We start from the raw sequence: 72089 nt of genomic DNA, 5'->3' as shown, positions 1-72089 counted from the left end.
TAGACATGCCCACATGTAAGGCTGCTAAAATGGAAAGCCAATATTGAAAAAAGTATTTAAATATGACAAGTGTTTTGTTCTTTTTGAAGAGAAGGCTTTTGTGCTTAATTTCATCTTGCCCTTCTATCCATTGTTCTATTACTGTTTCTCGCCTTGCTCCCCTGCATATGCAAGCTGGATGCAGGACTTGGATTTTTCCTTTTCACTTGTTCCCCTGTATATGCTGTCTGGCTCCCTGCTATACTGTTCCTTCCTCTTATGCTAACACTTCTTGACTCCTTTCCCTCTGGTGACTTATGGTTGTGGCTGGTGCCTCCAGTGGCTGAAAGTTGCTTCTGTTTTATCTCTCCCTCCAGTGGCCCTGAGTGGAAATTATTTAGATGGCTCCTTTTCTTTGTTTTCAGCTACCTCTATCAGCCTGCAGGCCTATAGTAGCAACCCATGAGAGAGGAAGAGAAACAAACCTCTTATAACATCTGCCAGTTCTTTGCAGACTCCCTGCAAGTATTTTACAATCACAATTTGAGAATCACTGAGAACATACAATGGTAGTTTATAATTCTAATGCTAATTCTAATTCTAAACTTTTTAATAAGACATGATATACTTAGGCCTTATGCCACCCTTGGGATACTCCACAGGAGGGAGAAGGCAATAAATATCTTTCTCCGATGCAAGCACCAAAATACGATTTCATTTCACTTTCAGATTCCTGTTTGGGACCAAGCTTCATGCTGACCAAAAATCTATGGTTCAAGGGAGGTACAGCCCACCAGCTAAGGGACATGGGCAGGCAAATGCCATAATTCCCCATGCTAACTAACTGGGGGAATGGTCTAATCTATTTCAAAGGTCCAGAAAGGTGTGTCTGATAGTGAATTCCCTATGACCAGTCTTGTGTCACTATTCTGATAAAAAGTTTCCATGGTTGTCACTGCTCCAGCCCCTCCCCCTCATATTACCTCTTTGGTTCTAGTATGTCAGAGCAGCATTTTTAATTATTAAATTGGCCCAAGAGCCAAGGACCCTGCAACCAACTTTTCCCTTCACCACACTCCAGTGAAGAACCGGAGTGTCTGTGAAATGTGGATTTCACCTGGAGAATTCCCTGGCAAAATTCCCCTGTTAGCCGCTTCTGTTCGCTAGCTCCTCTGGTCACTTAGGAGTGGGCTTCTTAAAGCCCTGGTCTCTCTGAGCAGCCCCACCCCTTGATTAAGGGTTGATGGGTGCTAAAAGGCTTAGGGACTACAGCCTCGTAAAGAAGCTCTCAGCTCTCAGTCTTGCCTAACAGGCCGCTAGGCTCAGCACACACACGGTCAGCACATGGTTCCCCAAACAAACAGAGCGCACGGTATATTTCAGCACAGTGAGTATTTCAACAGGGGAGTTTTGCAAGGGAGTTCTCCAGAGGGAGTGTGATCAGGGGCTAGAACTCAACATTCTTTAAACTTAAAAGACAAAAACACCGCCTTGATATAAACACAACAACAAAGAAACCAGCTGCAGGAGTAAAAGAGAATGCAGGCAGAAGTCCAGCAACAGAGTGGGGGCTACCCAGTTTATTGCTCCCAGTGCAGCATGTATGATTACCTGCCCTACGGTGGCATATGTGTGTATTTGGTGCAAGGAGCTCCTGTCCCTCAGAGACCATGTAAGGGCTTTGGAGACCAGAGTGGCTGAACTGGAGGAGCTGAGGGAGACAGAGAGGTACAGAGATAAGACTTTTCGGAAACCAGTAGAATGGTCCCACCCCTGGTCTGACAGCCTCTGTGCTTTTCAGGAGGATGAAAGTTCCAGGGAAGGAGAGCATCTAACTGGAGCAGAAGGAAACAATCCCATAGTTGGGACCCTCCTTCCAGATGATGTTGTGGTATCCTCTTGCACTGAGGAGACCTCTCTGGGGGAGGGAACTCCAGCTATTAAAAAGAGACCAGTATTAGTAATGGGCGATTCGATCATTAGAAACATAGATTGCTGAGTTTGTGATGACCAGGAGAACAGCATGATGATTTGCCTGCCTGGTGTGAAGGCTGCGGATCTCTTAAGACATCTAGATAGACTGATGTGTAGTGCTGGGGAGGAGCCAGTAGTCATGGTATATGTAGGTACCAGTGACATAGGGAAGAATACGAGAGGTTCTGGAGGCCAAATTTAGGCTGCTAAGTAAGAGATTGAAGTCCAGGACCTCCATGGTAGCATTCTCTGAGATGCTCCCAGTTTCATGTGCAGGGCCAGTTAGACAGGCAGAACTGCAGTCTCAATGCATGGATGAGACAATAGTGTAGGGAGGAGGGGTTTAGATTTGGGGAAACTTTTGGGAAAGGGGGAACCTATACAGGAAGGATGGGCTCCACCTAAACCAACATGGAACCAGATTGCTGGCACTTAACATTAAAAAGGTTGTAGAGCAGTTTTTAAACTAAGGGCTGGGGGAAAGCTGACCGGTGTGGAGGAGAATGTGGTTCAGACATCCCCTAGTGGTGGATCTATTAATAGAGAATCTCTATGTCCTAGTGAGGACAAAAGGATATCCAATAATAAAATACAGGCAGGGTCTGATCAGAAACAGCCAAATGAAAAAAGGTTCCATTCAATTACATCGTGTAATGGCAGACAGCTAAAAGGAGACAAGTTTTTAAAGTGCTTATAATACCAATGCTAGAAGTCTAACTAATAAAACGGGTGAACTAGAGTGCCTCATTTTAAATGAGGATATTGATATAATAGGCATCACAGAAACTTGGTGGAATGAGGATAATCAGTGAGGTACAGGGTACAAAATACCAGGGTACAAAATATATCAGAAGGACAGAACAGATCGTGCTGGTGGGAGAGTGGCATTATATGTGAAAGAAAGCATAGAATCAAATAAAGTAAAAATCATAAATGAATCAAACTGTACCATAGAATCTCTATGGATAGAAATCCCATGCTCTAATAATAAGAATATAGTGGTAGGGCTATATTGCCGACCATCTGATGAGGATGGTGATAGTGACTGTGAAATGCTCAGGGAGGTTAGAAAGGCTATTAAAATAAAAACCTCAATAATAATAATGGGGGAAATTCAATTATCCCCATATTGACTGGTTACATGTCACCTCAGCACGGGATGCAGAGATAAAGTTTCTTGACACCTTAAATGACTGCTTCTTGGAGCAGCTGGTCATGGAACCCACCAGAGGAGAGGCAATTCTTGATTTAGTCCTAAGTGGAGCAAAGGATATGGTCAAAGAGGTGAATATAGCTGGACCACCTCGTAATAGTGACCATAATATAACTACACTTAATATCCCTGTGGCAGAAAAAAACACCACAGTAGCCCAACACCATAGCATTTAATTTCAGAAAGGGGAGATGCACAAAAATGAGGAGGTTGGTTAAATAGAAATTAAAGGGTACAGTGACAAAAGTGAAATCTCTGCAAGCGGTGTGGAAACTTTTTAAGACACCATAATAGAGGCTCAACTTAAATGTACACCCCAAATTAAAAAACATAGTAAGAGTTCCAAAAAAGGAGCCACTGTGGCTAAACAACAAAGTAAAAGAAGCAGTGAGAGGCAAAAAGGCATCCTTTAAAAAGCAGAAGTTAAATCCTATTGAGGAAAATAGAAAGGAGCATAAACGCTGGCAAATAAGTGTAAAAATACAATTAGGAAGGCCAAAAAAGAATTTGAGGAACAGTTAGCCAAAGACTCAAAGTAATAGCAATTTTTTTTTAAATACATTAGAAGCAGGAAGCCTGCTAAACAACCAGTGGGGCCACTGGACAATCGAGATGCTGAAGGAGCAGTCTAGGACGATGAGACCATTGTGGAGAAACTAAATGAATTCTTTACATTGGTTTTCACGGCTGAGGATGAAAGGGAGATTCCCAAACCTGAGCCATTCTTTTTAGGTGACAGATCTGAGGAACTGTCCCAGATTGAGGTATCATTACTGATAATTAATTGATACATTAAACAGCAATAAGGACCAGATGGTGTTCACCCAAGAGTTCTGAAGGAACTCAAATGTGAAATTGCAGAACTACTAACTGTAGTCTGTAACCTAGGATTTAAATCAGCTTCTGTACCAGATGACTGGAGTATAGCTAATGTGATGCCAATTTTTAAAAAGGACTCCAGAGGTTATCCTGGCAATTACCGGTCTGTAAGCCTGACTTCAGTACGGGGCAAACAGGTTGAAATTATAATAAAGAACAATATTGTCAGATATATAGATGAACATAATTTGTTGAGGAAGAGTCAACATGGTTTTAGTAAAGGGAAATCATGCCTCACTAATCTACTAGAATTCTTTGAGTGGGTCAACAAGCATGTGGACCAAGGAGATCCAATGGATATAGTGTATTTAGATTTTCAGAAAGCCTTTGACAAGGCCCCTCACCAAAGGCTCTTACGCAAAGTAAGCTGCCACGGGATAAGAAGGAAGGTGCTCTCATGGATTGGTAACTGGTTAAAAGATAGGAAACAAAGGGTAGGTATGAATGGTCTGTGTTCAGAATGGAGAGAGGTAAATCGTGGTGTCCCCAGAGGTCTGTTCTGGGACCAGTCCTATTCAACATATTCATAAATGATCTGGAAAAGGGAGTAATCAGTGAGGTGGCAAAATTTGTAGATGATACAAAATTACTAAAGATATTAAGACCCAGGCAGACTGCGAAGAGCTACAAAAGGAACTCTCAAAACTGGGTGACTGGGCAACAAAATGGCAGATGAAATTTAATGTTGATAAATGCAAACAATGCATATTGGAAAGCATAATGCCAACTAAACATATAAAATGATGGGGTCTAAATGAGCTGTTACCACTTGAGAAAGAGATCTTGGAGTCATTGTAGATAGTTGTCTGAAAACATCCACTCAATGTGCAGTGGCAGTCAAAAAAGTGAACAGAATTCTGGGAATAATTAAGAAAGGGATAGATAATAGGGCAGAAAATATCATGTTGCGTCTATAGAAATCCATGGTATCCCCACATCTTGAATACTGTGTGCAGATGTGGTCGCCCCATCTCAAAAAAGATATATTGGAATTGGAAAAGTTTCAGAAAAGTGCAACAAAATGATTCAGGGTATGGAATGGCTTCTGTATGAGGAGAGATTAATAATACTGGGACTTTTCAGCTTGGAAAAGAGATGGCTAAGAGGAGATATGATAGAGGTCAATAAAATCATGACTGGTGTAGAGAAAGTAGATAAGGAAGTGTTGTTTACTACTTTTCATAACACAAGAAACTAGGGGTCACCCAATGAAATTAATAGGCAGCAGGTTTAAAACAAATAAAATGAAGTATTTCTTCACACAGTGCACAGTCAACCTGTGGAACTCCTTGCCAGAGGATGTTGTGAAGGCCAATCCATAACAGGGTTCAAAAAAAGAACTAGATAAATTCATGGAGGATAGGGCCATCAATGGCTATTAGCCAGGATGGGCAGGCATGGTGTCCCTAGCCTCTGTTTGCTAGAAGCAGGGAATGGGTGACGGGGTAATCACGTGATGATTACCTGTTCTGTTCATTCCCTTTAGGGTACCTGGTATTGGCCACTGTCGGAAGACAGAATACTGGACTAGATGGATTTTTGGTCTGGCCGTTCTTATGTAAGGACATCTTTTGTAGGTTGCCTAGCTCCCAGGATCCCAAATACCATACCAGGTATTTTGGAACTCTATGGCCACACAAGAAGTGATAGGATTTGCTAATAAATGTTATTAATTTTTTTAAAAAAGAAGACAAAGCCAAACCTTCTGTTAACACAACATTAAGGTTCATATTTTATCTGGTGCTAATTGCTTCATTTTTACTCTGGGCCTACATTATCTCTTCTTCCCTTCCCAGAGCACTGTGTCTCTCTCTCTTCCGACTTTCAGCTGGACTTGTTTACTAGCTTCATCCCCAGAATTGCCCTCCACTCTTCTTTCCAACTCTTTCATCTGATGTGAATATCCCCAGCTGCTCCCACTACCCCACAGAGCCATCTATCTCACTAGATTACTGCGCCTTTCACCTTGCTGCCACTTCACATATCAACACACCAAGTTATGTTCGTTGTTCCATTTGTCTGACCCAGCAGGGACATTCTTGTTTGCTTATGTGGATCATTAAATATCTGGGAATGTTTGAAAGGATTATTAAGGGTTAAACAAGTCCTCAGAGATAAATCTAGTTGTCACATAATTAACATAAAATGACATAACCAATATATTTGTAATTAGATTCTTTATTAATAAATTCTAATTGTAAGAAACACATGCATTTAATTGACATTTAACATGTTAGCTATAGCAAGCTTGATATCAATTAACACACTTATCAAATGTCAATTACAATTTCTTAGATTTAATTGCTGTGAAATTGACTTGCCATGGGCTACCTTTTAAAATGTTAATGTATTAATATTACTCATAAATTCAATGTAATAAATATGGCATCTAATGCGCACTTATTGCTTATGCAATTTTGACTAAATTATACAAAAGTTAAAAAGATTTCCTGCATACTTATTAAACATCAGTAAGAATTCTTTTACACAATAATTTATCATACAGTAGCAGCCATACCAAATTAAATTTGTTGCCAGCTTTAAATAATTATCCTACAGCATTTTTTAGATGTTTATTCAATAGACAGGTCACTATTTTAAGATCAATGTTATGGTGTGAGGGGTGGGGAATGATTTCTATTAGTTATTTAGAACTTTTTAGTGTGGTTTCATTTCGTGCCTTTTTAATACAAAGTCCTCCCATACATTTCATATCATTTTCTCTCTCACCAGAAACAAATGTCATTGGGTTAGATCCTGTTTTCATAGCAAAACACCAGCAGGAAGCAGGAGGGATCTATTAGGTCCTGAACCTGCAAACTGATCTGTACAAATGGACCCTTTTGTCTGTGTACAGCCCCATTGACTTTAGTGACAATCTGTGCAGACATAATGTTCTGGCTGCATGGAACAATTTCAAGTTCAGAGCCTTATCAATGACAGACATATCCCACATTTTTACAGTGTGCAAAATTTCCAGTGAGTGCAAGAGCACAATCCTTAGTTCTTAGATAGCACTTTCCATCCATAGAACTGAAAGTGCTTCATGGAACTAGGTAAGTACTATTATCTGTATTTTAATTAAGAAAAACTGAGACACCCTGAAGTGAAATAATTTGCTTGAGGACACGTAGCACATCAGTGTCAGAACTGATGGAAAATAATGCTTAGAGTTCCACTTGCAGAATAACTAAAGGATCATGTCTTTCCTAAATATGTGTGTGGTGGTGGGGATTGGAGGGAGTGTTCATCATCGGCCTGGTGAAAATGAAGTTGTCTTATATTTGCAGAACAAAGTAAATATTTTTTTAAAGAGTCCGGGTGTGGGGGGAGAGGGGGCTGGACCCCAAGCCCTGCTGCCCCGGGTGTGGGGTAGAGGGGGCTGGACCCTGAGCCCTGCTGCCCCAGATGTGGGGGGAAAGGATCCCGAGCCCTGCTGCCCTGGGTCAGGGTAGAGTTCGGGCTTCAGCTTCAACCCTGGGTCCCAGCAAGTCTAATAATGGCAACCTCATTAAAATGGGTTCATGACCGGGGTGAAAGTAAGGTGATACACGCCGGTACGGCGTACTGGTAAAAAGTGGCTGCCTGTACCGGCCTGTACTGCTGACTTTAAAGTGCTGCTTAAAGTGATGCTACGGCAGTGTTTTAACGTCTCTGCCCCCTTTTGCCCTCTGAGGGCTGCTCACCCGGGGGGGGCAAAAGGAGCAGCTATCCTGGGGCCAGCAATTTTAAAGGGCCCAGAGCTCAGAGCCCCAGGCCCTTTAAATCACAGCTGGAGCCCTGGGTGGTATGGGCAGGCTGGCTGGGAGACACTGCTCCCACTGCCCCGCCCCTTCTGCCCAAGGCCTAGACCCTTCTGGGGGGCAAAGCTGCCCCCCTCCCCGTACCAGTAAGAGACACATTTTACTTTCACCCCTGTTCATGACCCACTTTGGGGTCCTGACCCACAGTCTGAAAACTGCTACACAGTCAATATGAGATGCTGGAATACACAGTTGTCAATGTTGGCATTGAGTGAGAACAGTATGGGTCAGATTTTTAAAGGTATTTAGGTGCCTAAAATGGACATAAGTGACTACTGAATTTTTTGAAAATCCCACATGCATGTAATTCCCATTAATTTCAGTAAAATCAATAGACGTTAGGTTTCTAGATATTGAAAATCCCACTAGGTACTTATGTGAATCTTCAGGCATCTAAACACTCTTTAAAAATATGTCTATGAGACCCAAAGAACACCAACATATGGAAATATATCAGTTTTGTCCCTTTTGCGGTACCTTAAGTGAATAGCCACATTATTAGACTGACAGGGTTTAATATCTCGTAATTAAATATTATCTGAATCTTAGATAACAAAATCAGGTGCAGATAAAATCCAGTGATTTTGGATTTCAATAAACCTGAGCAAATTACAAAATAAATCATACAAATAAATCAAAAAGCAGTATGGTGCATATTGGTGTCCATAGTGGATCTGCAGGAATTCTGCTCTGCTCCTTCCCCGTTTCCAGAAGAATCTGTTTTATTTGGATGGAATTTTTTAATTTTTGTTTTTGGTGGTGCTGTCCTGTTGTTTAATAAGTAGCATATGGTTGCAAATAGCACAGCATGTGCTTAAAATCATGGCTGTGTAATCTTCTCTTGAGTCTAACATACTGGAGAGTCAGAGGGTTTCCTGGGGGAAGGAGGGGCAAAATATCAAGAAGACAACTTTTTGTCACATGCACTGCTCTTTGCAGCTCTCATTAGTCTGTCACCTTTCCTCAGGTCAGTCACTGCATGGCCTTCCAAACTTTCCTATGGAACTGAAGTTCTCTGCACCTACAGCCCCATAGAACACTTCCATATTACCTCTGCTCCCTGCTCACATCTTCTTTGGTGCCCATTCTCACCCCCAAACCACCAAGTGTCTGCTTCTATATTCTCCACTCTGTGTGAATCCAACTTCTTCCCCACTACCAGAAAAGATGATGATCTCCCATGCAGTTGCCCATTTTCTGTTCAAGCTGCCTGTTTTCACCAGTTGATCTCCAAGTGTTCGTGTGGTAATTTTCCTTTTCTACTCAACATGGCCTTCTACCGCAGAGTGGTGTGGCTCTTGCTGGGCTTGCTTCCTTCTCATCCCCCTGCACTTTGTACTAAGAGTCTTATAATGTTTTTTTTTTTTCCTGGAAAGTGACTTGCCTTCTTACGTAAGCAGCCAGGCTCTTCCACTGCTGGAAAGGCTTGAGCCCTACGTAAGTAAGTAAAAGTAAGTACATAGCCTTCCAAGACCTCTGTTAAGTCAAGCATGGTCTGAGGCTGATACTCCTCTTCTCCTCCAGTGAGATTGTGGAACAAGTCTAGGCCAGTCCTTAATCCCACTCCCTTCTCCAAATATCAGTGCTGCTCCTGTTCTAAATGAGATCCCACTTTACCCCAGGCAGAGTAAGGAACGCACTGATAATTGTAGCATGTAATGAGGGAGAGGATCTGCCAGGTGGAAGATGGAGAATATAGAAAATGGATAAGTGTGGCAGATGGGAAAGAAGAATAACTTTGGGAGAAAATTGAGTAAGGGATCAAAGTGATTATGTAGGCAGGCTAGGGAGTGGGAATTGGGCCTCTGTCAAACACCAAACAACAAAGGAAGCGTGCGGGTGGGTGGCAGGGGCAGTGGTTTGAAATTCAACTAAGAATCCTTCCAAGCTCCTCACCAGGGATCTATTCTTGTTCCCATTGAAATCAATGTTTTTTTTTTCATTGGCTTCAGTTGGACCCCCACTGAAATCCAGAACACAAAGGCACAAGAGAAGAAAGCCCAGTTGGAATTTGCTGACACTGCCCACCTTTAAACTTGCCACTAGTTTCTATGAGGCCAAATACTCAGCATCTGCCAAACGTGCTCTGAGTAAGATAAAACAAAGTATGAGGTGCTACAGAGAATTACGCTAATGTTTTACACTATTTCATGAATGTGTTGCCTTCAAGGAAAATTCCTCTTTTCCCAAGCTCACATTTGTATGCTTCCCTGAGATGCAGCTCCATCTGGATCTGTAAACTCAAATTAACTTTATCTGGTTTTCAAAGTTTAGATTTAACTCATTCAATGGACATTTAAAATTGGAACAGTTTTACACACTAATCTCAGTGAAAATTTCTGCAGGCTCTGACAGTTAACGCACAATTATATGCACCTCTGTTCTAAAATGGGAGGTGGAGCCAAACAAGCATTTTACTTAAAATTACAATGGCAAGTATGAAACAGATGGTACAGAATTAAAATAAACAATTCTGGTAAAAACAATCTTAGTCAGCAACTGTGATCTATTTTTCAGAATCAAATGTAATTTTCTATCACAGGAGGAAAAATCTTTTAAGTTATATCTGATTTAACCTTATGTTTGGGATTACCCGCACCAGTCAAAATGTTTGCAGTGTGTGTTAGTTATACAAGCAGAATGGCACACAGTAACAGCAAAAGGGTTTATTTTAACACTAGGCAATCAGGAGTCCCTATAGGACTTAGCTGTCTCAAGAACTACCACTTTCTCTAAAACTCACTGCAACAGTTATGCTCGGCAGTCATGATGTGGCAAACAGAGCCTGAAGTGTACCCTGGGAGGACAAGGAGTTCTTAGTGGAGAGGACCCACCTGTAGACTTTTCTACCTCGAGCTTGTCAGATTGTATTAGTGAAATCTGTTATTCCATTAATTTTATGACTCTTTGAGGATATGTTGATTTGGTCACTTTTATTCTGCTCTTGGTCCAGTCCTATTTGCAGCTCGTAGGGCTGAATATGATTATAACACTTTCAGTTGGCATTTGTTCATGCTGTATTGTTGTGTGATAGTTATTTTTGAAAGTTATCTGGTAGAGAAATGATGCCTGGATATTCTGTTGCCACTTCTACTGAGGGAGAGTTTGTACAAAGGGTTGGGTTTAATATCTCATTTCTCTTTCAACTGTTGCTCTGAAGTAAAATTGTTAAATAATAAAATTAATAATAATAATAGTAATATATACAACCTTAACATCCTATTTCATCCCTTCGACAGTCAGATAAAACTTGCATTGTCTGCAGTGGGGTTTTTGTTTGACTAATGACTTCTGGAATCGGATCCTTGGCTTTAAATAGTAGATGTTTTTGTTAACACAGTTCTATTTCACTAATAATGGAGATAAAACTAAGTGAAGGAAAATACAAGCATTTACTTATTGTTCTATAGATGCCATTAATGTGTTCAGGAGGTATACACAGCCTAAGAAGCAGTTCACAGAACTCCCTCTTTAAAAAAAAAAAAGATTTTAAACGCTTTTTAATAGCCATGTGCCTGATTTATCTTTACTATCACTCAATCTTTTAAAAGGAAAAATAATGCTTTTCTTTATGAGCCAAATTTTGGTTTCTCTGAGACTGGTCTAAATTGATTTCTTGTAGCTTCATTGATTTTAATGGAGTAACTGAATTTACACTGGTAAATTGAGAGCAGCATTGGATCCTATTGTACTGTGGCTGTATTTGTACAGAACCAAGGGCAATAGGGCCCCAGCCTAAGTGGGGTATTCTGTATCCATAAAGGCATGACGTTACCTTACCCTGTGAAACTTCAGTTATTCAGCCTTTGGGGGAATTACATCTCAGATGGAAAGCTATTGCTAACTACTCTTGTATCATATGATACTTACAATTAAGAAAATGTTCCTAATCCTTGTATTTTAGCAAAATAGCCACTGTCATTTGTAAAGCACTGACCTATTTTATTTTAAGACTTAGGAAAGCGGTAACAAAGAGGGTTTAATCACTGCAAACATATTGACTAGCCTATCGATTGGAGTTCCCCAACCTGCCCAAGACGTTGGTTTGGACAGCTTGACAGTGACACCTTTACCATTGTCCAGTATGTTGCTCATGCCCCTCCTCTTAAGAAAGAAGCTACCCTAATAACTCAGGCCTGATTGGGGTTGCCACTGAACTGAAGAGTCACCCTTTTGAAAGTTGTCATCACCTGTGTCCCATTTTAGCCACAAAAGTGCTGGGAATTAAGAGCAGCCAGGTCTCTGTACCCAGGTTTATGAGTCTCTGAAGCAGCTGGTCCTGAAACTGCTGCTGATTATACCATATCCGTAGGTAGCTCCCTCTCTAAGGAGTATTCTCATCTCCTTTATATTCAGGGGGGAGTTTAATCACCTATGGTCACTCCATTGAGTCTTCATAATTAGCCTGCACTTCTTTGTGGGGTTACAGGTTCTGATAACTGCTAAAAGGATTGGCAACAGGAGAATCCTGCTATCCTGTTACAACTTTAAAAATCGTCCTGTCCTGTTATCGCTCCTAATTTCAGATCTCTCTCTTTTGTGAGTGGGGTTGCTTTCTGTGCCACTGAAAACTTATGATTTCAACTAAAACACAAAGCATCTCTTGTTCAATAAGAGCAGGTCCAAAGAATGAACTTTATGTGAACCACATATTTTGGGGCCCAAAATGATGTGTAACGGCCCTGAGTTGGGGCTAATATCATAATTAGATACTGCATTGATCCACTATGCTGAATCATTTGATAAATGTTTTTAATTCTCTTACCTGTAATTTTCACGTTATATGACTGCATGTAAGAGTACAAGAAGAGCAGTGTAATGAATTAATGAAAGAATGATCTCCAAATTAATCTAATATCTCTTTCCAATTTCACAAGTCTCTGGGTACCAATAGAGTTTCAGTACTTCTATTAGTTTACTATAGCAGTTTGATTGCTAGTACTGTATCAAATGTATTCCAAGGGAAAAAGTACATCCCATTGGTGTCAAGTCAAAGGATAATATTAAACCATCAACTCTACAATGCTCTTGTGTCTCTGATTATTAAGAAGCATGTTTCATCTCAACTCTTTAGTACTTTTCTGAAGTAGAATGTTATGTCATCATCAACAATGAACATATTTAATCAAAGCTACCAAAAAAGTCATAATCTCCAGAAATGGTAATATCACAGGAGTGTTTATTTAAAGAAGAAACAAGAATGGCAGGGAAGGGTTACTGCAGCAGATGTGCTGGTTGAAAAAAGATTATCTGAGTATCAGGTAAGAATGTGTGGTACATTTACACAAAATAGAAGTGAATACTTGGCATTAGAATGGGTATATTTTTCATATTTACTAAACACTTTAAACTAAATAGATATGGTATAGAGTGGGTATTCCAGCATACATGGTAAGCAGTTATGGGTCGGTCAGGATGTATGCCTCTAGGAATTAATATATGAAAATAAGTGTATATGTGTGCTTGTAAACTCAAAGTATATATCACATGGCTGTCACCAGCATATAAAATGATACATTGTGAAGTCATATGACAAATCACAGAGCCACATGACAAACTGCATTTATCATGCACCTTTAGGTATATCTCATTGCAGCTGGGAGAAAGACTCCCAGCCTGGGTAAACAGACTCAAGCTAGTGTTCTGAAAAGAGAAATGTGGATATTGCTTCACTGATGGGGCTAGACACTCTGCCAGCGTAGCAATGTCCACACTGCTATTTTTAGCATGTTAGCTTGAGCCCCACTAGCACGAGTCTGTGTACCTGTGCTAACATTTTGACTGACTCACCTGCATTCTGCCTATTAATCCATCTCCCCTGGGACTTAATCTCAAATTCTAAACTTCTGAACAGCTTCAGACAGCCGCCATTTTAAAAAAAAAATGTGTTTCACGCTGGGCAGAGTTTCCTTCTGCCCCCCAAGATATCACAGTAAGCTGAAGCCCAAGGTGAGCAATATTCTGTCCTACATCCATCATATGCTTAAGGTCCATAAACACCTGAATGTTAGAAAAAAAGGAGCAGAGATTCTTTCATTTTCCAACCCCTTTGCATCAGCCCAGCAGTGCACAGGGACTGTAAACCAGCCAAATCTCTCCAGATGCTGTAGAGCTGGAACAGTCAGCTCCTATCCCACTCCACTTGCATCCTCTGCACAAAGGTCATTGTTGTATATTTTTGTACTGTCTCTTTAAAATTAGTCATATGTCATCTCCAGAGACCTCCCATTGTAAGGGGTTTCTTACATGATGTAGGCACTCAGAGTCTGCATGCTCAGAGTCAGTAGGAGCCATCTTGTTATGTATCATATAAAGAGAGTTATGGCTTAAATTTTGTATCTCTGGCCTCACTCTGGGTTCCTGAAGTACAGAGGTGACAGAATACAGCTCTCAGCTGAAGATGTTCTCAGCTGTCTGACCATGTTAGACATGTCAGGAGTACTACTGCACTCTGGCTATTTTCAGATGGATTAATTATCTTGAAGTCCATAACCAGCTGTCATAGAATAAAGCAACCACAGAGTTGTTCTAAACTGTGCCGTTCCATCACTAGAATCAAATAGCCACATCCGGCTTCTTTACACTCCCTCCTTTCCCTGCCTGCACCTAGCATATACTGGGTATTCTGGAGAATCTGGGCCACAAGATTTTATACCACTGAAAAGTGGAAAGCGTGAGGTTTTTGACAGGACATAGTACATCTGTTTTAGACATAAATGGTCCTGTAATCTTCAGCTATAAAATGGCATGGTTTTAAATGTAGAAAAGCTATTTTAGGTTATTTTGGAAGTCATTTAAATGTATTAGTTTTTGTTTTCTGTCTCTGAATCCTCTAACTACAGCTAGGCTCATTGAAACCTTTTACAAGAGTTACAACACATAGTCAGAACATTTAAAAAAAATCTTTACACTTTTCAAAAACAATTTTTCCTGTAATATATGTAGCCTATATGGAATATGCTACTGTGTATGGGAAAATAATTATGCACAGAAATATGAGTATCACACTGATTTTTATTTCCTGACCTTACTAACCTGAAATGATGCCTAACAAAATATTATCATAACCCTGTCACATGACAGGGCTCAGTAGTGGCTAATGCTGAAGTATGATAGAAAGTGTTTTACAGGCACTTGTTTGAGGTGATGTGCACAACTCACTGATTGATTTGCCACTCAGTAACATAGGCATCATAAAACCATCAGACTCTACAATTACTTCTTTCCAACAGATTATATATACACATTGTGCTTGTGTGTGTACATATATGCAATAAGTATCTTGCATCTTTGGAATTCATGTGGTTAGGTGTACATTTAGGGGGAATCCATCTAAGTGCTAATGACAGCTTTTTATGTGTACTTCTGCTACAAAATACACTGGGAAAATAATATTTTATTGATCAGGAAACATTAAATTCCAGTGGTAAACTTCACTTACTCACTAGAAGCCTTTCTTTGGCTCCTTTCTCTCGGGAAATTTTATACAAAGCAGTTTTAAAAGGCACTTTGAAACTACCCCTTTACCTCCACCAGTACACAGCAATGCTACAGACAAGGTAAAATAAACTATCAAGTTCTACTACTAAAAAAAAGCTAAGGGAGACTCTGCTTCCCATATTTTAAATACATGCAGTTTGGCTGGGAGGCTGCTATAAGAGAGTTGTGATTCTTAAGTTCCTGACCTTAGTAGTAAACCAGATAAGTGACTTTATCCATTCCTCCTATGCATTTTTATAGATCAAATAAAAAAGTACATAATTTTTGCTTTATTGTGTATTTGATCATAGTGATAAAAGTGTATTACCGGATTCAGTAATAGACTTTGAAGTGCTGAGAATAGAGAGAGAAATAATATACAACAGGCAACCCCCCTTATTTTGTTGTTTATTAATACTGTCATTTAAACACTTCCAGTAGCATCAGTGAAAAGGTGACAGAGATTGGAAAACAAATTTTTAAACTGTAAAAAAGAAGTCTAAATGAAGGAAATGTGTTTCTTTCTTCATGTAACTCCAATGATGGATATTTATAATCTGAAATGTACATTGCTGATATTGATTTAGAATATTTTTATCTCCAAAATCTATTTTGTAATAGACAGCATAAAGATTTGATGAAGAAAACAAAGGCCCTGGAAAGTATCGTACTGTGCACACTGCTTCACGTTTCAATAACCCCAACTGGTTAAAATATGTTTAACTACTGAAGTGCTGAGCAAGGTATAAATTCATTAGCATTAATCTACAGTGTTGATATATGTTAACTAGAGAAAATGTGGGAGTATAGAGCTCCTGATTTCCATTATTTCTTAAGGAATTGCTTGCTAATGGTGTAACTTTTTGTGAGAGCCTAATATCTAATAGCACTACAATATTGATTTCTGTCGATCAGTTTTCAAACAGCGTTATTCTCTTGGTTAATTACCATCATTTGCATTAGCAACTTTACATGTCTGTGTCTGTCAGGGGACTAACATTATGCTGTACAATACTTAAACTCTTTTATACTTTAAGAGTTAGGTGCTTTATATCAGTATGTTCCTTTCCAGCATAAGAGAGAATTTTATTTTGCAGAGTTGTCAGAAAGTTACATCCTACCCGTTTATCACTACTATAGCTGTAATTTTATAGTTATATTAAAGCAGATTAGTGCTCAGAAGCATGGCAATTATTTAAATATTATCACTCTATATTATTAATAAAGTATGTTGAAAGTTATTCATGTAAATGGGGTGTGGGGGAAAATAACTGAGAAGAACAATGCATTATTATTGATTATTACAACAATGGCACTCAGTGTGTGATCTACTCCCCAGAGAGTAGATGATCATTAACAGAAATTTCTGGATTGCTAAAAATAGTAATTTTCTTTGAATATATAACACTTTAAATCCACAGGTGCAGCATGGAAATGTTAGGAAAATTTTGAGAAGTCACCAAGTAAGTCAGTGGCAAAGCTGTGGATTTAACTCAAGAGGTCTAGCGAATTGCTTCCTGAGTTTATACTAAAGGTCAAGTCTTGCTCTGTAGCTGGTCAAATTTATTCAAATGAAAAAAAAAGGTCATAATTTTGGATAATAGTTTTTTGTTTCGTTATCTGATTTATTATTTTACCTTTTCCCCACCCTTTATCACTGGGAAAATAGATTAAGAAAAAAGGGAAGGAAAAGGAAAAATATGGAGGGGAAAAAAGTGGGAAGGAAAACTAAAAAAATTGAAAACAAAATAAATTATAAAAAAAATTTTGAATTCCTTTCTGAAACATGCAGAATGAAAATAGTTTGAAATTTGAACATTTGTTTTCATTTTCTAACACTGTCTATCTTGTTCCCATTAAAGTCAATAGGAGCATTGCTAGGCCCTTAGAAAACAATGATGTTAAAGAGAGCTTGAATGTAACAGTCTCCTTTTGCCTCCCCTCCCTCAGTTTTATCATTTCTGCTTGTTTTAGCAAAGGTATGAAAATAAAGTTCTATGATTTCTATTAAGAGTCTCAATAAGTTGTATAAGAGTAGAGAGTGAAATCCTGGCCCCATTAAAGTCAATGATAAAATTCATATGGACTTTAATAGGGCCAGGATTTCAGCCAGCTTATTTAAACTCCTACTTCTGTGCAGAAGACATTTTTATTGAAATAACTATGATTTTTTTTCTGTTATATTTAAGCATTTTTTTTTTTGCCTTCTAGGAAAGGCTTTTCCCTTTCTCTTCTCCTTTCTTGTCTAATTCTGAGACTATAGAGCAATACCCAATATTATTTCTCCTTTCTGCATTTCTTCTCAGTATATACTGAAGCTGTGTTAGTGGTGTAATACCAGGCAAATATATATATATTTTTCAGAATGCATTACCATTTTGTTTCTTGAGACATTCAGTCCTTCTTTTCTGTTGCAGGAGAACCTGCATAAAGTCCATATCTAAAAATGAGAGAGAAATTTAAAGTCTTCTCTGAAAAATTTGAGGTTTCCACAAGTTAAAACATCTTTCCAGACAATAGTCAGCTGGAGAGGTTGTTAGAATGGGGATTTATAGTGCAGAATAAGGTGTGTCATAAAAGGGACAGTGAATGGAGATGGTGATGACCAAATTAGTAGGATTTTCAGAACAGGGAATTAACAAATCAGGGTATAGAAAAGGATTAATAGGTTTTCTTCTTATTTCTTTTTGAGAAAAGAGGATTTAAGAGATTGGGTAGGACTGAGCAATATGGGATTCCAGATGGGGATGAGAACAATAACTCCATGATTCAAAGGTTTGAGTATGCAATTTAACATAAAATATTTCAGTTTAGAAGTGGGTATTTTTTCTCCCTGAGAAAATTTGAAATAGAAGTCTGAGATTTTTGTTTTGTGTACGTGTGTACTTTATATTTTATCCAAAGAGTGATGGAGAATAGTTTTAAACCAGTACAGGCCTTTATAATCCCAGCTAGTATAGCAGTTAACCAGAATGGCTAACTGCCGTTACTGTCACTCTGTTACACACATGCATGCATACGCACACAAACCCTTCATATTTATGACATGATCGTATTTTCTGGATAATATAGTATAATTAAGGCTACATTTAAGGCTATGGATTCTGTGACTTCCATGACATTCTCTGCTTCAGCCCCAGGGCTGGGACTCTGGAGTTTGCAGCCACTAGGGCCCTGGAAGGGTTCCAGCGACAGGCAACAGCAGCGGCAGGTGACAGGGGGCCCTCTGCAAGGTTCCAGCGACAGGTGACAGACTCCTGAGGGGGCCCTCCTCACGGTTCCGGCAACGAGCGACAGCCTCGCATGGAGAGCGGGGGCGATGCCTCCTGTGAGCGGCTTGGGGTGTCCCATTTTCTCTTTGGGAAATATAGTCCTTCAGCTCCTAGCTGTGGAGGGCAGAGGGAAACCCCAGAGCTCCCAGCTACCATGGTGGCAAGGGAAACCATGTAGCTACAGCACAAAAGTCACAGATAAACAAAAATTCACAGAAATTGTGACCTATTTCCCATGACCTGTCCAAGACTTTTACTAAAAATAACCATGACAAAATCTTAGCTTTAAGTATAATCAAATCCAATTTTTATTTCCAAAGCACCAGTATTTGCACATTTGTTACGTATGGGGATGAGTTATTGTTATTGTCTGTTTGGGTTTTTCTCACTCCCTTAAGTACTTTGCATTTATTCAGAATGAGCAATATCATGCCTCATAATCTCCAAAGACAGTCTTCACCGTTGTGTGGACCTTCCCCAAGACCTTGTAGAAGGTTAAGATTCCAAAGGGAAGGGGCCAGGAAAGCTGGGGATGGGAAATAAGTTCAGCAATGGGACCTACCAGCTATATGGTTTTTATACAAATACAATTTACTGGTCAGTTCTCAGCTGGGTGAAATATAATCGCTAGCCACATAAAGAAGGCCTAGTCTAGTAATCCCTTCTGATCTTAAACTCTATGAATCTACATTGTTCTCCCACTGAGGAACTTAACAGGAAATTACTTGGGGGAATGTAATACAAATGAGGGTTGTCTTGCCTATTCTAGGGAGCTCCTACTGCAATGTGAAACCTCCTTAAATGGAGATTTAACAGCCACAGCCAGGGAAACCAGAACACCGATGCACAAGCAGAGGGTCTCATGTTGACTTCCTAGTAATTAAATAGTTTGTGAGCAGGACCCACAGCTCACGTTGGGAAATGGAGATGAACCCTGCCCATACAAGAAAGATGTGAGGGAGACTTTATGAGGAAAATTTCTGTTTTGCCTCTGCTTAGCTAGGAGAAATCATCCTAAAGTTAGGGTTATAGCTGAATGAAGCCCTGGCCAGAATAGCTATAGAGTGGTGGCCCCTAAATTATTATCAGTAACCTTTGTAATGAAGTAATCTTAGAATCTCAGTACCATTAACAATTATCTTTGAGAACTCATGGAGGATTGCTGACATCCCAGAGGACTGAAGAAATGCAAATATAATACTTATTTTTACAAAGAGAAACACAATGGACCCAGGGAATTACAGATCAGTCAGCCTAACTTTGATATTTGGCAAGATATTCGAACAAATTATTAAAGAGTAAATCTGTAACCACCTCAAGCATAATAGGGTGAATTAATAGCCACCACAAATTTGTCAAGAACATATCATACCAAACCAGCCTAATTTTCTGCGGAAAAGGACCTAGGGGTTACAGTGGACAAGAAGCTGGATATGAGTCAGCAGTATGCCCTTGTTGCTAAGAAGGCCAATGGCATTTTGGGATGTATAAGTAGGGGCATAGCGAGCAGATCGAGGGACGTGATTGTTCCCCTCTATTCGACATTGGTGAGTCCTCATCTGGAGTACTGTGTCCAGTTTTGGGCCCCACACTACAAGAAGGACGTGGATAAATTGGAGAGAGTCCAGCGAAGGGCAACAAAAATTATTAGGGGTCTGGAACACATGACTTATGAGGAGAGGCTGAGGGAACTGGGATTGTTTAGTCTGCAGAAGAGAAGAATGAGGGGGGATTTGATAGCTGCTTTCAACTACCTGAGAGGTGGTTCCAGAGAGGATGGTTCTAGACTATTCTCAGTGGTAGAAGAGGACAGGACAAGGAGTAATGAACTCAAGTTGCAGTGGGGGAGGTTTAGGTTGGATATTAGGAAAAACTTTTTCACTAGGAAGGTGGTGAAACACTGGAATGCGTTACCTAGGGAGGTGGTAGAATCTCCTTCCTTAGAAGTTTTTAAGGTCAGGCTTGACAAAGCCTGGGCTGGGATGATTTGATTGGGGATTGGTCCTGCTTTGAGCAGGTGGTTGGACTAGATGACCTCCTGAGGTCCCTTCCAACCCTGATATTCTATGATTCTATGATTCTCTTTTGACAAGGTTACTGTCCTGATAGATGATGGGAAGCAGTAGCAATAATACATCTTGATTATAGTAATGTTTTTGACACAGTTCCATATGACATTCTCATAAGCAAACTAGGGAAATGTGCTGTAGATGAAATCATTATAAGATGTATCACAACTGGTTGAAAGACCATACTCAAAAAGTAGTTATCAATGGTTTTCTGTCAAACTGAGAGGATGTATCTAGTGGGGTTCCACAGGGATCAGTCCTGGGTCTTGTACTAGTCAATATTTTGATTAATGACTTGGATAATGAATGGAGGAATATGCTTATCAAATCTGTGGATGACAAAGCCGGGAGTGGTTGAGAGGACTTTGAAGGACAGGATTCAAATTCAAAATGGTCTTAACAAATTTGAGAATTGCTCAGAAATCAACAGAATGAAATTCAACAAAGACAAGTGCAAAGTACTGGGCTTTCGAAGGGAAAATCAAATGCACAAATACAAAATGGGGAATAACTGGCTAGATGGTAGTACTACTGAAAAGGATCTGGGGCCTGTAGTAGATCCAAAAACTGAATGAGCCAACAATAGTTGTGAAAAAGGCTAACATCATTTACTGCTTTATTCAGTACTGCTGAGGCCTCAGCTGGAGTACTGGGTCCAATTCTGGGTACCATACTTTAGGACATATGTCAATAAATTGCAGAGAGTCCAGAGAAGAGCAACAAAAATGATAAAATGTTTAGGAAACCTGAGCTATGACAAAAAGTTAAAAATACTGAGTATATATAGTCTTGAGAAAAGAAGACTGCGGGGGGACCTGATAAGTCTTCATATATGTTAAGAACCATTATAACAAGGATGGTGATCAGTTGTTCTCCATGTCCACTGAAGGTAGGCCAAGGAGTAAAGGGCTTAATCTGCAGCAAGGGATATTCAGTTTAGATATTAGGAAAAAAAACTTTCTAACTGTAGGGTAGGTAAGCTCTGGAATAGGGTTCCAAGTGATGTTGTGGAATCCCATCATTGGAGGTTTTTAAGAAGAGGCTGGAGAAACACCTGTCAGGGGATCATCTAGATTTTCTGGATCTTGAATCAATGCAAGAGGCTAGACTTGATGACTACTTAATATCGCTTAGAGCCCTACATGTCTATGATTCTTTCACTATCACTACAGTATTCATTATATGTCCTAGTTATTCCCTATATTAATTGCTACAAGTATTTAGTGGTACATAAGCATAGAGAATATCATGACAATGTTGTTAATTAACTGCAGAATCAGAAAGCTTTTTACAAGTGATCACTGTAGCTCCACCCATTATGGCAATTGTTGTGGCTCCTCTTATATACATTAGGATCAATTACCAGCCTGGTGTGGAACATGAATGCTTGCACATTTCTTGTGTGCAGGTAGGTTTGGTTTTATAACAGAGTACTAGAACTTCACAATTTATATGAAGCAACAGTTTTATTACCATTTTTACTGCCTGGAATACATAAGCAAAGTTTTAAAATTAATGGCAGCCTATATAAAAGAGAATAGGAAATAAAAGAGACTTATTGCTTCAGAGGCAGCCCTATGCATTTTATCTTTCTATAGCAACATACAGCAGTCTCCTTCATTCTCAGTGGCTTTGCTTTATAGTGATTCTTCTTCCAGTTGAGCAGGGCTGGATATAGTCTGGAGCCAGCTGCTCAGTGCGTCACCTGAAGGTGATGTTAGATACTTTCTCTATAGCATTCAAACCTCAGGCCAGTCTGAGAAACCTGAGAATCAGCCTTGTATCTCCTTCACTGAAGTGCAATGATCTTACAGTTCCACTTCTTCCAAAGACCTGAGCCAGTCTTTCATATCAACAGTTTCTTCTCACTAGGTCTGTGCTAATTTTAAGACCTCTCCACCTCATATTAATAGGACATTACCCTGAACTACCTCATGGTACTCATAAAGGCCTATCTTTTTAAATGACAAGAGTGGATACTGTGAATCTGTTCCTTTTAAATAGGCTTTCAAAATAAATTGTATCAGACCACAAATGGACTAGATAGTTGTGTCCCCCCCTTCCTTTAAAGTCCCATATTCTAAAATTATCTAAATATTCCATTTGTCTCTCTGGTATTTCCCCCCACCCTCCCCCCAATATACTCTGTGCATCATGCATGTTTGTTTTCCAGCTTTCCAAAACTTTTCAGTTTTTACCTTCTCCTCTAGAGGCTCAATGATTCCATTTCAATTCTTGCTTTCATCACCCCTTCTTTGCAGTATCTCTTGATACAGTGTTAACATTGTTAATCAATTGTTTAATTGATTTGATTTCCTCTGGTACAAAAGTTAACATGATATGTAAATCCTAAGATAAATTACCTTTCTTTTTCTGGAAGAAAGTGTTTAACTCTGGTACTAACCCTTTGATAGATACAACTTGATGAATGGGGTAAATGGTCCATGTGAAATTCAGCATTTTTACATTATCACAGAAAATTCATCAGAAAATGATCTTTTAGGTTAATTCTTGTGACTCTAATTTTCCAGCACCAACATTGGGTTTCAGAGAAGGTTAGTCACATGGAGGTCATTTTCTGTGTGTATTCAAGTTGGCTAATAATTAAAGCCATTTAGTGTTGAGCAGCCAAAACAAGGTGACTTGAGGAAAACAAACAAAATAATAATAAGAACCCCCCTAGAAAACAAAGAAAATTTTAAATCAAGCCACTGAAATGAGTGTGGTTTCTTGAAAACTGATCATGTGCTTGAGTATCAGGTCCCTTCAAGCTGCTCTCATGTCTAGATCAATAACACCCACATAGCAGGCACAAGGAGATGAATGTTTTTCCATTACCTTGCACAGGTGGAAAAAAGCTACTCACTAACCTTCTTTAGTGTAAGATTAAGCCTATAAAGGAATATTTCCAAGCGTGAGGACATCATATCAACTATTCCAAAATCCCAAATATAAACATGACACATAGACGTTTTAAAGAAATGTTAGGGAGAGTGGTATTCAAAGCAGCATGGGGAGGGAGGAATCTGAATGTCTGAACAAGCACCAACCTCTCAATATTCTTTAAGCTCTCTATTCCTTTTGGAATTTCCTTGATTTCATTTTTCACAACTAGCATAAATTTTTGCCTGAAAGACAATCTGGTATATAAGTAATATGTACATTTTTGGTTTTATTACAGATAGTCCAACGTTTATATTTTCAAAAATCCCATGACTACTGTAGTGTCCTGTGGTAGAAAATTAACCACGCGTTGTGTTTGAAATCAGAAATGCCTGAAGTGCCTTTATTCAAGTATACGTATATAGGGAGAGTCAGCAATAGCTGTTCTATGTAAGCAGAAAATACAGGACTTTATATATCTGAAAAGCACACTTCCTTTAACAGCGTTTTCCTTATTTGGCATATAGCATAGGCTCTAACAGTAGTTTTCCTTATTTGGAAGATAACAAAACAAGCTTTTCCTGTTATTGACAGGTTGTTCTTTGTGGTTAGGGAGTCTTTCATAATTTCTAACCGTTAGGGTTACATTTCCTAAGCTATTCTGTTGCAACTGCCCCACAGTAGAATTTTCCTCAGCCTCTACTTACACTTTTATACACACAGTTAGCTTGACCGAAGTTTTAGGCCTACTTGGAAAGTTTTAGGCCCACTGAATTTTTGCCCACATTCCCTCCTTTGGTGCCTCTTCTGGCACCACCAATTGGGCCTACATTTCTATGGCCATGAGCTTGTTAATTTCCTCCTTTTCGTCCTCTTGTTCTTCTGCCCAAACTGTGTCATACATTTCATTTACACCCATTAGTGTCACCTGCTTTCTTGAACCAAGGTTGGTAGGCCTAGGGCTGGATGGGCAATGATGAATACATCTATTACAGCAACAACAACATAACCCTATGCTAAATAGCAATAAAAGCAACAACATTCCCACAGTGATGTTGGGATATAATGTGGTTGGGATTGGTGTATAGCTTTACTCACAAAACACAATACATCTGTCTGGGTACACAAACTAGACATTCTATAGGCAGTATAAAAGGCATTCTTTTCAGCTTGATATATATTCTGGAGCATATGAATTTGTCCTTGTAATTCGGACATTTTCTGAACCTCTGGTAGGATTGAAAGCAAATTTTGGAATCAGTCAGGTACTAAAGTAGTCCAATTAAAAGGTATTTGGAACCTAAGGGCTAATTGTAGAATTTTATCCGCAGGCCAATGAATGATATGATTCCCTATGGTTGTGGTGAGATTAAAGTGTACATCGTTCAAGGTAGTGGTCTCAACATGCACACAGCTATCATTAGCTTGGAAAAGTAGGTGTCCTGTCAGGGTAGTCCCATGTCCCATACCCTCCCAACAAATGTTGTCATGAAGTTGGGAGGGGTTCTAATGGCCAGAGTGTCCATTGACTTCCAATCCCTACCCAAATGTCAGGTGTTACTTTAATTTCAGGAGCACTGACTACAAATCAGTTGGGCATACCAAGTAGTTCAAGTTCCCAAATGTCTCGGTGAATTATCCAATCCCACATGCATCCTCCCCACAGACCCAGCAGGATTCAGGTAGATGGAGCCCATACCCCTCTGACCGGCCTGTATGCTTGGAAGGAGCACTGTAAATGTCTGCATTTCCATTTAGAAAATCACTAAGTATGCCTCCATGGCCACAGTTAGATGGAACTCCTGAGGTATTTGTAAGGGCAGTGGCCACGCCTGATGGTCAAGATCCCCCTGAATGGCTGTGAGCTGGTCATTCAGAAAATCCTGAACCTCTGAACAGGCCAGATCCCACTGCACTACCTTTCCAGCTTTGGTGATACCCAGTACAATCTCTGTTAACAGCTTTTGGGTCATTGAGCTAAGGTCAGAGATAACATATAATTCACCAACACCAGCCTGAACCTGGGCTAGCTGTGCTCCAGTAATAAGGCCCGTGGCTTTTTCCAACTCTCCCAATTTTTCCTCATGTTGTTGACTTTTATGGATATTCCAGATTGCAGCTATGCTATTTGCACCATCCCACAAGTGTCCAGTCAAATCCCTCCTTTTTCTAGTAGAAACCCAGGCCCTTTGCTGTTCTAACCTGATGGCAGCCCCTTTAGAGCAATTTGGATATGTAGAGGTAATCTGAAAACTAGATAAGGGTAGTGAAAATTTTATAGTCCCTAATGTAGCATTAATTACAGTTCATCAAAACTCCAGCCCATCTCTCTTTGATGAGGTATTATACTACATTTGATGGTTGAACACCTTTATATACTCTTGAGAGGTCCCAGCATCAATAGTATAGGACGGGGTATACTGCAATATGGTACAGTTTAAATTATTGATTATTGGGACATTTTCACTACAGGTAATTTTTTCAGCAGCAGAACAAACTTTTTGGGTACTTGTTTGATTTTTATCAGTTGGGTGACCAAATAACAATAAGGGTCCTTTTTGTTTAGCATGCTACAAACTCCAGGAATGGCCATCATATCTGACCTGCTATGGGCCCCAACAATTTCGATTTCTGACTTTTGCTGCTCAGTGGCAGTGATATCATATATTTCTATTTCCACCACCCCATCGGTTCTCCACTCAATCATTCGCTCATATGAACGGTCCCAAATCTTAAAAAATAATTTATTTGAACAAAATTTCCATAAATCACTTGAACGTGAAGGTTTTGGCCATTGGGTCATAGATTCATGGATATTTAGGTCAGAAGGGACCATTATGATCACCTAGTCTGACCTCCTGCACAACGCAGGCCACAGAATTTCACCCACCACTCCTGCAAAAAACCTCTCACCTATGTCTGAGCTATTGAAGTCCTCAAATCGTGGTTTAAAGACTTCAAGGAGAAGAGAATCCTCCAGCAAGTGACCCGTGCCCCATGCTACAGAGGAAGGCGAAAAACCTTCAGGGCCTCTTCCAATCTGCCCTGGAGGAAAATTCCTTCCCGACCCCAAATATGGCAATCAGCTAAACCCTGAGCATATGGGCAAGATTCACCAGCCAGATACTACAGAAAATTCTTTCCTGGGTAACTCAGATCCCACCCCATCTAATATCCCATCACAGGCCATTGGGCCTATTTACGATGAATATTTAATTACCAAAACCATGTTATCCCATCATACCATCTCCTCCATAAATTTATCGAGTTTAATCTTAAAGCCGGATAGATCTTTTGCCCCCACTGCTTCCCTTGGAAGGCTGTTCCAAAACTTCACTCCTCTGATGGTTAGAAACCTTCGTCTAATTTCAAGTCTAAACTTCCTGGTGGCCAGTTTATATCCATTTGTTCTTGTGTCCACATTGGTACTGAGCTTAAATAATTCCTCTCCCTCTCCGGTATTTATCCCTCTGATATTTATAGACAGCTATCATATCTCCCCTCAACCTTCTTTTAGTTAGGCTAAACAAGCCAAGCTCCTTGAGTCTCCTTTCATAAGGCAAGTTTTCCATTCCTCGGATCATCCTAGTAGCCCTTCTCTGTACCTGTTCCAGTTTGAATTCATCCTTCTTAAACATGGGAGACCAGAACTGCATACAGTATTCCAGGTGAGGTTTCACCAGTGCCTTGTACAACAGTACTAAAACCTCCTTATCCCTACTGGAAATACCCGTCCTGATGCATCCCAAGACTGCATTAGCTTTTTTCACGGCCATATCACATTGGCAGCTCATAGTCATCCTATGATCAACCAATACTCCAAGATCCTTCTCCTCCTCCGTTACTTCTAATTGATGCGTCCCCAGCTTATAACTAAAAGTCTTGTTATTAATCCCTAAATGCATGACCTTACACTTCTCACTATTAAATTTCATCCTATTACTACAGTTTACAAGGTCATCCAGATCCTCCTGTACGATATCCCTGTCCTTCTCTACATTGGCAATACCTCCCAGCTTTGTATCATCCACAAACTTTATTAGCACACTCCCACTTTTTGTGCCGAGGTCAGTAATAAAAAGATTAAATAAGATTGGTCCCAAAACCGATCCTTGAGGAACTCCACTGGTAACCTCCCTCCAGCCTGACAGTTCACCTTTCAGTAGGACCCGTTGTAGTCTCCCCTTTAACCAATTCCTTATCCACCTTTCAATTTTCCTATTGATCCCCATCTTATCCAATTTAACTAATAATTCCCCATGTGGCACGGTATCAAACGCCTTACTGAAATCTAGGTAAATTAGATCCACTGCATTTCCTTTGTCTAAAAAATCTGTTACTTTCTCAAAGAAGGAGATCAGGTTGGTTTGGCACGATCTACCTTTTGTAAAGCCATGTTGTATTTTGTCCTATTTACCATTGACTTCAATGTCTTTAACTACCTTCTCCTTCAATTTTTTTTCCCAAGACCTTGCATACTACAGATGTAAAACTAACAGGCCTATAGTTACCCGGATCACTTTTTTCCCCCCTTTCTTAAAAATAGGAACTATGTTAGCAATTCTCCAATCACATGGTACAACCCCTGAATTTACAGATTCATTAAAAATTCTTGCTAATGGGCTTGCAATTTCATGTGCCAATTCCTTTAATATTCTTGGATGAAGATTATATGGGCCCCCCCGAATTAGTCCCATTTAGCTGTTTGAGTTTCGCTTCTACCTCAGATTGGTAATATCTACCTCCATATCCTCCTTCCCATTTGTCATGCTACCATTATCCCTAAGATCCTCTTTAGCCTTATTAAAGACTGAGGCAAAGTATTTGTTTAGATATTGGGCCATGCCTAGATTATCCTTGACCTCCGCTCCATCCTCAGCTTTTAGCAGTCCCACTTCTTCTTTCGTTCTTTTCTTCTTATTTATATGCTATTGAACCTTTTACTATTGGTTTTAATTCCCTTTGCAAGGTCCAACTCTACTTGACTTTTAGCCTGTCTCACTTTATCCCTCAATGTTCTGACCTCAATAAGGTAGCTTTCCTTGCTGATCCCTCCCCTTCTTCCACTCCCTGTATGCTTTCTGCTTTTTGTTAATCACCTCTCTGAGATGCTTGCTCATCCAGCTTGGACTACAACACCTGCCTACAGATTTTTTCCCCTTTCTTGGGATGCAGGCTTCTGATAGCTTCTGCAGCTTTGATTTAAAATAATCACAGGCCTCCTCTACCTTTAGATCCATAAGTTCTTCAGTCCAATCCACTTACCTAACTAATTTCCTTAATTTTTGAAAGTCAGCCCTTTTGAAATCAAAAACCCTAGTTGCAGATTTATTTTTGTTAATCCTTCCGTTCAGTTTGAACTGAATTAGCTCATGATCACTTGAGCCAAGATTATCCCCTACAACCATTTCTTCTATGAAGTCCTCACTACTCACCAAAACCAAATCTGAAATGGCATCCCCTCTAGTCGGTTCAGCAACTACTTGATGAAGGAATCCATCAGCTATCGCATCTAGGAAAATCTGAGCTCTATTATTATTACTAGCACTCGTCCTCCAGTCTATATCTGGGAAGTTAAAGTCTCCCATGATCACACAGTTTCCATTAGTATTTACTTTATTAAAAACATTAAAAAGGGCTCTATCCATACCCAAATTAGATCCTGGCGGTCTATATCACACCCCAAGCACTATCCCAAGGGAGGCTCTAATAGTTTTCTTCCCCAATGCAATTTTTGCCTAGACGGACTCTGTCTTATCCATTCCATCGCTTCTTATTTCTTTACATTCTACCTCATCGTTGATATACAGTGCTACTCCACCACCTTTACCTTTTATTTCGGTCTTTCCTAAACAGCACATACGATATACAGTATCGTCTATATTTGGGTAGGTTGTGGGAGTGGTGGTGGTGAGATTGATGGAGGAAGGGATGGTGGGGTTGATGGTTGGTGTAGCAAGGTGTTTTAGATATTCATTTTCTGGGAGCCAGTTAGGGAGAGCAGGACATCCCTGGGGCACTTGCCCAATGGCACAATTTGCTGCCCCTGGGAGAAACATTAAATACCAAGTAGTACCGCATTCCCAAGCAAAAAGTCCACAAGTCCCTCCTTGCCAGTGTACAATATTCCATCTCTTCCACCAGGACCAGTTCTCAATAACCTTTGTGGTCAGGAATCCTTGTACCTTGGTTTCAGCAGAGCAGATGTTCCTCCTCCTTTCTTGGGACATCCATGGTGTAACATTATACAAGGGGGAGGTTACTGGCACTGCACCCAGTCCTTCAAAGGGTTTTGTTGTTGACGAATGGCTGGTGGATTTGTCCATCCAAAAAAACATAACAGTATCATGAAAATTCAGCAATAGTAGCAAGAACATAGTTACACATACAAACCAAATAGAAGGCATCAGACATTTTCGCTGATTCCCCTGCTCTGGCTGCTGGGTTGGTCATGGAATCCAAGTGCCAGCAGGCGCTAGACTCTCCACTGGACTTCTAAAAGCTTTATTTTGGCCTTTTGGTCTCCGGAGTCTCTCTTACCAGCAAGCTGACGCCTCAGCTGGCTATAAAGGCGAAGCACTGGAGGTATCACTTTCTTTTTCTGAGGTTATATCTAGGTTCCCTCTTGGGGTTTGAAGCGGGGTCATTGTCATGGTTGCTCTGGTTGTCTTCAGGAACTGGATGTGCTGGTTGGAAATCCCCAGCATCTGGGTCCAGAGGTGGTGTTTTCTTGCAGTGGGAGGTGTGAACCCAGCTGATGAGTCCCCTGTACTTAACTGCGGTATGGGTGGTATGATATGGGACTTTCCACCGGGCTCCAGGGAGGTCTTTCTCTGGTGTACTTTGATGTACACCCAATCTCCAGGCAGCAGCGGGTGGCATGGAGAGTCAGCCAGCTCAGGCAGGGCATTTTGCACCTGTGGGTGAATAGACCTGATGCACTGAATTAGTGCCTTGCAATAGACCATAATACTATCATCATTTAATTGCAGATCCAATTCGCCTGGTAGCAGGAGAGGGGACGAATCCTGTACCAGAGCTAAATCGTGGAGAGAGGTAGGCATGGAGGGGAGCTGTGCACTGAAAAACACAAATTCAAAGGAGCCGGAGACCAGGAAAGGGCCGCCTATCTGGCAGTAGCATCTGCCAGTGCATGTCCTCTAGTAACATCATCATAAAGCTTTTGGTGAGCAGCACATTTTACAATAGCAAGGGCAGAAGGGAGCTCTAGGGCAGAGAGGAGAGCATTAACAAAAGACCCATTACTAATCCGTGCCCTCTACCCCAAAGTGAGAAACCCTCGGTATTTCCATAGTTGCCTGTAGTCATGAACCACTCTGAAGGCATATCGGGAGCCGGTGTAACTGATTTGTCCTTAGCTAAGGTACATGCATGGGTAAGGGCGACAATTTCTGTGACTTGAGCTGAGTGAGCTCCCGGGAGAGAACGGGCCTCTACAGGCTTGTGTTGGGAGCAAACCACATAGCCAGTCATGAGTAGGCCCATAGGATTTCTAAGGCAGGATCCATCTACATAGAAAAGCAAATCAGGGTTGTGAAGTGGGATTTCCTTCCGGTCTACTCTAGGGGTGGAAAAGTTTGGCTGTTACCGTTAAACAATTATGAGGCTCTCGCTCAGCTGCCGTCGGGAGCAGGGAAGAGGGATTGAGGATGGGGCAGCGGGTAAGGGTTACATTTGAAGCACTGAAAAACACAAAACAAAACTACGTGGGGGTAGTGTATTAAACTGCTCGCCATAGGAATGCGCTACATACAATGGACTAATGACAGATGCCACTCCCGGTGCTCCTTAAGAAGCACATTCCTAAGGGAAGCAATTTAATACACTACACCCAGTGGCTCTCACAGCCGCGCTGCCCGGCAGGAGCTCACAGCCCCGTCACGCAGAGCGCAGGCGGCACGGCGAGCTGAGGCTGCGGGGGAGGGGCTGGGGGCTAGCCTCTGGCAGAGGTGCTGGCCTGTCCTCCTATCCAGTTGGGAGGACAGACAGACAAAGGGAGAGTTTTTCCTCAATAGTAAAAATTTCAAGCCTGGTGCACACTCACTTCATTTTACCGCCGCAATGCAGGGAGACTCTAACGCTTCACAGGTAAAGAAAGTAGAGAACAGTTCCGAAGGGGGATTTTAGAGCCAACTGACTGGCTGGGTGTCCATAAAAGGGAGCTCCCCGCCCGCTCGATTTATCACAAGACCTTGATGAAACCGGCCCACCCGCCGCTGGCCTGGCAGCTATCGGGGGGCCGGCCCCCCCACCGCTGTCCTTGCATTTCATTCATAAAACTTTACTGAATATGGACATTAGAGAAGCAATCTGCTACAAATGACTGGAACAACTTTTACATTTCTACCTTTTTTGTCTGACTCTCCAGGCCAAATGTTTAACAGACCTCCTGAAAGGCTCTCTCGACATTTGTAGGCAGATGTATTTGCATGGCAAATTGGTCAGTTACATGTAGTTTCTGGATTTGCATAAGACTTTGTGCAAATGCCGAGGTTTGGCCCTAAAAAAATCTGTTAGCTAGCACTCAAACAGGAAACTAAAACCTGCTTCTAGAGCAGATAGGTAATTTATTGATTGACTTTGAAATCGTGGCTCCACTTCTTCAGTATCCACTGCCTGTCCCTTAGTCCTTCCCAGAAGGTCAGGAACAATAATATCCACTTTTAGAAATCACAGATTTGCATGCCAAGAAGGGACACCATCACGGTGAGTTGTCCAAACTCCCTACAACAAGTTATCATGTCTATGTTAAATAGAGGGAAAAAACAATCGCTAAAGAAACAGAATTTTGTTGTATACTTCCAGCTATGCACGAAAGGAGCAGGAAACAGCTCCTCTGCCCATACCAGATGAAGCCCTGGTTGCAGCAATACATGCCTTTACCTTCCCCTTCACTTCCTCAATCAGCCCAATCTAGATGACGTTTCAACTGGTCCAGGGAGCTGGAACAACTCCTGACAGCATCCCCTTGGCAACAGCTTATTCGGCCATATTCAATGCACTGCAGTGTCTCCCCACTGCAGGATTTGCTTTGTGGTCCTACCCTTAATCTATGAAGCCCCAATAATGTGAGCTAGATCAGGGGCTCCGTGCAACCCTTCAAGAATACACCAATCCACACAAGAAATATGACTGACAGAGCTTGGAGGGGAAAAACAACCCTCACTGCTCAAGTTACTCTTCCTTCTGGAGCTGAGAGTCCTCGCCTGTGGAGCATCCCTCTGCTGGAGATCAGGAAGCCCTTGTATTTTACAAAATAAAATGCTGGAACATCCTTGAAGGCCTGCCCCCAATAGAGGACAATGGGGCAAACTTCAAAATCTGTCCCATTCCATAAATGCACAGCACATCCCATAGGGCTCCTTTTCGATACAGCAATGAACAATTCTTTTTTATTTATTTATTTTTGAATAATGCTCTTAGCCACCAATCTAAAGTACTACGGTGATGGTTGTTTTACTCTTGGCTAGGGTAGATACATACTCTGCAGCAGTGGGGCATGGCACCAGCTGCACAATTACCTAGTGCGTCTATTTTGTGACTTAGACCAGCGGGGACTGAGGGGGAATGTGATGCTTTATTTGGGTTTATTTTCTCCTTTGGGGAATCACGGCTTGGTATGCCAGTGAGCAAATGAGTCAGGTGATCTCAGGTTCCGGGGTGCATATGGAATAGGCATATGCATGTAGACAAATGAACTGATGTCTGCATGAATGTCTTCACCCCACCCCCCTACTTCTTTTTGCTGTCCAGCATCTTGAGAGTAGCAAACACACAAGCAATCCTGAACCCTGCAGGTCATGACCTCAGACAGGTAGTGAGCTGGTGAAAAAGGAGTATTTAAGAAAGCAGATCATTACAGGAAAATTTAAATTACACAGTTTTGGGAGGGAGTAACTAAATCAGGACTAATGAAACTGAGTCATTTAGACAGGGTTGGATGGTCTCTACACTATGCTGTTTAAGACCCTCTCTCAAGACTTTCCAGGACTTGGCCTTTATACATGGGCAGAGGAAGAGTTCTGATCTTAGGTTGAAATAATCCTGGGAAATGTAGTTCAGCAAGGGACTACAATCATTTTAATTTGCTGAATTGCAGCATCAAGTCTGTTCTATTATCCTGAGCTACAACGTCTCAGAAGTACTCTACCATAAAAGATCCCACATTCCTTCTGCCTTTGAAGAACATCATTAGGGCACTGACAAACATTTAGCATTAGATTTTCAAAAGGCTAGAATGGTGGGAGCTTGCAGGCATGGAGTACTTTGGAAAGTTTAGCCACTTCACAAAAGCACCCAAATGGGAACTGAGCTCTCGAAAATGTGGCAACAAGGGATCAATTCTGCTACAGCACACACTTTTAGTGTCTTAGTAGTAAAGTTTCCCACTGAAATCAGGAGAGAGGAATGTGCCTTTTCTAGTTTGGAGTTTTTTTATTGTTCCAGGGCAGCCCAATCTACGTAGAATAAGAACCAACCAACCCACAACCAAATTTCGGCTAGGCCAGGAGTTAAGTAAATTCAAATCTTAGCAGCACAATTATTTATATGACTTAGAAGCAATACTTATCCCATCCAAAAAAGAAGTTTCAAGTCAGCAATCTTTGATTTCATTTGGTATGAAATTTCTTCCAAAGGACTTATGGAATATGGAAGTAAAGATTTCAAAAGCAAGTGCAACTTGGAATGATTCCCTCCCCCCTTCCTCCCCCCGTTAACCTTGTATCCAATATGGACAAATAAATCACTTCATGTTAATTTGCTGCTGAAAGAATCCCTTCTGCAGATAGGGGTCTGGCACCCACATACTCACGCAATATAAAAGTGGCCAAGGACAGTCAGTCATTTCCTGTTTGCCAAAGGTCCTATCATCAGCTGGATGTAGACTAGGGCTGACATACAGAGCTTGCCATGAGGTGTAGGAAAAGAGACAGTAGACAAGCAAAACTACAAAAAATGTAGTCATTTCAGACATGCTGCAGCTAAAGTAATGCAAGAAAAAGCATTGTAACAGGGTTTACTCACCACTCTGCACTTCCTAATGGCCAGGCATGGCATGACAGTGTGCTTGTGGGGGAGCAGCCCTTGTCAACAGTCACTCTGGAGCCATGGTGGTTTCTTTCAGAGAACTCATATCCCTCCAGCCAGGGCACAGTCTTTAGCCCGTTCCTCCAGGGTCAGCTACCCAAAAGTTCAAAACTCTCTTAACAGAAAGCAAAAGCTTCCACCCTCTCCACAGCTCTTCTTCAGCATGGTCACATTCAGCCTGCAGCCCCCTTGCTGGGCTCACCTACCCTTGTACGCCACTTCCTTGGGGCTGGTAGGGGAATCCAGTCCCAACCTCAATTCTGGGTTACAGCCCAGGGCCCTGTACTGCACAGCTAAGTCAAATCCTCTACCCATAGTGCAGTTTTCCCTGCGCTATTTCCTTCCTCACCTCTTTATTTCCCTTCTAGGTCTCCCAATCTGCTCCCTGGGTGCTCACTCAAGATCCTGCAGGCACCTTTTGACTCCCTGCATTCTCTTTCCTCCAGCCCTTCCTCAGCTGGGCCCTCTCAGTAGTTAAACCTGGAATCACCTAATTTCTCTCAGGTGGGGCCCATTCTGTAATCAGGGCTGGCTTAGTCAGGGGCTCTATATTATAATTTCAAAGCTCTGGATGATCTCTGAGTTTCTGCTTCAAAAAAAAAAAAAAAAAAGATCTGAGTTTTGATCTCTGTGTGTGTGTGTGTGTGTATTAATGAATGTTATTATTATTGTTATTAATATATATAATTATTAATTATTATTTAACATTAATGTATATATATTAATGTTATTATCAGGCTCTGGCTCTGACCCTCTTGCACCAATCCTGACTTCTACTGTGGGTTATCTGTTTTCTTCTAATGAGACTGGGCCAGCCAATGGTACCATGCTGCATTCCATGAGCTGAGGATCTGGCCCATTGTTCTCATGTTGGGGCAGATTCTGCCACCCTTATGTTGACTAGTACAGTACCCCACAAACAAGCCCCATTGGAATCCATGTTAGTAGAGTGAGGTTTTACTCAGTGTGAGTAGGGGTGGCAGAATCTTGCCTGTCATGTCTACTTATTCTTTCGACACATAGCAATGTAAATTAAAGGCTGTTTTCTAAATACTACACTTTTAAAAGTAGATTTTCTCCCTGCCTAATGCAGCTGCCATCTTGTCCTTAAGATGCAGCACATTGCAGTCACTGTGTTTTCTCTGTCACGGAAAATTTCTTTGTTCAGTCTTTGGGCCCAATTCTGAGAAGTGCTGAGCACCCACTAGTTCAGGGTGCTCAGTACCTTGCAGGAAAAGGTTAGTGCCTCTTAGGGTCTCTTTGATGTTTTTCCTTGACCTGAAATGAAAACAGATCTAGACTGAAGAGTATGTTTTACTCTGTGAGTATGAGCATGAAAAACACGGTTCCTGTGACTTGGAATCACCTTTGCCATAGCCTGTGGAGGTTCTTTACCTTGTGTAAGATTTTGTGTTTAGGTAACAACTGTAGCAACTCTGTCTTGTCTATTTATGTCAGTCTGTTTTGTGATCCTGTGTGTCATATCAGTGCGCTTCCATTTTCTCATACATTATACAAAGAAGTATTTGACAGAGCATCCTGTTTTCTTTAGCAACGTCTAGAGAGGTTCGGAGGGTGTTTTATAGGTTGGTTACAAAGTCCAGAATGTTAGTTCCTGGAGAAGGTGTAAATCCCTCCCATTCCTGCTTCACCAACAGTAACGGCCCCTTAACCTCGCAACCATATACATGTTTAAATGGTGAAACTAGGATGTGATACAGCTCTGTAGGCAAAGAGCAACTGCTACAACACTAGGTCCCAATCATTGGAGTGCTCATTTATGAATTTATGTATCATGGCCCCCAAAGTTCCATTAAACTTCTCCACCATGCCATTTGTTTGATGGTGGTAAGGAGTAGCAACCAAGTGATTTACCCCATGAGCTTCCCAAAGGCTTTCCATAGTTCCTGCCAGGAATTTAGTTCCTGCATCTGTGAGGATGTCGGAGGGCCAACCTACCCTGTCAAAAATGTCTGCTAGTGCCTGGCACACACTTTTAGCCCTGGTGTTGCTTAGAGCTACTGCTTCCGGCCATCGGGTGGCAAAATCCATGAAAGTCAGTATGTACTGCTTTCCTCTGGGTGTCTTTTTTGGAAAAGGACCCAGAATATCCACAGCTACTCACTGAAATGGAACTTCAATGATGGGGAGTAGCTGGAGAGGGGCTTTGACCTGGTCTTGAGGTTTTCCCACTTTTTGACACACCTCACAAGACCGGACATAGGTAGAAACATCCTTGCCCATTCCCTTGCAGTGGAATGACCTCCCCAACTGGTCTTTGGTCCTGTTCACCCCAGCATGGCCACTAGGATGATCGTGGGCTAAGCTCAAGAGCTTGACCCTGTACTTAGTTGGAACTACCAACTGTCTCTGAGGATGCCAGTCTTCCTAGTGTCCACCAGAAAGAGCTTTCTTGTATGAAAGTCCTCTTTCTACAACAAACCTGGATCAATTAGAAGATCTGAGAGGCAGTGGGTTGCTCCGTGCCACCGTCCAAGCTCTCTGGATGCTTTCATCTGCTTCCTGTTCGGTCTGGAACTATTCCCTTGATGCTGGAGACATCAGTTACTCATTGGATTGTGGACCTCGACTTGGTCCCTTTGGAAGCGATGTAGGGGATGGGGCTGCTTCCGTTGATTGTGAACCGCTGTCCGCTGGTGCACTATTTTGGGGTTCAGGCTCCAGCTGAGCCTCTTGTGTTGGGTTATCAGCTGCTGCCGGTTCAGGTTCACTGGGGCCCTCTGGTGTTGGGGTTGCAAGTACTGGATTCAGTGCTGGCAATGAGTCTGGTGCTGGCTGTTCCTCTGGTTCTGGGACTGGCTCTGTCTGGGTCTCTGGGACTGGATCCACTACTGCTGTTGCAGACATTGGCCAGGAGTCTGGATCCATCACCTCTGACCGGGTCCTGGTAGAAGTTTCTGGAACAGAGCTTGGCGTGACAACTGGTTTAGCCTGGCTGCGGGTGACCATTCCCACCCCCTTGGCTGGCTTCACAGGATTGGCCAAGTCTTCCCCCAACAGCATGGGGATGGGATAATCATCATAGACTGCAAAAGTCCATGTTTCTGACCAGCCCTTGTACTGGACAGGCAACTTGGCTGTAGGCAAATTGAAAGAGTTGGACTTGAAGGGTTGAATCGTCACTTGGATCTCTGGGTTGATTAAATTGGGGTCCACTAAGGAAGCATGGATAGCCAACACTTCAGCTCCGGTGTCCCTCCACGTGGTGACCTTCTTCCTGCCCATACCCTTGGAGCGAAGGGAAACTGTGAGTATCTGGGAGGTATCTAGGCCTGAGGACCTCTGGTGTGATGCCGCGCAATGAACTGTAATCTGTTGGGGTTCTTGGGGCAGTTGGCCTTTACATGTCCCGGCTCGTTACATTTAAAACATCGTCCAGCTGACGGGTTACAGGGGCGAGGTGGGTTGCTGGAAAATGGTGTGGCGGGACGATAAGGCGGCTGGAGGGTTCCTTGGGCAGTATTTGGGGCCTTGGGCTGCCCCCGGTAGTAGGGTGTGGTCTGAGGTCATCCCTTCTGATATTCGCTCCAACTGCGACCAGTTTTTTTCTTCTCTGCCACCTCCACCCATTTGGCTCCAATCTCCCCCACCTCGATTACAGTTTTGGGTTTCTCATCTAAGTTGTATCTTTCTATTTCCTCTAAGAACTGCTCCATTTGCATTAGGAAGGGTAAATCTTCTGGAGATTTAACACTTGCTCCTGATATCCAGGCATCCCAATGTTTCACAATGTGGTAGGCATATTGTGTAAATGACATGTCTGGTTTCCACCTTAGGGCTCTGAACCGCTGACGGGAATGCTCAAGTGTTAGCCCCATTCTGACTCTCGCCTTGGTTTTAAACAGTTCATACTGGTTCATGTGTTCCTTAGGCATTTCAGCTGCCACCTCAGCTAAGGGTCCACTGAGCTGCGGCCTCAGCTCTACCATGTATTGGTCTGTAGAGATGCTGCACCCAAGGCAGGCCCTTTCGAAGTTTTCTAAGAAGGCCTTGGTATCATCGCCTGCCTTGTAGGTTGGGAACTTTCTGGGATGGGAAGTGGTACCTGGAGAAGGATTGCTAGTGTTTGTTGGTATATTCTGCTGTGCCTTTGCCTTCTCCATCTCCAGTGCATGCTTCCTCTCTTTTTCCCTCTCCTCCTCCACATGCTTCCTCTCTTTTTCCTTTGCCTCCGTTTCCATCTGTATGAGTTCTATCTGTCTTTCATGTTCCTTTTGTTTTTCCTCAGCCTCAGATCTGGCTAATTCCAGCTTTTGTTGAATCATGGAGTCTGTCATCCTAACCTCTCTGTTTTTTAACTAACTTTACACCCGAGAGTTAGAAAGAAAACAAACAAACAAAAAAAAACTTGGCTTGTAAAATTTTGCTGTGCTGTCCGGATACTTATGTTCTCTGATAGTGATTGTCAGCCTACAGAGAAATCCTTAAAAAAACAAAACAAACAAACAAAAAAACTAGCACCTTTGTCTCCAGGCAAATAGACAGAAAACCCCTCTAGTTGCTCTTAGGTAAAAAACAACTTCAGGTCTGTGAAGACTTGTGAATTTCCCTGCAGGAGGTTAACTACCCTGCCTTTAGGAAGAGAAAACTCCAGCTCACAAAAGACAATTCCCTTTTGTCTCTGCTCTGGCCCCAAAGCAGAGAAAAAAAAACCCTCTAACTGCTTTCAGTTTAAAACCTGCTTTTCCAGCAGCCCAAAGAAAAAAAAATCCTTTTCAAATTTGTGCTTCTGGTTCAAAAAAATCTCAAATTGATCTTAAAATGATTTCAAGTTAATCCCATCGCTCTGCCACCATGTCAAGGTTCCTTCCCCACTCTGAACTCTAGGGTACAGATGTGGGGACCTGCATGAAAACCTCCTAAGCTTACTTTTACCAGCTTAGGTTAAAACTTCCCCAAGGTACAAACTATTTTACCTTTGGCCCTTGGACTTTTGCTGCCACCACCAAACGTCTAACTGGTATATTATTAGGTAAGAGTCCGTTTGGAAACATCATTCCCCCCAAAATCCTCCCAAACGTTACACCCCCTTTCCTGGGGAAGGTTTGATAAAAATCCTCACCAATTTGCATAGATGACCACAGACCCAAACCCTTGGATCTTAAGAACAATGAAAAAGCATTCCATTTCTTAAAAGAAGAATTTTAGTAGAAGAAAAAGTAAAAAGAATCACCTCTGTAAAATCAGGATGGTAAATACCTTACAGGGTAATTAGGTCCAAAACATAGAGAATCCCTCTAGGTAAAACCTTAAGTTACAAAAACAGGAATATCCATTCCATTCAGCACAGCTTATTTTCTCAGCCATTTAAAGGAATCAGAATCTAACGCATATCTAGCTAGATTACTTACTAATTTCTAAGACTCCATTCCTATTCTGTCCCTGGCAAAAGCATCACACCGACAGAGAAAAAGACTTTGTTTCTCCCTCCCACCCCATCTTTTGAAAGTATCTCGTCTCCTCATTGGTCATTTTGGTCAGGTGCCAGCGAGGTTATCCTAGCTTCTTATACCTTTACAGGTGAAAGGGTTTTTCCTCTGGCCAGGAGGGATTTTAAAGGTGTTTACCCTTCCCTTTATACTTATGACAGCTTTCATTTGGCTTGGTCCAACATGGTTGGCAAGAAGGGTGCCCCGGAGGTGCACAATCTTGTCAAGGTCAAAACTTCCCTCTACAGGAAACTGCAAGCTGGAATTGTCTCTTGAGTACCAATTCCATTTTTTTAAAAACTTGCAAGTAGAGGGACTGTAATTAACATACATGTAATAGACTGGGTACCTTTTGGTGGGACAATGCTCCATTTAGACTCACCGGCCCCCAATCTGATGAACTAAACTACTACTGCACAGACAAAACAAACCGTGTGCCCTTTGGTGAGGTGATCATTCTCCCAGTAACCTTCCTGGTCCAGTCCCAGTACCTTTCTGGCGAGGCGGAGGCCACCTTGGACCACCAGCTCCCAGTACTCAGAGAACTTTCACTCAGGTCACTCACACTGGGAAGACTTGTTTAGGACGTCCACCGCTGTCCTACGGCCCCCCTCCTTAAAGAGCATCGGCTGACGCCACTTACTCTGTTGCTTCAGTTGAGGCTTTCAGACCAGTCGGCGGCTTGTATCTCAACCACCCCAGGCGGGAGCCAGACACAGGGGAGGAAAGAGGGTGCGGGAATAGACCATCCAAGGACGGAAGGGATGGGGTCACACACTTCTAGACCCGGACAGTCCCCTCGCCGGTCATGCCATGCAGAGAGACACTGCCAGGGTCAGAGTCTTACTTTGACCCTTCTCGTTGCGGCCACAGGGCTTGTGTTAGAGACAACTCTGGTCACGGACCATTTGGCCTCGCAGAGTCTGGGTCTCTTCCTGTGGTCCTCATTCACTCGACTCATTCACACCGGCACACAAACCCAGGCCAGAGGCCTAACCAGCCACTTAGTGGCTCTTCCCGGGGAACTAAACCAGAGACAGACAAACATAGAACGAAAGGGGGTCAGGCGTGTCTGGCAGCAGAAAAGGTTCTTAGATCCAGTGTATAACTCACCCAACCCAGAGCCTACGGGCAGTCTTCCACCGGAACCCCAGTAGAGATTTAAAAGATCTCTCACCTTTCAGATGGACGGCTGGGGTCCAGGGTGGAACAGTTCGTGGTCGTCTGGTCCTGGTGACTTGTCGGCGATCCCGGACAAGCCCCCAAATTGTGGTGGAAAATTAACCATGCGTTGTGTTTGAAATCAGAAATGCCTGAAGCGCCTTTATTCAAGTATACATATACAGGGAGAGTCAGCAATAGCTGTTCTATGTAAGCAGAAAATACAGGACTTTATATAGCTGAAAACCGCAATTTGTTAAGCACACGTCCTTAAACAGTGTTTTCCTTGTTTGGCATATAGTATAGGCTCTAACAGTAGTTTTCCTTATTTGGGATATAACAAAGCAAGCTTTTCCTGTTATTGACAAGTTGTTCTTTGCGGTTAGCGAGTCTTTCCTAATTTCTAACTGTTAGGGTTACATTTCCTAAGCTATTCTGTTGCAACTGCCCCACAGTGGAATTTTCCTCAGCCTCTACTTATACTTTTACACACACAGTTAGCTTGACCGAAGTTTTAGGCCTACTTAAGCAGTTTTAGGCCCACTGGATTTTCCCCCTCAATCCTTACTATAAATTCTAAACAAATGTTCAGGAAGAACAGAATTCTGGAATTCATGGAATTACGTAGAAATCTACAGAAATAATTTTTGTCTCTGAGGAAAACAACAATGGGCCATAGAACGATTTCCAGTCACTTGATCCAATGTGCATCATGACTAAATCACTTGCCATTTATTTAGAATCAAAACAAGAAAATATAACAATGCATCAGAAAGTACATGGTCAGACTGACTATATCAAGATAAGAAAATCAGAGCTGCTGCTAGAGACACCAGAAAGTAGCAAGAGATTTCTACAGGTGAGCTCTGTTTTTTAATGTGTATATTTATGTGATATGTTCGGGCAATATTTACATATCTTACCCAAAAGAATTTAGCATCTTCATACTGTTCCTTGTTTCTGTGTAAACTTTTCTGTGCTTTTTGATTGCAAATCTGACCTTCATTTCTCAGTAAATGTCATTACTGTGTTTCCTGTTGGAATTCTTATAATTAAACTCGCAGTTTCCATCCACCCTATTCCTATTAATGGAGATGTTGAAATATTTTCAAGTATTATTAAGTATCGCTTGTAATTTTCTTGTTTAACTTCCATATTCTAATTGTTAATTTTTAATTTAGGTACTGAAGATCACAGATAAAAATCCTACAGTGTCCGCTCCTCTTTTCATATTGCTGCTTATGAAAGTGAGAGGTTAATAATACTGTGTAAGTTTTTCCCTGGCCCTGTCAGTGCAATCCTGACATGCAACAGTGGCTGCTATCCCATTTATGAGCCTTTCCTTAGCTGACATGACCAGTTGTCCTTAACTACTCTTGTTAGATTGTTTCACCTATGTCCAGTGAGGTCAGAGAAGAGATCACCAAACTCATTTTCACATGGCAAAAGGTAAATACAATATTCATATTGTCAGACAAACAGAGGTGGCTCACATTACAGGGATCATCTTTGTTCTTCATTTCGCCTGCCACAATGGGATCATGGTCTATGACTAGGGCACCTGGGCAGTACGATAGTACAGATTATTAATAATAATAATTAGTAGGAGATGGAGTTCACTAAGACCAATATTGTTGCATTTCAACACAAAATCTTGTGATTGAATATCACACCCCATCTGAAAATCATGATATCTGATAAAATGGCCCATCACAACATATCAGCAAATACTGAATGGAATCTTGCAGTATCCAGAACTATAACGAAGTAATGCTATTATATGTCAGAACAGGTTTGCGCTGTAATAAGGCAGTAATTTGTATAGTCAATCTTGTATAGTTACTTTTCCTTCCTGTGGAGAGGAATGGTGAAGAACCCAACTAAATAAACATTAATCATGTTTATTTTTAACTCTAGATGTAGTTTTCATATCATGCTGTCAAGGTTCCTTCCCCACTCTGAACTCTAGGGTACAGATGTGGGGACCTGCATGAAAACCTCCTAAGCTTACTTTTACCAGCTTAGGTTAAAACTTCCCCAAGGTACAAATTAATTTTACCCTTTGCCCTTGGAATTTCCACTGCCACCACCAAACTTTAACTGGGTTTACTGGGAAACATAGTTTGGACATGTCTTTCCCCCCAAAATCCTCCCAACCCTTGCACCCCACTTCCTGGGGAAGGTTTGGTAAAAATCCTCACCAATTTGCATAGGTGACCACAGACCCAAACCCTTGGATCTTAGAACAATGAAAAAGCATTCAGTTTTCTTACAAGAAGACTTTTAATAGAAGTAAAGGAATCACCTCTGTAAAATCAGGATGGTAGATACCTTACAGGGTAATTAGAGTTAAAACATAGAGAATCCCTCTAGGCAAAACCTTAAGTTACAAAAAAGACACACAGACAGGGATAGTCATTCTATTCAGCACAGTTCTTTTCTCAGCCATTTAAAGAAATCATAATCTAACACATAGCTAGCTAGATTACTTATTAAAAGTTCTAAGACTCCATTCCTGTTCTGTCCCCGGCAAAAACAGCATACAAACAGACCCAGACCCTTTGTTTTTCTCCCTCCTCCCAGCTTTTGAAAGTATCTTGTCTCCTCATTGGTCACTTTGGTCAGGTGCCAGTGAGGTTACCTTTAGCTTCTTAACCCTTTACAAGTGAGAGGATTTTTCCTCTGGCTAGGAGGGATTTTAAAGGGGTTTACCCTTCCCTTTATATTTATTACACATGCTGGTAGGCTCATAATAAGAATGTAAAAAAGGATCAAAAGTAAGATGGAATGTATTTAATGGGGGGAAATGTAGCACTGTATAAAGATCCACTTATGTTTAGGTTTCTCTTTGTGAAATGAAACATATGACCTGTTTTGACAATAATTGTTCCTTCTGGCATTTATTCCAAACATATTTTCAGTGCAGCTGGGAATACTGTTACAAACCAACAAGTCAGTCTAGAAATGGATTCTTGTTTGAATTTATTGACTTTTAGTACGTTGTGTCAGTACAGAAAAACCACCAAAAAGACATTCTTACTACAGGAAACCCTAAAACATAAAATACCAATGTAGTGGTAAAATGCAGCCCTTAAAACAACAAGAAAGTTTAGTATATTAAGCATTATTTCCCGAAACCCATAAAAAAGCCCACTTACCTGGCCATATTTCTGCTTCTTCCGAGTCATTTGTTTTTTTTTTTCCTGCTTTGTATTGATTGTCTGTCCCCAACTTTATATCATCAGTAAATTTCATCATATAGCTACACATTTCCCAAGTCAAGGTTGTTGATATTTAAGAGGAATACAATCAATCCTAATACTAATTCCTGTGCTACATCATTCATACTATACTGTTTGCACTCAGTGCCATCTATCTTTGATAGCCAAGTCAGTTTATCTACTAAATACTCAAAGTTACCCCAAGTACCTTGACTGTAAAATTTTACACATTAGTTGAAACAAGAAGAAACTTTTGATCATTGTGTAACCCTTCTGCCAGGTGGAGCCAGCAGCAACCAGGACTGGATGCAATATCTAGGGGTTCCTTTCCATTGATATAGCACAGAACTGGTTTGAGCCCCCACCCAGTTACCTGGGAAAATTACACACCAACCCAGGTGCCTCTGAGAGGCAATCCTTCGCCACTTGCAAGCACAGAGTCCAAGTGTAGAAAAGAAACTTTTAATAAAAGAAGGGAAATAGCTTGGAGTAAATTAAATAACACCACAAACAGGGGTCATAAACATAAACCATGAGTAAAACACCCGCTCCCAAGTAGGTTGGCAGTGCCCTTTTCCCCTCAGGTTCTTAAGTCCAGCAACCCAAAAGTCTCTTTCACATGCTTGACCCTTCTCTACACCCCACTCACAGTTACTCTCCTTGGTCACTGCAGACCCAGAGTTCAGATGTGAATCTGCAGAATTCACCTCCCACCCTGGGGAGGAGGGGGTTAAAGAGGCATCTTACTCACTCTGCTGGCCGCTCACTGCTCTCACCGCGCCTCTTCACCAGCCACCCAGCTGACTGCTTGTTGTGCCTCTCCAACACCGCCCTGCTGGCCACTCATCATGACTCTCCACCACCCCCTGCTGGCTGCTCGTTGCACTTCTCTGCCCCCACCCCACTAGCCACTCACCATGCATCTCTGTTGCCACCCTGCTGGTCACTCATTCGCCAGCTGACTGTCAGTTACCTTTTGCCTCTCTGCTGTGACCTCTGCACATCAGTCTCTCAGTGATTTCCAGGTCTTTTGCAGGCTGGGCCAAAACACTGTCCCATCTCAAGTGAAGTCAGCTCTCAGAGATTTTAGTTCTTAGCAGGCAGGGCAGAAACACATTCCTACCACAGGTGAAAAGAAAAGGAGGACTTGTGGCACCTTAGAGATGAACAAATTGATTTGAGCATAAGCTTTCGTGAGCTACAGCTCACTTCATCAGATGCATTCAGTGGAAAATACAGTGGAGAAATTTATATACACAGAGAACATGAAACAATGGGAGTTACCATACACACTATAAGGAGATTGATCAGGTAAGGTGAGCTATTATCAACAGGAGAGCGAGGAGAAAAAACCTTTTGTAGTGATAATCAAGGTGGGCCATTTCCAGCAATTGACAAGAATGTCTGAGGAACAGCGGGGGGTGGGAGGTGGGGGGGGGAATAAACGTGGAGAAATAGTTTTACTTTGTGTAATGACCCATCCACTCCCAGTCTTTATTCAAGCCTAAGTTAATTGTATCCAGTTTGCAAATTAATTCCAATTCAGCAGTCTCTTGTTGGAGTCTGTTTTTGAAGTTTTTTTTATTGAAGAATTGCCACTTTTAGGTCTGTAATCGAGTGACCAAAGAGATTGAAGTGTTCTCCGACTGGTTTTTGAATGTTAAAATTCTTGATGTCTGATTTGTGTCCATTTATTCTTTTACGGAGAGACTGTCCAGTTTGGCCAATGTACATAGCAGAGGGGCATTGCTGGCACATGATGGCATATATCACATTGGTAGATGTGCAGGTGAATGAGCCTCTGATGGTGTGGCTGATGTGATTAGGCCCTATGATGGTATCTCCTGAATAGGTATGTGGACACAGTTGGCAATGGGCTTTGTTGCAAGGATAGGTTCCTGGGTTAGTGGTTCTTTTGTGTGGTGTGTGGTTGGTGGTGAGTATTTGCTTCAGGTTGGGGGGTTGTCTGTAAGGAAGGACTGGCCTGTCTCCCAAGATCTGTGAGAGTGATGGGTTGTCCTTCAGGATAGGTTGTAGATCCTTGACGATGCGTTGGAGAGGTTTTAGTTGGGGGCTGAAGGTGATGGCTAGTGGAGTTCTGTTATTTTCTTTGTTGGGCCTGTCCTGTAGTAGGTAACTTCTGGGTACTCTTCTGGCTCTGTCATTCTGTTTCTTCACTTCAGCAGGTTGTTATTGTAGTTGTAAGAATGCTTGATAGAGATCTTGTTGGTGTTTGTCTTTGTCTGAGGGGTTGGAACAAATGCGGTTGTATCATAGAGCTTGGCTGTAGACAATGGATCGTGTGGTGTGGTCTGGATGAAAGCTGGAGGCACGTAGGTCGGCATAGCAGTCAGTAGGTTTCCGGTATAGGGTGGTGTTTATGTGACCATCACTTATTAGCACCGTAGTGTCCAGGAAGTGGATCTCTTGTGTGGCCTGGTCCTTCAAATCAGCGGCACTGCCATGGATACCCGCATGGCCCCACAGTATGCCAACATTTTTATGGCTGACTTAGGACAATGCTTCTGCAGCTCTCGTCCCCTAATGCCCCTACTCTATTTGCGCTACATTGATGACATCTTCATCATCAGGACCCATGGAAAAGAAGCCCTTGAGGAATTCCACCATGATTTCAACAATTTCCATCCCACCATCAACCTCAGCCTGGACCTAAAAGTGGCAATTCTTCAACAAAAAAACTTCAGAAACAGACTCCAATGAGAGACTGCTGAATTGGAATTAATTTGTAAACTGGATACAATTAACTTAGGCTTGAGTAAAGACTGGGAGTGGATGGGTCATTACACAAAGTAAAACTATTTCCCCATGTTTATACCCCCCCACCCCGCTGTTCCTCAGACGTTCTTGTCAACTGCTGGAAATGGCCCACCTTGATTATCACTACAAAAGGTTTTCCCCCCACCGCTCTCCTGCTGGTAATAGTTCACCTTACCTGATCACTCTCCTTACAGTGTGCATGGTAACACCCATTGTTTCATGTTCTCTTTGTATATAAATCTCCCCACTGTATTTTCCACTGAATGCATCCGATGAAGTGAGCTGTAGCTCACAAAAGCTTATGCTCAAATAAATTTGTTAGTCTCTAAGGTGCCACAAGTCCTCCTTTTCTTTTTGCGGATACAGACTAACATGTCTGCTACTCTGAAACCTACCACAGGTGGTTTCAGCTCTGATTGAGCAATTCAAATAATAAAAGAGGCTCCTAATGAAGCTTATTTAGCTCTATTCTTTGAACAGTGGGAAGAACAGGTTAAGCCAGTCTAGAGAAAGCCCCGGGGGATGTGCAGTCTCCTGACCAGGACACCTGGACTGCAATCCCTACCCCTCTTACTGTCACAGGCTCTGACATTCAAGCCCCTGCTTAATGAGGTTCTTTCAACTGAGGGTGCCCCACTGTATTTCCTGTATTCCTACAGTAACCATATTTCACTACCCCTGCATTCAGTACTAAGGTCATTTGTACCCAACACCAGCCAAAGTAGATCCTTTGACACAACTGTTAATGATGCATATGTAAACAGAGCAGGAGCAAATAGTATTTACATAAAGACATCCATAGCTGTCAGGGAAGCATTCATTCAGACACTGCTTACATCTGCTTTTGACCAGTTATGTGAACATTTGACATTTAGATGGTTTCATTTTTGGCAGTGTTATGCAATGTAATGGAAACATTTTTTCTGCTGTTGAAAACTGCTTTTTAGTGGCATCTGAACCACTTTTCTGTCCCTGTTAACTTCTACCATCTCTCCTGCAGGGCCAGTGCAAGGAGGTTTCACACCCTAGGTGAAACTTCCACCTTGTGCCGCCCCCCCTTCCCCCATGGCAGGGCCTCACCCCCGCCACCCTGAGGCGCCCCTCCCCCATGGCAGCTCCCCACCACCACCCCTCCCTCGGCCTGGGGAGCCCCCCTCCGCAGCAGATTCCCATCGCCCCCTCCCTCCCTCCCCCCCTTGGCCCGGGGAGCCCCCCCCGTGCAGCTCCCCGCCGCCCCCTTCGGCCTGGGAGCCCCCCCATGTGGCAGCTCCCCACCACCCCCTCCCGCCTTCCCTCCCCTCGGCCCAGGGAGCCACGTGCAGCAGCTCCCCGCCCCAGCTCACCTCTGCTCCGCCTCCTCCCCGAGCACGCTGCCACTTCTCCTGCCTCCCAGGCTTGCAGCACCAATCAGCTGTTTGGAGCACAAGCCTGGGAGAGAGAGAAGCAGAGCTGGGCAGTGCTCAGGGGAAGACGTGGAGCAGAGGTGAGCTGGGACGGGGAGCAGTTCCCCTGTGCACCACCCCCCCCCGTTACTCTCTGCAGGCGGCCCTCCCCGCGCCCCCCTGCCCCAGCTCACCTCCTCTCCACCACCGCCCCCAACCATTTGGCGCCCTAGGTGACCAACTAGTTCGCCTAGTGGTTGCACCAGCCCTGCTCTCCCAACAGTCTATGTTTTATTAAACTAAGAAGAAAACAAGTAATGAAAGAGCTATGCATTATAGTGACCTCATGTTCCAGGGAATGTTATTGTATCCCCTCTTTCTGAGGTCCCACATCTTCAACTAAGAATATCATTACTGGACTAGCTGATCTCCTACCAGGTATAAGATTTCAGGCCTAATCCTCTCTTATCAATGAGAGTAACAAAAACATCTTAATGATCAACTGAAGGAACTACTAATGACTGAGGCAGTCTGCTTTAATTGGATTGTGCACACCCAAAAGAATACCGTTGGATAGTTCCTCACAGCGTTTATGGCTGAGGACGAGAAATGTCTCATCCTCAGTCATACCTCTCCTTTATACCACACACATTCCTTGTATAAATAACGATCAGATACCAGGTGCTTCCTAGTTGTCTTTTTCTGTAATCTATATCCCATCTCTTTCAATTACCACAGGCCCTTGTTAAACTGCAGGAGATTTTGGGTTCACGAGACAGTAAGATGGTAGGAGACAAAGGCTTGAGATCCTCCTCTAATAGCTGTTGTTTGTTCTTGGTGAACAGGTAAACACCTATTTGGAAATGGAAGTCAGATACGACTCAGCCCTTGTCTTAAATCTGTATAGTCTAGAATGAGGATGCATAATCTTTTACATGTCCCATCCTTCCCACACTGTGGAAACTCTCTGAAGTTGGAATTAGAGCAAGTTGCAGGGGAGCCAATGGGAGGCTCTTATAGCCAGTGCAGAGGCACAAAGCTTCTGGGTGGATGGATCAGTGTGTGTAGTGAGCGTACACCAAACCTCCATGTACCAAACCTCCATCCTTTCCAATACAAAAATCTGTGGGGGAGACAATTGCATATTGCCCTAATACACTAATTTAGAATTTTTAGATATCTTTGTTTGAAAAATAAACAAAATTCAAAGGGAAAAAGCTACGAAGGCATCATGAAAGATGAAATAGCCAATATATGAAAGAGCCCAAGCTATTCTATCCAGAATTCATATGTTCAGCAACACCTTTATCCAGTTAAAATAAACAGTTCAGAGATGCACACAAAGGAATACAATTTTACCAACAAAGAATTCCATGTTTTAAAGCTTTCTGGACTTTATTACAAAAGAACACTTCTCTTTAGGGATCTTTAGAACATTTTAAAGGTCACTAAACATACCCTAGCAGCAGTTCCCTTTTCATTCTATAACAATTCAGTCAATTGGACACAGATTAAACTAATTGATTAAGATGAAATATAAAAAACAATACTTTAGAATTCTCCTCTGATAGAAGCTACTTTTGGTTCTTTCTGATTTCCTGACAGATTTAAGTCCCTTATCTAATGTCACATTCTAACGTGCAATCCAGACCTGTGAATGGCTCTGTTAGTGCTTGCTCTGTAACCCTGAGTACCTCAAAATGCTCTGCTATTGTAGCTCTCTTGTCTGGCTGCTTCTGAAAGCATGCACTGAATGTCTCTTTGTTAAGCATCTGTGACTCAACAGTTCTGATTTCAACAGCATACTTGTCACATCATTGCCAGACTTTAGCCTTCACCAGCTTGAGTTACACCTGGCAAGATGACCCTAACATTCCTAGTTCTGAATTTTCCCAAAAACCGTATGCTCCGCATGTCCAGTACTCTCCTGGACAATTCATAAAGATATTAAGGTTCTTTTATTCCTTTAAAGATACAAAGCGAGTAGCTTACCACATTAACTGGAGTTAACATTCACTTTAAATCAAGCAGCATTAGGTTGGTTTAGATAAAAAATAAAACAGGTTTATAAACAAAAGGAGATAAAGTTTTAAGTGAGTTCAGCATAAAGGAGTTAGAAATGGATACAAGCAAATAAAATGAAAAAAAAAGTTTTCTAGAGGCTAAGAATTATGAAAACAAGGTACAGCATTTGTTCAAGATAGTTTCCTTATCAATATACCTTCCAACAAGATAGCTGACCACCCCTCTGGTCAGGATCTCCCATAAAGTCCAGAGTGCTTGGTTCTTTTGTCTTCTTAGGTGAAAAATAACTTGGGGTTCTTTGCCCCTTACTATATATTCCAGTGAATCTTTGGAATGGATTCTTCTGAAGGTTAGCCTCCATAGTAAAGTTCATTCAAGCTGTATGGAAGGTGACTTAGAGTCTCCTGGGGAAGAAAGTTACATGCTGGTTTCTTCCCACACTGGTGTTTGCTGAAATTCAAATTGATCTGGTTCTTGCAATTTCCTCCCCCTGCTGTGATGCTGAGTGATTATCTCCTCCCCTTGTTGGCTTGATGGTCCAGTTTACCTTCTATATAAATTCCATTCCCAGTTCTCTCTTAATGCACCTTGGAATACCTTCAAGGTGGCAGAATCATTTTGCTTTGTCTAGTGTGGGATAACTTTAGCCTTGCCTGGCAGAAACACTTCAACAGCATGATTTCCAATGTAGTTATAATTTTGAATTTGTCCTCTCTATATACACCATACAATACTATTAATGATCAGTACGTTATTAGCTTTCTGTTAACATCTTACATCCGACCTTCTAGATATAGGTAATGACATTAGTGAGTTGCGGAACACTGAACTGGTCAGGCCAGCTGAAGCTAACTACCATAAGTGAGCTGCTTGTATTCGGATTCTGTTAGGGTCACACCTAATATTAGTTTCAGCTATCCTTTCTTTTAGCAAGTCAATAAATCCACAATGCTTCAGAAGTAGAAAACACTGGGGACAGATAGTATGCTGTGTTTTCTGAGAGATGCAGCACAGAAAGAAAAGTCCAGGTTGGAGGTGACCTGGAGGTGGCAAACTGGATTGCCGCTAGTGAGAACTGGTGGGAGGCAGTCTAGCCACAGTCTAGCAACAGCTTCACCAGACATGCAGCTAGCAGCTCATGACTCTCTTTTAGCTTATTTAACTCTGTTTTATTTTTAATAAAGACTTATTTCTTAGAATCCAGACTGTTTCTCCTTCTTATGAATTCACAAGACATCCCAGGTGCTACACTGCTCCTGCGCCTGTGAAATTCTCCTTCACCCTAATGACCTTTCACAGCCCTATATGTTGTCAGAGCAGAGATGAGAACTGGTCACTTGGCATACAAGTTATGTGTTGGCAAAGGTGTTTTTAAAGGAGAATATAATTACTTTATTAGCCAGGCACTATGAGAAGAACTAGTCAAAAAACTCTGCTTTTATTTCTATGGAAAAAAAGAAACAATTTCCTTCAATTTTTTACAAATTTTATTTTTTATGAAAAATTCTAAATGAGCCAACTATTTCTGTAGCATTTTAAATTGAAATTTTCATTGAATTTTGGCATTTGAACACCAAAAGAAATTAAAATTTCAATTAGAAAAAGATAAACATTTTCATTTTGTTTAGCATTTTTTTTGTTTGAAATATCAAATATAGTCCAAATTGAACTATTTTCATAAAGACAGTTTGATGAAACTACATTTATTAAAGAAAGGAATTTTTATCTAAAATTTTTGACCAACTCTGTGGAAGCCTTGTGGGCTCTTAATTTTCTGTGGCTGCTCTTTATTCCATGGGGGAGCACATTATGCTCAGCTATGGTTTCATAAAACCATATTATTTTGTGCTGCTACCCTTCTAACCCCCAAGCTATACTCTCTTCTCTCAGATGGAGTCACAGATTCAGCCTTACATAACCCCACAATATATTGAAAATAAGCCTTTGAGAATAACCAAAGGGGAATAATTGGCTATGCCTATCCTTGTAGTAGGATGTGGATTCTTCCTAGGTGGCTGATACTAAGTCGTCCATGGAAAAACCAGAAAGGATATATGTCTTCTAAAGTGATTCTCCCTGGATAACAGATCTGAATTTGAACACATTCAGGGAGATATGAATGGACTCACTGACCCAAAGAATTCCCCCTGCACAACAGACAGAATTAACTAATGTCTATACAGTGCTTTGTGAACTTAATGCACTGGAGCACTGGTAGATATTGGAAAATAAAAGAGAGAAAAAGACAAGAAAGAAGAAAATTACATTATTGGTCAGACAATCCTCTCACATCCAGCCACAATAGCAATGTAGGATTAGGGCCTGTGCCCTATTGTTCAAGGTCAGGATCTCCCCCAATCTATTTCTTCAGAAATTGGTGGGTGGTAAAAATTTTCACTTTTCATCTCCAACTGCAGGTAAATTATTTTTGTTTCTTCAAAACAATACCACCAGGTGAACCCTAAAGAATGGCAGTCAAGTCTTTTCTTTGCTGCTGGAGAACATGCAGTGGACACTCCAGCTTTATAAAGTCTTCACAGCCTAATTGGCCCAAGAAAGGGGCAGAAGACTAGACTATATAAGGAGTAGCATTGCTTTGAGGATAGGCAGTTTTTTTGAATGCATAGCTGGGCTTTTATTTATCTTCTTTTTTTCCCTTTGATCTACATGGACTAGGATGGCTTATCTCCAGAACAGGACATAGTGTACTCAAATATAGCCTTCTGGGGCACCACAATGAAGAAAACTCAGGATAATGAATATAAATATCCATAAAAGCATAAATATGTTGGTTGGTTAATTCTCTGTTCCTTTTTGTAGTCTACCACAAAGTTTGATTTTTTAAAGTGTCTTAATTCTATCTATAGTTTATACTTCATATTTTAAAAAAAGATATGGCATTTATATTTATAATAATTTTTGTAACCCTTTTGATTTTTTTAAACTTCAGTTTTCAGACTATGCTTCTTAAGTATCTCTTTCCAGGCATTCAGGAAACGACAGTGATTTCTAATGATGGCTCAGACATTTTGAACAATGAAGAACCACAGCATCTTACTTAGATTGAATCTTTCAGGAATATGGGGGAGCCAATTCCATCCACTGCCCATGCCTGTTTTGGAGGAGAGGGAGGTGTGGGAGAGATAGAGGAGGAGACAGGAAAAAAGTTTCTCTGTCAAACTGAGGAAAGTCTGTTTTGTGAGCACTTCAGGAAGATACTCTAACTGATCTTGAAGAAATTCCAGTCATCCAACTCCTATCTCCTCCGGAGTTCAGATATCATTGAAGAAAGAACTGAAAATTTCTCAGTCATATTCACAGCTTATGGATCTGTTCATCTTTTTTTTTTCTGACAGAAACAAATCTACCATAAAACATACATCATGCTTTTTAAAGTTGCACTAACAAAGATTTCTTAAAAAGTAATAGTTTCTTCTAAATGCCTATAAATGGTGCTGCCTTTGGAGATACTGTTGTGAGAACCTGGGTTAAATAACAGGATGATACAATGCAAATTCTTACCAAAAAGTTTATTGGACAATGCCCGTGAAGACTTAGATCGAGATTTCTGAAGTTATTCTCCACTGACAACTAGCAGGGTGCTTTCTTTAACAAGTCTTTCATAGTTAGATATATTTCAATGAAAATCAAATGCCAAGAGATTCAGTGTGTTTTGACTGCCAGTTGCTTTGTTTAGATGAATGTTTCTGTGCAACATAGTAGAGGATGTTACCGTGATCAACCTCTTCTCTGTTGGACTACGTTGGTGAAATAGTGGAATGATATGGTGTTGAAGAACAATGCAGGATTTTAAGTTTGAAGGAAGTTTAATAGTTTCAAATTATTCCAGTTTGGAATTATGAGACAAAATTTACAAGTTGCAGAAGGAAAATATGTAAACCAACACATTCATAGACATAACAAAATGAATAGGACGTTCAAGGAGCAACCATGAAGCTATACTGATTTCTGTACTCTACAAAAGGATAGCACATTAAAACACACATCACATATTTAACAAAAAACTGAAAACATGACGACTACTAGTAACAGTAAAGTACTATTTGACAGCAATTGTAACAGTAGTGTAAAGTATTATGGCAGTAATTTATGACTGGTTGGTCTTAAAGGTTTCAGTCACTCTCATAAATATAATTCCCTTCTCTAGACTAATCCAAAGGAAGTGCTTTGTGACTCATTCTTTATTGACTAAGAATTGCAATGGAGATTACATCAGTGGAAGACAGTCAACGAGCTCCATGTGTTCTCCTTTAACATTTATTTCATAAGCATAAATATGAAAGGAAAATTGAGGACATCTGTGGCTAAATCTGTCTTTTCTTGGCTATCTGAAACAGAGAGCTTGTCCAAAACAAACAAACAAACAAACAAAAAACTATATACCCAGCAAGAAAGTCAACAGTTACCCACAGTCCTTATACTGATGAGTAATCCTTTTGAAGACAATGGGATCATTCATGTAAGGTAAAGAAGTAAGTGATTGCAACTTTTATCTCCAATTCCAACTACACATAACTGAGGTAGCAAACCTGGTCTCCAAATCTAGCAAAGTTACTTGGATGAAGCCACCATTCAAGTATCAAACATGGTATCTGTAGTACAAATGTGAGCATTTTAATTTTACCTTGTTCCAAGGACTTTTCATGACAGGAAACAATTTTGCATCATATTTTTCACTAATATCTTGACTGGGTCTGAAAATCATTGGCTCTTTCCCCATCCTTCTAATGCCCGGATCCACATAAAGCTTAAAATTAAAATGTGACGACTTACTCTCTTTGAATGAAAGTGTACATTCATTACTTATCTACATGACAGTCTCTTTTCTTCCCCCATGAACAAAGACCTAGTTTTCATGTTTAAACTCATAATTAATCTTTCTTTAAAAAAAAATAAACAGATGATGCAGCTGTTTCAAACTATAAAAACAGATCGTGGGTTGGTTAAATATAGAAAGATATATTCATGCATGTCTTAATAGATAAATGTGTATCTGGAGACTAAATTATCTTTTATATTTTCTTAACATTTTCATACAGTATGAAAGGGCCGTCCTCTGTGATTAAACCCTTGGCATCAAACAGATTTAAATACAGATTTCCCCCCCTGTTTTAATGAGCCATGCCTTGTCTTTCCCAAAAGACTGCAAAATGCCTTACAACTCATTTTGATTAGCTGCTTATTAAAATGTATGTACATTTTGCATATTATTTATCATGTTTTTTTTTTAAAAAACTGTGTTTTTTAAATATTTCACAGTGCTCTAAAAGAACAAAAATAATAGCATCAAACATCACAGAAAATGAAGGTGGGTGGTGACCTAATGTCAAGAGCTTAAAAGTATCTTGAATGTGTGTAGTCCTCTACTGTAACATAGCACTTGACTATTTCATCTGCTATTTGGTCAGCCTGGTTGAAATTAATAATCACACAAATTGTTTCTACACAGAAAGTCAAAACAACATTTTTTTTCCTCCAGTGTTTTGCATTCTGGTTTCTGTGGGTCTCCAAGTTAACTGTATAGACTGTATCATAGCATGCACATATACAAAACAATACCCAGAGACATTTTAAAGGGGAGTTGTGGTGTGAAAAGCAACTGAGTTTCCCACTTTTATTCTCCTTCATGCAGAGAGCTTACATAAGGCTCTTCTGACCACGTGTGCTCTCAGATGGGAAACCACAAGTGGAGTGGCAGTGCAGTGGGAACTCTGACTCATAGCAGGCCAGTGTAGGTTGGTGTGCAGAGCTTCATTAGTGGTGACCAAGGGAAGAGCCACACACTGGACAGTTACATTGATCAAGTGTTCTAAGAGATTGGGTGTCACTGTAAACTAGGGCTACAACACAGCCTCTCCCTCTGGTCCCAGATTAGATTAGGTGGCCGGTGTACTCAATCTGCACAAAGCCCAGTTACTTAGGCATTAAACTAATTTCACCTTCTGCAACATTTCCAACCCAGATTTTCTTAGTTTTTACAATTAAGTGAAATCCCCCCACCCCCAAATGCTTAAACTCCAAACACAGCCTGGATCTGAAAATCAAGTTGAGGTTTTTCTGCCTCTTATATCATCAACAGAAATAAAGATTCTGCAGAAAGGGCAAAATCATGTCTCTGGCTCTGAAATTTACAATGTATTTTAGAGGACATCCCTACTTTTATATGTCTCATATGAAATTGCTATGATCAACTTCCAGGCCTGGACCTGACATAAAGCTTATTGAACTCAATGGAAAAATTCCTGTTGACTTCATTGGGCTTTGGATCAGTCCCTGGTGACTGAAGCAGTGTTGTTTTTCCTTAGCCACTTTTTGTCTTCCTCAAATGAAACAATGGTTGGGATCTGAGAGACTGGCTTTCTCCCTGTGATGTACTGACTGACCCAGGTGAAATCAGTGGACGTCCTTGAGGTGGAGCTCCATCAATATGAGCCAGAAAGAGCTGTTAGGGGACTTCAATTTTGGAGCTCACTCTGTAATGGTCTGCCAGCACCGAGAATTAACATAAAGTGGTACAATGCAAAGACCATCTTTTCTTCCCTCTTTGTTAAGGCTGTTGAGGAGGGGCAAATATATTTATGGGCAGTCTTTTGAAACTATTTGCATTAGCATGTTTAATGTGTGGCATAGGTGGCTGGCCAGAGTACCTGATGTAGTTTAAAAAACTGAAGAAATAAGTAAAACAATGGAGAATATTGGTGTAGATGTATCTTCGGTTCATTTCAAATACACTTTTTCCTTACCAGTTCTTTTTATTGAGCCAATAGTTTGAAGACTATAATATATTGAGGGTTAATGATATACCGTACATTATACAAGCTTGATCCTTTAAAGAGAGGAGTGCACTAGCTGGGTCCAGCAAAACACTTAAGCATATGTGTAGGATTCATACAGGGTTCATGCACTTGGCAACATTCAGGGCACACCCGGAGTGTTGTGTAGGAGCAGTGCACACACGGCTCCTCTCAAGGGCATGAACCTTGGAAACTCGCCCAGATGACATGAACCGTGGGAAGCCTCCCAGGACTGGGCTCAAGGCCCGAGAGCAAGGAATGCGGTAGATAGAAATTGGTAAATAAGAATATTAAACAAAGCCAATGTATTCCTTTTATCTGTTGGAGTATGTAATGCGCAGGAGGAGGGAGAGAAATAAAAGAGAGGGTGGAAAGCTGACAAGGCAGACCAGCCTGCTTGCTTGCTTGAAGCCTTGTTCTGTCTTGTATTTGAACCGCAACACACATGCTTAACTTTAAGCATGTGAATAGTTTCATTGACTTTAGTGGGACTAATTGTGTGCTTAAATCCTCGTCCTCTGGATTAGGACAAAGTGCTCAGCCCCTTGCAGGAACAAGCCATTCTATTCTATTCTATTCTATTCTATATTCACAATCTTACACCATCACCATGTTATCTGAGCACTTTGAAGCTCTAAGAAATGTGGAATGATCTAAAAGGTAATATGTATGAATATGTTATTAGCAAACTCTTCTTCATACTAACTGAACTAGTGTATCAGGTAATAGTAGGTTAGATAAAACTTCACTTATGGTTTTCTGGGCCAAATTCTGCTCTTACATATGTTTGAGTATAAATAAGACAAGAATTTGGCCCCATAAGGGTAGATTTTTACGAAAGGGACAATATTAAGAGCTGAGCATACTTTCTGATATCACTGGAATTACATAAAGCTGTGATTTTAATAGCTCCCTGAGGAACAGCAGCATTTTTTTAAAATCCAGATATGATAAAGAGAGTCTTCCTTTTATATCTCTTCATTGGATGCTACAGTTTCTGCACATATGTTTTACTGGTAATGGCAAACCATTAGGGGTTTTTATAGCACTATTTTGTTGATTATTTTAAAACATCAAAAATTAATATTTTATTACTCAGTTGGCTATTTTGCACGCTATTTGATTGGTGGTAGACAATTAATTTGTTATTACCTATTAGTTGGATTGTTGTAGCTCATGGAGGCACCAGTCAGGGACTCACTGTAACTACTATATATATATTAAGCCATGTTTCAGAAAAGCATCCCTATTGAAGAAATGCTCTTAAATATATGAAAAATTTCCAGATGTGAAGACTTCTCATGAAGAATGCCCTGCTAACCCGCTCCTTTTAAGAAAAAGGTTCCAGCTTAAATGCCTGTGCTGATTTCCCTGTGACATGAAGAAAGAGGCAATTGTTCTGGTAAACCAAGACCCAAACCAATTAGGGATTTATAGGCTAAAACCAGCACCTTGACTTCCAAACGGAAACTTATCAGCTGATGTAGCTCCCAGAGTTTTAGTGTAGCATACTCAACTGTAAACCTGCTTAAATGGTAGGCCACTGCATTGAGCACCTTTGCCAGAATTCACCAACTTCCCCATCTTAAAGCAGTCTAATGTGGAAAATTACATGATTGATGTGTACACCTACTGTACTGATAACAAGTTGCTATGTAAGCCCTAGCTTATTCAGTCTAATTTAAACTTAGTATGATCTTCTAACAATGCTTGTTTTCATGTCTGACTCTACCCTTTATATCAGTTCCTTCTCTTACTTCAGCTTCTCAGCATGGGTTGAGGTGACCAAGGCTGCAAAAGCAAGGAGAGTTTTCATACAACTTTCTGTATTGATTGCTGGCCTTGAGTTGTAAATGATGATTTAGTTGGCGAAAGACTCCAGATTATCTCTCCTCCCCCACCCCCAAGGAAAGGGAATTAAGAATTAAGATTTCTGGAAAGCCATGTCTACTTCCATATCCAATTGATAGAAATCTACATAATTTGTTCCTAATATTTTCAGAGAAAAACTTTCTATTTTCTTACGTAGCTTTTGAAGCCATTTAATGATCATATGTAGTACTTCCTGTCCATTGACACCACAAGAAAATTTCCAGAATTACAGTAATTCTAATGTCCAAATTGGGATTCATCACTCATACTCATGTTGCAGCTTTCAGGCTTGGGCTTTTTATTAATATTTTTATTTCTAATGTAGCAGATGGTATATAAAATAAATGTATATTATTACAAACATCAACTATTTCTGAGAGTAATACTAACAACAAAATATCACCCAAAAAGAAAAACTAGTCCCTGAGATTAATGTTAACCAAAGCTGGAAGGCTGTGAGGCAGCAGTTGGCCTGAACACACCTGCCCCAAGTTATCTAGCCATGTTATTCTTCACACATGTTTTCTTAATGTCTTTTCACTAGGATTTACTGGTGCCTTCAGATTCCAAGAAACTTGGAACAAATGAGTAAGGAGTGGATTCTCATGCTGCTCCTTGAATATCATGGCTAGAGAGCTGGGTTTCTGAGCACCTCTTCAGCCCTCCCTTCCTGGTTAGGCTGCAAGACCTTCAAGGTAGGTCTCTAGAACTCTTGTCCTGATGAAAGGTGGGTCTTTAGTCTGTCCCTCTCAGCCCTTTGGGAGGGGAAGCAAGGGAAAGTAAAGTCAATTTTTCAGCTTTCTGTCTAGAAAGTAAGAGTTAGGGCAGGTCTACACTACGGTTTATGTCAATATAACTTGTGTCACACAGGGGTGTGAAAAAGCTACCCCCCTGGGTGACATAAATTACAGTCACCTAAGTGCTGTCCACACTGGTGCTATGTTGGTGAGAGATGCTCTCCTAGCAACATATCTTCCATCTCTTGTGGAGGTGGAGTAATTATGTCGACGGGAGATTTCTCTCTCATCAGCGTAAAGTGTCTTCACCAGTTGCACTGCAGCGGTACAGTTGCGTCAGAGCAGTTGCATCAATGTAGCACTTCTAGAAGTTGACTAGCCTTTAGTGTGGAGTGGAGATATTTTAAGTGTTATATTTGGAAATAACTAACAATTGGCTATCTGGATTTTGTAGCTTTGCAAAAAATGTAGATACTTTAGAGTTCACTTCGCTAGTGATCACACTAAGTCTGCATTAGGTTCCTATTATCCAAATTGATAGTAAGTATATTTCACATTTTAAATGGTAGAATTCTATTTCTTGCTTTCATAAATTACACTAAAAAAGCAATGTAATGCACAGTAGGTGACAGAGAGTGACTGAAAATATTTTCCAGGGAGAAAGCATACTTGAGAAGATCAAATACTTGATGCAAATTTGCAAAGCAGGCATCCAAGCCAAAGAATCAAAAACTTTGCTAGACCATTTGTAAGAGACAAGTTAGACTACAAAACATTTTTGACAAACTTAAATAATTAAGTTTTGGGGGGAAATGAAAGAGAAGAAGCTGGCATTTTTGCTTGTTAAATTTCATTGAGAAAATGGCATTCATATTTGTTGTTTTCTTCACATGAATGGATGCACCTGTAGCAGTGTTAAGAACCATACATTTCTTCTTCATGTAGTGTTCTGTTGCTACCTTGTTTTTTGTGGTTGGCCAGTATTTACAGTCCAGATAACATTAGCTTGAGGAGGGAATGTATTTTTGAGAGTGGGAGAGAAAAGGATTCCAGAGTGTCCTGAAAGACAAGTACAGAGGGTGGAAATCCGTAAAATAGTTGAAAGTAGTTTTTTCACTTAGTACCCACCTTTAACCTTATGCCCTTTAAATTTCTGGGATTTTTTTTTTACCTTCTTTATTCTATGACAGAGATATTGAACTACTGATGAGAAAATATGAAGTCATAATAATTCATCCAATTAATTCAGGTGATCTGACCCAGTTTTATGTATGTAATTAGCAGGTCTGCTAATCTTCCTACTGAGAGTCACTGCCAGTTCTTAAATCCCCATGATTGGGCATATTTCTTCGCAAGCAGCAAGCTGCTAACAACATTTTATTTTCCTGACATCTGCAGAACAGATATCAGTACTAGTGTTTTTTAATTCTATAATTTCTATTATTTATTTTCATTAAGATAGGAGGAGGATGGATGCCATGATTTTGGCCTTATATATGAGCATAAGAGTATTGTCTTTGTCATATGATTTCCAAAATCAAGGTAATAGGAATCACAGTGCCTAACTAGTCAGATAGATCATTGTCTTTGAGATACGGTACCTAAATTGTTATTGTTTTTATTTTGTGTAATATACTCCATCATAGTTATGAAAAAAATATGATGACAGCACATCTTCGAGAAGAGTTTCAGCAGGGATATCAAGAGCCTTTGATGGATGATCTCTACATAAACAATAATTCTGGAACATGCAGTCTTGAATATAGCTCTGCGAGGTACAATAAAGGCCATTTGGAACTCAAGATATACCACAAAGCGATATTTATGAATCATGAACTGCAACCAGTAATCTTCTCTGTAAATAAATTTGTTCACTACTGTTACCATCACTGCTGAATCCAGCCTTCTAGCCTCTGAAGAAACATATGAGATACTATGTATTCAAAATTCAGAAATTTTGTGGCTGAATTATAAACTCATATGAATACATTATCTGCAGGTACATATATTGTTTGTATATCACATATTGAATTAAATAAATGGAGAATTTAATGTATCTTACCCAGGAAAAAAGCATCAATCCAATCAGCTACATTATGAATCAGATACATAAAATATCGAATCAGATACCTAATATACTGAATCAAAATCACTACATCTGCAGCATCAGATATATCATGCACTGAATGAACTATACCATCCAGAAAAGCATATCAATATTAAACTAAATCATGTTGAACGGATACATAATTCATTAAATTAAATAAATTGGGTCAATATAGCAGTCACTGAACCTGACATATCAGCTCATAAACAAATACAATGCTTAGATGTTTTGAAAAACCTGTCATGCATTCTTAGTGAGGTTTCCATAAAGCATTATGTTGGAATGAACAAAGTCCCTCCATAGAAGGCTTTGAATGTACATTCAAAAATAACCTTAGATTTAGACAGCACTCTTACAATAAGATCTTCTATGCTTCTTACAAAATTAATGCTCTAGGAGAGTATAAAACTATTTGGATAAATTGGAGACTCACTGGCATTTATGGACCTCAGTAAATTATTTAATAAAAGAAATTTACAAGGCCTATCGAGCATTATTTTTTTTCATCTTGTAGCAAAACTGAGAATAACTCAGTAAACAGTAGTGGACTGAAGTTAAGTTGAAAACATTTGGGAGAAACATTTCAGGGCAACCATGATTCCATAAGTCACAGCTTAACCAATGACATATAATGATTTTTATACAAGACATATTAATGTGGCACCAGCTAAAATTCATTCATAATCTGTCCTCTCTGAAGTCAACGGAGGTATAAAATCCATTAGTTGGGGTCCAATAAGTTTAGCTAAGTTTATGTAATATAGGATCTGATCTTACACCATTAAATTTAATAGGAGTTTTGTCACTAACTTATAGAATAACCTGCCAATAAGATGGTAATGTGTTAGTTAATATTGTATCTCTTTTCAAAACAAACATTTATAAAGCTAAGACAAAAAACCTAAACTTACAAATGATTCCAATACGGTCAGTATTTTCCTATGATTAAATAAATTACATATTGTCATGCTGTCTGAAGTGGCTCACAACAATGAGTGACAGTCTGCCCTGAAGTTGTCAAAAACAGGGCAGACACTCCAAACTGGTTGTATGTTCTATAATTAGATTTCACCAACCCAGTACCCAGTAACAATTATGAACTCCTGGATCACTGTACTAGCCTTACCCTGGAGTCACATACAGTCCCTTTAGGCTCTCCAGTCTGTCTTGCCACCCAGGTAAGCTGGACTTAGTGATAAATGGTCATTTACATCAAAAATCACAAAATATTCAGTTTGCAACCAATGCCAAGAGACCAGTCACTTACCCCAGCTCAATTGGTACCCTAGGTTTTGCAACAAAGACAACACTTCTAGCCAATCCGTAATAAACTATCTAAGGTTTATTAACTAGGAAAAAGAAATGAGAATTATTTACAGGTTAAAGCAAGCAAACATACACACTCATGAATTACCATCTATGGTTTCTAAGGTGACAGAGATGTAGTAATTTGTCCATTCAAAATGTCTTTCAGGGTGGACTCAGGTTGACCCCAGAGGTTTACTGTTTCAGCTTAGTGTCTCTGGCCCTGTGACAGTTCAAACAGCAAAGAGATAACCATATCTTCTTGTAAGTATCTTTATATGACCCCCCCCCCCCCCCCCCGAATTCAAACTGATGGGATGTTTCAACAAAGCTTTATGTCCTAGATGGCCCATTACGTCTTGATAGTCCTTCTTGATCTGGGGGGTGGGAGGGAGGGAATATCTGAGTTCACAAGTTTAGAGCAGGCATTTTTACAATTGTAAAACAAACTTGAGTTTCAGTTCTTGGCTAACACCTGTGGTCTTGGCCAGAGCGGACGCTTGGTTTACTCATGTCACACACACACACTAATAGATTTGTCTTCATTTTTAAAAAAATGACTTGCCCAGTAGCAAAGAAACAGTACATTGCCATGCCATGTGGAAAAACCTGTCAGTATAACAAATTCAAGGAAGGCTCTACTTCATCTAAAAGTGCTCTCTCTTTAAGCACAGCTAGCTTATGTATTCGTATCCTATTTGAAGACTACAATGATGCAATTCATGAAGTAAAGCCATGCTCCTCAATGATTAATCAATTAATGTTTCCAAAAGCACTATGAAGATCTAAAGCACTAAGAAAGACTAAGTGCTGAGTATTATTATTATTGACAAACACAAATACGGTAAATGTAAATTACTGAATTTAGTTTACTATAGATTGTGGGGTCATATTAACCCCGACTGTGGGGCTTATGTGATGTGGAAGGCATCAATTTAGTCCTGTACCTGCATGAATTTTAATCAATATTCATAGCTTGCTAGCCATTATTTTTTATAATACTTTATCCTGTAGCATTCATATTTTGCTAAGCATTGTCCGTACCTGCAGGAAGACATAGATCAGTCTCAACCCGTTTTTAATTTTACCATTTAAACAAGGCTTCGATTGGGCTGGTACAATGTTCCAACACCTGCTTTATGCTGCAACTTGTCAAGAATCTGAGTTTCTTTTTCCTTTTTTATTTGTATAAAAGTGTCTAGCTGTTATGATTTCTGAGAGAGCCCCAGAAATGTGAACCAAGTAGAACTGATGCAGTGATGTCTGCATGCATTTGTAGAACCTAAAACGATAGCTCTGACATATGTAATTCAGTGGTGTATTAACTCAGATGTCCAATAATGTTATTTAAATGTCAACAATGTTAACTATTTGACTGTTCATCAAAGCATATAAGAAAGAAGAGGGAAGATCATTTTGAAGTTCTTCACAATCAACTATAAGATAACAGCATATTTTGTTATCATCAGTGGGCGGGAGTGAAAGAATTCAACCATCTCCTACAACCATCCTCATAATCAAAAGAAGGCAAGCCCAATGAGACTAGCAGAGCCACATGTATCTGAGACCCTCCAAGCAGGGTCAAAACTCAAGAAGCCCTGCAGGACTTACCAGCCTCACTGATGAAAAGCCAAGAAACCAAGCAGAACTCAGGGGCATAGCTATATTCATACCCCCACTGAGAGAGAGACAGGGGGTACTGGGAGCATACTTTGAACATTTGCACAATCTACTGTGTCTCATGTGGATAGAATTTACTTTGTGAGAGGCGCTTAGAAAAGTACCTTCTCTCCCCCCCATTTTGCCCCATGCTATTTAAAGTAATTAATATAAATGCACACACTGAACTAATATTGACACACAAAGTATCATTGGTATACTTTTCAGACAGACTAACACATTATCTGTGCTTCTGCATGCTCTGAGACAAATCCTGGCTTCCACTTCATCAGAACAAAAAGGATGCAAAGCTGTCTTGAACAGTCAACTGGGGATTCTTCTTGTATATAGAAATCCTTGATTTGCATACACCATGCACACCTAATCCCCACACTGGTGTGTATGTGGTGAGCAAGGTGTTGAGGTGTTCTGGGAATATAGTTGGAGTGTAATGAACTCAGGTAATCCCCATAGCCCCCAGGGAGCTATTACTGCTGGTGAAAGGTAGCCCAAACTTGAGGCTAGTCTAAACTTGCACCAAGGCCTCATCCAGTTAGGATCGGGGCAGAAGAGTGTACTCAATTATTTGCATATTTGCTGAACCAAAACCAAGCAACATGGTCCAGTGGATAGTGCAGAGCAAGAAGTCAGGAGATGTTTTAGTCCCTGCCAGATACTGCCTCACTCTCTGACCTTAGATAAGTCACATATCTGTGTTTCACTTTCTACATACAAGAAACAAAGAACTGTGGATAACTTTTGTGCATCATTATAAACTACTTTGAGATCTATGTTTGAAAGGTGTTAATCAGTTTTATTCTGTTCCCTCACCTTTCTGAGTGTTTTGTATTCCTGCAATCTGTAATAATGCATGAATTTCTGGACTGCACAGAGACATTGGTTGTGATGTGTGTGTCATGACACAATGTTACAATATATACATCTTCCAACTGGATTTTGTAGTTTTGGGGTTTGGTTATGGAGACTAGAACAAGTCCTGTTCAACATTTCATTCAAATCATTCACCTCTCCGGGATTGTAATGGTCTGTAGTGGGGTGGCTGCCCCACTCCTATACTAGATGGGGCATCAGCAGGCCAGAGAGGCTGTGTGGGTGGGCGGCCAATCAGAGAAGGCCTGCTAGGGAGCCAATCAGAGGCTGAGTGGGAGGCAGCCAATCAGGGCCAGGCTCAGCCCTATATAAAGGCTGCCCAGGAAGGGAGTAGTAGGTCTCTTCCAGGCCTTCAGAGGGTGAAGGTCTGTCTTCTGTGTGAGGGGACTAGCACCAGGAACAGCACAGGGAGGGGAGCGGAGCAGAAGCGAACTCCAGCCTGGTATCTGCCAGGCTGCAGGCCCTGAGGGAAGGGCCTAGCTGGTGCAAAGGGGCCGAAGGGGAAGCGGCCCAGGGAGAGAGGCAGACAAGGGGAGAGAAGGAGGGCAGGAAGGCTGCTGCCAAAGGGTCCCCCCTTCCCCCTTGCATGTACACCCAGCCATTGGATGTGGTGATAGTGGACTGCACCAGACCCCTGGCGCAAGGGGTTAGACTTTGGGGGAGGGGGGTGCTGTGGCTGGGTGAAGTGAAAGACTGCTGATAACCTCTCACCCTGCCCCTGGAAGGGGGTGAGTGAGGACTAAGGGGCACTGCTGGAGGGCAGTGTCTTAAAGAGGATGCTGCAAGAAGGGAGCAACATGGGTCTAGGTGCCAAGGGAGGGTGAGAGATGGATGGGACACCACCAGTGGAGGGTGCTCCAAACTGGACTGAGCTAATTCCCTGATGAGCCAGCAGGAGGAGCTGCAGTGGTGAGTCCCAACCCCATCACATGGTCCAAAATCTTTTCTGTTGTATTGAATCACCTTGATTTTAGTTCATTAAGGTTGTACGTATGTACCTGAAAGAAGAATTTGACTGAGTATCCATCACATTTGAAGTCTGGTCCTGCAGCTGATGAAATTGTTCTTGATGTTTTTAGGTTGATACCTGCAGTACAAGTGGCCTAAGTATCCTGCTGAGTTAGACCTTTATCCAATCTACAAGTGAGGAAAATCTAAAAGTGCTTTAAAATCCCTGAAGGTTCTGGAGGTTTTCCAAGTACTTCAGCACAGAAATTAGTTCATTGTATAGTGATTTGCACAGGATTCTGCAGAGGAAATATAACTTGCAGCTTGCTCTTATTATAATTTTACCTTCATTAAAGCACACTGACTCTGTCACACATCTTCAGGCTCACTAAAAAATGTTTACAACTGGACAGATTCTAAAACTATGAAGGCAATAAGTAAACACAGTATTTCTATATTCCTCACGTATATCTCAGGTAATGTCTGTTTCCTTTTCTGTTGGATAAATTAACTAAATTAGTGAAAGGCTACATTCCTTTTTCAGTGGTGCACAGAGAGGTAGGCATAACCAAGTGTCAGATCATGGTATTTTTCCAAAGAAGTGATAGATGTACAACTTGCAACATGGCTATCCCTCTGAAACTTGCATTTATTTTGTTTTTATATCTTCCTAAAGTAATTTTTCATTCTATTGTCCAGGAAATTTGAAAAGTCCAAAGCCTTTACTAACATTCTTTACATACAAATATCTGAAGTTTAATTTGGTTTAAAGCTTCTTGTTGCTAAACTATGATCTAAAACAGACTCAGAATTGTTCCGTGTTTAACCTCTCATAATGCTCGGTGTTTCATTTGAACTTTATCAAAAATTCCAAGAAGCGTCTTATTTATTTGACTGTTTCTCTTTGATTTTAGATCCAGCTGAAGGTTCACTCAAAGACCAGCATTAAGTGGAAGTCCAATACTGCTCCTTAAATGTTTACACTAACTTGAAAGGTGTTCACAAACGTACCTATTCACATAAATATCAGTGCAGTTAAGTTCAGAAGGGTAGCTGTGTTAGTTTGGATCTGTAAAAGCAGCAGAGACTCCTGTGGCACCTTATAGACTAACAGATGTACTGGGGCACAAGCTCTCGTGGATGAATACCCACTTCGTCAGATGCAGTTAGTTACTCTGAAAGTATTAGCACAGAGTGCTTAAAACTATAATCAGCTTAATTTACTGTTCAGCTAACTAGTTTTAATTTAATATCCTAGTAAATTAAGCAAATGTATTTCTTTATACTTATTCTAGAATGAAGTTTATGTTGTGCTATTTGATGTTGATGGTAGAGATAAAGTAGGTTTCAGTTATTAAACACTATTAACTATAAGAGTATGTAATATTTAGCTTCTTCAGGTTGTGATCCTTTCTCATTTTGTAGAGCTGTAGATATGTCATCTCAAAATCCAAGTAGTCATATACATGACTGCAATTAATGCTAAAAAGAATTGTAGATTTATATGGGACAATACCAATAGCACTAAAGGAAATTTCTGTGGTAAATTGCCATGCATACAGATAATGCATTTCTTAGACCTCTTTATCAAAAAGTCGTCTTTGCAAGCATCCAAGTTAAATCATAAGTGACAAAAAAAAGTAGTCTTTGAATACTAACATTTAGAATAATAAACATTATGGGTTGAATTTTGTTCTTTGATATAGGCATGAAGCTTCCATTGATTCATGGGCAAATCTAAGTTTATGCACAGGATGTAGGGCTCAGTTTTGCCTCCCAAGCAAAAGCTATATAGAGGGTAACAAGCTCCCACCTGTTATACATCAGCCAAAAGGCTAGGTGCAATGGAAGCCCTCCCCCCCCCGCCCCTTGCCCCGTCCATCTAGGACTCCTACTAGAATTAGTCTCCCAATGGGTCTGGGTAGGGGACATGGTAGCAGACAGAGTTGGCTCATTGTAGGGAAAAGCACAGGTGCATTCACCATCTTATAGGAACCTGAGACCAGTGGTCCATCTCATCTGGCATCCTATTTCTGACAGTAGCCAGGACCAGATGCTTCAGAGGAAGATGCAAGAAACCTCAGAAGAGATAATTATGGACTAGTCTGTCCATAGGACAAGTTTCTTTCAAACCCCAGCCAGTTCTTTGTTTTTTGTAGTACTCTAGCAACTAAAAATCCCAATCAAGATCAGGGCCCCACTGTTCTAAATAGCATAGAAACATGTAACAAAGAAGGGCCCCTGCTCTAAACATCTTATAGTCTAAGTGACAGGATGTTAGAGATGGGACCAAATAGACAAATGATGGATGCATTTAAAGAGTTTCTACTGGTCTGAAAGTTTTTACTGGTTCTACTCTATTCCTCAGAACAGTAAAACTTTCTTAACAGTATAGCATTTTAACAACAACCACTGTAAAAGATGGTCCTTTCTTTGAATCCTACTGCATCTACACTTTTGCATTCAATGGAATCCCATGGCATTCAGTTCCACAGGTTATTCAGGTATTGCCTAAAACTGATTTCCTCTTTTTTTGTTTAAAATGAGTTGTCTCTCATTGAATGTCCCCCTCACTCTTCTTGTATTATGAGGAAGAGTAAATAGGAGTGGTCTACTGACCCTCTCTAGACCACTCATTACTTATCTCTATCATGCCCTCTTTTTCTTATGGTGGTGTAGTAGCTATGCCTCCCCATAGCTCATGTTCCTCCAGCTTCCCTGATGCATCTCCCTTTCTCATCACTCATCCTGTACTTCTTAATGGCACGATTGAACTGTGTTAAACTTATTTAAATACATGTATAGTTTTAGTAGAGCATAATTCTTAACATAATGTAATTATCTTGTTTGTTATAAGCTGGTTCTTATGTGTATAGGCTGAAAACTTTTTCCTATAATCCTTCCTTGATTTAGGATTTTAATAGAGTTTATGGGTTAAATATCTTTTCTAGATTTTAATTTTATGCCCCTGATCTGAATTTCTTGTTTTAGAGACTGAAAATTTAACGTCAGTGAAGCTGCTTTTGTCTCACTTCTTCCCATATTTGATCCAAGGACCGCTTAACACCAACTGGAGAAAGGGATACAAGAATATCCTGATTCTGGTATGTACATCCTGATTCACTAAAGAATGTTATGTGAGATCTTAAATGAAACCAGTGTCATATTGTCAAATGTAGGTATATATACAATATACAAAGTTATGTTTATATACAGAAAATATGGTTTTAAAATCTGTGTCAAGGCAGAGGTGCCAAACACATTCTCCTCCATACAGGAGGTAAGAAATGTGTATCTCACTGTCCGAATGTAAATTAAATATTGTAAGCTAACACCATGGATGCCAATTTACATACAAAGTCAGATGTTTAAAAAAATGTGAAGTCAATAGTGAAATTCTTCCATCAATCTCTCCACATCTACACCAGAGGTTAGGTTGGCTTAGGTACAGCTGTAAGGGATGTGAATGTTTCACACCTCTGAGCAATATAGTTAGGGTTTTAACAACAAGTAAGATAAGCACCCACATTAGGGTTGGTCTAAGTTTAGTTGGTCCTGCCTAAGTGCCAGGGGATGGAAAGATCATTTCTTGAGGTCCCTTTCAGCCCTATTTTTCTATGATTCTGTAAATCTGAATGAGACTCTATGGTTCAAGCTCTTGTTTAAAGGATGTACAAGGACACACCTCCTCCATGCATATAGGCCATGTCAACAAATCCAAACTGAATCACAGAATGAAATCCTTCCACTCATCCATATACTACTTTCTCAATCACTTTCTTAATATAGAAAGTATCAAAAACATGCTTCTAAATATGCATATTTTCATAATATTGCAAATTCTTTATGCATATAATTTATACCATCATATCAGAGGTAGTCATGTTAGTCTGTATCCACAAAAACAATGAGGAGTCTGGTGGCACTTTAAAGACTAACAGATTTATTTGGGAATAAACTTTTGTGGGTAAAAAAAACCAAACACTTCTTCAGATGCATAGAGTGAAAATTACAGATACAGACATAAATATATATTGGCAATTAAGGCCAGTTTAGACAGGGACCCTGACTAAATTGGTCTTCAACACCGGTTCTCCACTTGTAAGATTACTCACCTTCTCTTCATGTGCCAATATATATTTATGCCTGTATCTGTAATTTTCACTCCATGCATCTGAAGAAGTGGGGGTTTTTTACCCATGAAAGCTCATGCCCAAATAAATCTGTTGGTCTTTCAGGTGCCACTGGACTCTTAGTTGTATTTATACAATCATACTTTTTCATGAATTTACTATATTCAGGACTCATTGTCTTGCTATATATCATTGCTAAAATTTAATATCATTTTTAAAAGATACCAAATTCTGAGTACATAGTCAGTGTCTTAAATATGAAAATTGCCATGCACTTTCATATTTTGTCAATCTCAATCACAATCTCTTAGCATTGTGCAGTTTATGCCCTCAGAGAAATGTGACAGAACCACAGTTCTTATTCTCGCCTTTTCTTCTAATCAGATTTGTTCCTAGTGCTAGCTAAGGCAATTGAAGTAAGCAAATGAGAGCTTCAATATCTATATCACCACTGGATATTTTCAACTTTTTGTCTTATTCCTGGTGTGCATGTCCAACATGTAAGATAAAACCCTGCAAAACATTAGGCTCGGGATGGCACATCTCCACTTAACTATTACTTAACTTTTACTTAAAAAGCAGTGTTACTGACTGCAAATCAGAGAAAAGCATTGAAACATGTTTTTCCTCCTCCACTGCAAGAACTGTTAGGATCCAGATCTGCTGCAGAATCGGTGATAATGGGGGCTAGAAGAAATTGGACAAATGTCGTACCACTTTTTCTACTCCCTGCCTTACTGCTAAAACGTTTTACTGATAGAAAAGTGTATATTCACTCTACCACAATCAGACAAACTCTCCATCAGCCAATGTTTTAGCTTCATTTCTGGACCTTAATCACTTTACATGGAAAGATTCTTCATTATGTCAATTGAAATTTTGTGTGCCAATTTGGATAGATTTTACTGTTTTTTTTTTTTTGCAACAAAATCATTATTTCATAGC

The sequence above is a fragment of the Chelonia mydas genome, chromosome 4, assembly GCF_015237465.2.
Source record: "Chelonia mydas isolate rCheMyd1 chromosome 4, rCheMyd1.pri.v2, whole genome shotgun sequence".
NCBI classification, from domain to species: domain Eukaryota; kingdom Metazoa; phylum Chordata; order Testudines; family Cheloniidae; genus Chelonia; species Chelonia mydas.
The sequence above is the reverse complement of the archived record's forward strand: the minus strand, read 5'-3'. Positions refer to the sequence as shown.